The 70,477-nt window shown below is 52.5% G+C and overlaps 1 protein-coding gene across 3 annotated transcripts; it reads right to left on the bottom strand.

Moving 5' to 3' along the window:
• Nucleotides 1-13,867: 13,867 nt before the first annotated feature.
• Nucleotides 13,868-69,003, bottom strand: MDGA1 (MAM domain containing glycosylphosphatidylinositol anchor 1). Of its 3 annotated transcripts, none has more exons than XM_060111260.1 (17): nt 67,809-69,002; nt 38,068-38,207; nt 33,972-34,146; nt 32,659-32,855; nt 31,759-31,891; nt 31,248-31,517; nt 29,007-29,336; nt 25,844-26,140; nt 24,721-25,005; nt 22,933-23,084; nt 21,926-22,103; nt 21,665-21,688; nt 20,515-20,667; nt 20,022-20,156; nt 15,269-15,399; nt 14,942-15,050; nt 13,868-14,223 (listed from the first exon to the last, which is right to left on the bottom strand). In XM_060111260.1, the coding sequence occupies exons 1-17, from the start codon at nt 67,873-67,875 to the stop codon at nt 14,132-14,134; spliced, it is 2,868 nt and encodes a 955-aa protein (XP_059967243.1). In that variant the 5' UTR covers nt 67,876-69,002; the 3' UTR covers nt 13,868-14,131. The 3 variants fall into 3 exon arrangements, 2 of the variants coding, with proteins under 2 accessions (XP_059967243.1, XP_059967244.1); XR_009533635.1 differs by having other exon boundaries at nt 14,135-14,223; nt 20,005-20,156; nt 67,809-69,003; XM_060111261.1 differs by lacking the exon at nt 21,665-21,688.
• Between the last annotated feature and the right edge of the window lie 1,474 nt (nt 69,004-70,477).

Here is a 70,477-nt window from a genome sequence, read left to right as displayed (position 1 = left end):
TTTTTAAAATTTATTTATTTATTTATTTATTTATTTAGGTTGTGCTGGGTCTCGCTGCGGCACGTAGGATCTTCATTGTGGCACATGGGCTTCTTAGTATGTGGCATGCGTACTTCTTAGTTGCGGCACACATGTGGGATCTAGTTCCCTGACCAGGGATTGAACCCAAGCCCCCTGCATTGGGAGCACAGAGTCTTACCCACTGGACCACCAGGGAAGTCCCCAAGAAGGGTTTTTCTAAGCACAGATTTGTTCTGAGAGACATGCTCTCACTTGCCATCGTCACTGTTCTCCCTTCCTTCATTCTACATCACTGGTTCAGTAGGGGTAGTCCACGTGAGAGGACAGGTGGGCCAACACACAGCCCCCCCCCAAATGTAATGTCATTGGTGCTCTTTGCTTTTTGGTTTGGATGCATGTCTGGGCAGAGGAGGTGCTCACAAAAGTGTGTTGGATGTGAATGTCTAGACTTGCCTTATTCTCCCACTAGATCATGAGCTCCTGAAATCTGGGGCCTTGGCACGTGGCACAGTGCTTTCTACAAAGTATGTGTTTATACATGTTTGATGAATGAACAAGTGAATGAATGAATGAATGAGTGAAAAAATCAATGACTGCTAATTGCCCCCCATATCTTTTCTCACTTTCTTTTACAGTAAAACAAAAATTATAATTTATTGCTAGACACATAGCAACGTAGAATACAGCGTGCGTTTCCCAGTCTCCTTTGTAGCTAGGAGGGGCCAGAACTTTGTAGGTAGTTCTGGCCAATGACATGTGAACAAAACTGTGTGGGATATGTTAACTTCCAGATCACACCTTTGAAAGAGAGAACAAGGCCCTCTTGCCTTTCTCCCTTCCCTCAAGCTGAGATGTGCTGCAGTGGGGACACCTTGAAGCATGTGGACGAGAGAACACCCCAGGGCTGGTGAAGCAATGAGCTAGATGGATCCTGGGTCCCTGACATCTCAGAGCTGCCACCCCAGCCCTTGACTACTTACACTCAGACTATTATATGAGAGAGAAATAAATTCCTATTTAACTTAGCCCCTGTTACATGGGGTCTCTGTTAGAACATCTGAACCACTATCCTAATCAATTCAGTAAGAAGGTGAATACATGCATGAGTGAATTCGTGAGTAAGTAAATGACCAACTGAATGAATGTCTAAGTTGTGCTATTATGGTGACAGCAAAATAATAATAATAATATTTATAAAGCTTTAACAATTATGACATTTGTTTACTTAACAAGTAGTATGAAGGGGTCATGGGGTGGTTTCAGGAATGACTCAACAGCTCAAACAATCATTAAGGACCCCAGGTTCATTCTACTTTTCCACTCCACCATCTTCAGAGCGTTGGTTTTTATCGTTGTGCTTGGTGCCTCATGGTCACAAGGTGGCTACCACTGTGCCAGGCATCATGAGCTCACACAATCATGCCCATGGGCAGGAAGCAGGATGAGGGCCAGGGTGGTGAGGTAGGATTATTCTCCAGAGTTTCCTTCTTTCAACAGGGAGGAAAACCTTTCCCAAAAGCTCCCAGCAGACTTCCTCTTGTATCTGTTGGTCATAACTGGGTCACGTAAGCCAGCTCTAGCTGCAAGGGAGGCTGAGAAATGAGTACCTCCGTTTTTCAAGCTCTATGGTGGGAGGTGGGCAAAAAAGAAGGGAGTTACTGTAACATCGGTAACCAGCAATGTCTGCAACAGTGACTAAGTGGGTGAATGAGTGAATAAATGAACAAATACTACATAGTAAAAAAAAATGCTACTATGTCCTCTCAGGGTCAGAATCCAAGAAGGGAGAAGCAGACAATGGAGGGAAAGGGATAGAGATGTTCCTGTTTTTGTTTTTTTAATTGGGGTATAACCGATTTACAACGTTGTGCCAGTTTCAGGTATACAGCGAAGTGAATTTGCCATACAAATACATATATCCACTTTTTTTCTCCTTGGGTTTAGAGGAAAGAAGGAGGTCAGAGTTTCTGCAGTCAGAGTGGGTGGAGAGGGTGGTAGGCTCAGAAATGACTAGATGGATCCAGAGTGGACAGGGAACCTGGAAGCTGGGCGGGGTGATCCACATGACAACAGGGGAGAGAGAGAAATCCACCCTGGCCTGAAGATGATGTAATTCCTGGAAAAGGGAACAGGGCTCAGTCAAACCTGAGAACCTGGACAGAGCCTGGGGGACAGACAAGGGTGCTGCATCCCAGATGTGGGCAGAGGCCCTCAGATTAAATGTGTGTTGCAGGAATCTATCCTCTGCTAACCCAGAGAGACAAACATGCAATGATTCTGGCTATTAGTGATGGTTCTTCATGCCCAATTCTTTACCCTAATAGCAAATAACACTGGAAGTCAGAGCTTTAGGACCCTAAGAAAAATCAATCAATCCAAACTCCTTCCATTTTACAGGTGGGAAGATTGAGGCTCAGAGACAGGAACTAAAGAAAGTCCATGGCAAAGCCTGGGCGAGAACCCAGGCGCCTGGACCCCAGTGTCTGCCCCTCCCATTGGGCATTACATCGCTTCTCAAGGCAGAGCCACGGCCTCAATGGAGTGACTCAAGGGAGACAGCCTGGGGTTCCCCAGCCCATTCTGAAATGTTGGAGTGGGGAACAGAGCCCTCACCCCCATTCTGCCACAGCCTTCCCCCCACCATCACACAAGATGCAGAGGGTTGGTAGGGGACAATGGCTGGCCAAGAGGGAGTGACCTGCCTGCAAAGTACTGAGCTCCTGGCCACTGGCACAGTTCGAGCAGGGCTGGAGGGATATTGTAGGGAAGACTCTGGCCAGCCATGGTGGGGGTGACCAGAGGTTCTCTTCAGCGCTGAATCTCCAGACAGTCAGTTCTCACCAGCCAAGAGGGGCTGGGCCCTGCTCAGATCTGGAGGCAGCAGACACCTCTGCCAGCCCTGGAGGCTGTCCCCATGGTGACAGGTAGGTGAGAGAGAGGCAAGAGGAGAGATGTCTGGAGGCTTCTAAAGGTGTGACTCTGTGCCAGCAGGGGTGTGGTTAAGGCCACAGTGGAGGGGGCTCCCACAGAGGAGGCTGCTTACTTCCCTCAGAGACTGGGGGTCTTGACAGAGGGTCGGAGACAAGGACTCCCACCTCACCACCCCACCATCACTACTCCACAGGCCAGAAGTCACCAGATGCTGCACTTGCCTCCTGCCAGAGTCCCCACAGCGGTAGCAGCCTGTGTATGTGGGGGAGATTGACCTTCTCTGCTTCTCAAGTTTTAGACAAAGAAAAAGGGCCTCAGATTCCCATTTCAGGGGGAGAGGAAATGGGGAATTTTCACCACCCCCCTCCCCCATCTTGTCCCCATCTCTGGACCCAGGGTGAAGAGGTGAAGGGACATCTCTGAGACCCAGTTAGGTCTTGCCTCCCACCCACTTCCACCCTCACTCCAGGAGAGGATGTCCAGGGTTGGCCAATGACCTCCTGGAAGACTTCTGGATTTACTATGCTGTCCCCACCACCAGGGTAGAAAGGCCAGGCTGAAGAAGGCTTTTCTGATGCCTCTGGGGATCCATGGAGGGGAGGAGTTCCTCCCCCATCCTCGTAGCTGCCACCCCCCAACCCCCCAAGTCCACCTGTAGCCACCTCCCACTCAGAAGCCATCCTCCCTGAGGACTGTCCCTCTTTCCTCCTCTGTCTTTGGCTTAACCCTGACGTCACCCCACACTGCTAAGACCCCCTGCTTTAGGTCTCGGCCAGACCCCAGTGGGTCCCACTCATCTCCCACCACACCGCTGGCACAGCCGGCATCTGCCCGCCAGCGCCCCACAAGGACCCCGGCCTGCCCCTTGGCAGGGGTGGGGCCCAGTTCAGGGATTGCGGGTGTGCCTGGGTAACAGGGGTCCCCAGTGCTGGGAAGGGGGACATAGACAGAAAGATGCTCAGTCTCACAAACAGAAACAGGGCTATGTCGCTGGGGTTCCCACTGACTCCTTTGGGGGAGCCCCCTTTCTCAGGAACACCCCTCCCCCTCACTTCATTCAATCCCAGAGCTGGAAGACCCTTTAAGTTTAAACTTCCCCGTCTTGTCCCCCAATTTACAGGGAAACGGAGGCCCAGATGGGGCTGGCTTATTGGAGGTCACAAGCCAGAATTTGGGTCCAGGCATCCCTGTCCCCTCCTCCCAGTGCTCTTTCCACTTCCTGGGCTCGGTCTCTGTCTCTCTCCACCTCTCCTCAGCCCCTCTCTCTCCCTCTCTCCCATGGAAGCAGGACACCTTCTCTGACCCCAGTCTTGAGGCAGAGATCAGCACAGGCCTGGATGCTTCTAGTCAAGGGTCTGAGAGTTTCCAAGGGGCTTTCTGCCACCTGGGTCGGGAAGGAGCCTGGGAAGGGCCCAAAGGCAGTTCTTGCCCATCCCCGCCAGGCCCTGTCCAGGCCACACAGGCCAGCCCTCCCACTGCCCCCGCCCAGTGGGTGTGTTTGTCCACACACTCCCCTTGGCTGGAGTGAAGCCTCATTAAACGGCCCTGCATTCATGAGAGGGAAGAGGATGCCAGCACTGCACGGGGGCTGCCAACACCACAGCGTCCAAAAGAGGGCATGCACACGCACTCACCCATGTGCCAACACCCACGCACGCGTTCACACACTCACACATGCGCAGGGCTTGGGCGTACCTCAAATGTTAGTGTTTGTTGCTGCGAGTAGTGTTATTCTTTCTCCTTGGGATTTCTCTTAGTCAAAACCTGGCTTAAGGGGCTTCCCTGGTGGCGCAGTGGTTGAGAATCCGCCTGCCGATGCAGGGGACACGGGTTCATGCCCCGGTCCGGGAGAATCCCACATGCCGCGGAGCGGCTGGGCTCGTGAGCCATGGCCACTGAGCCTGTGCGTCCGGAGCCTGTGCTCCGCAATGGGAGAGGCCACAACAGTGAGAGGCCCACGTACAGCAAAAAAAAAAAAAAAAAAAAAAAAAAAAAAAAAAAAAAAACCTGGCTTAACATCCCACCTCCTCACTCCTGATCAACGCAGGCCAATTCTTTTCCCTTTCTTTCCGACTATCTGTCTTTATCTGAATAAATCAGCAGGAAAAAGATTTCAAGGCCTAAGTTCAAAGCCCTTTCCCAATCTTTGTGATGTGTAGTTATAAAAATAATGCTAAGAACAGAAAGTGACCTTTTTGTATAATCTATAGTCCTTGATGACTTCTGGCTTTTCTTTTCTCAAGAAAATAGATTTTTTCCTGGTTATTAAAAATAATACATGTTCTTGTAAAAGTATTCAGACGATACAGAAAAGTCTAAAGATATGAGTCAGAAGCATCTGAAATTTCACCACTGAGAGAACGACAGATAACCTGGTGAATATTCTTCTGGACTTAGAAAAAAAATGCACACACACACACAAGTACACACAGATATTTTTATATAAAAAAATGCCAGAGTAATAAGCATGCTCTTTTCTGGTCTGCCTTTCTCTCTCAACAATACATTATAGACATCTCTAAATGGCAGCAGCGACTCCCACTGTGTGGACGTTTGGCACTCGCAGCCTCTCTGACTCATGTTTTACTCTACTTCTCACCACCTCACAGTTGAGAGTGAATTGGTGGGTGTCCTGGGACGTGGGGACACTGAGAGTGGGGCTCTATTTAAGACAGCATGTGTAGGTGGCATGGGGCCTTGCAAAGTGCTGAGTCCATTCAGCCGAGCTTTGGCTGGCCTCATGAGGCCTCAGAGAAATGGGAAACTCAAAATATTTTTAAAGACCAGAACTACTAGAGAGACAGGGTGATGGATGGAGTGGTAGGATTTGCATTTGGGGGGGCCTGCCAAGTTGACCTCAGAGCACAGAGACCTGCTGGGCGCTGATAGGGCTCCATGCCCAGGAAAGGTGAATTTGGGAGCAGGCAGTTCAAGAAGCAGTATGGAGGGATACCTCCATGCGGGGTTGGGGTGAATTCAAAGAAGAGTTTCGACTTTTTTCTTGGATTTATTTATACCCAACCTCTTTCTAAAAAGGTATTATAGTAGCTTTCCACAAAGGACATATGCAAAAAGGTCAGGCAGCTAGAAATAGAAAATCAGGCCCAGGAACAATTTCCATCTGAAGTGAAGGGCCACACAGGAAAGGGCCCTGCTTCTCCCAGCTCCTGGGGATGAGCCGGTGAGAAAAGCAGAATGATCCCAAAGGGGAGGAGGAGGAGAGGATCTGGCTGACATAAACAAACACTGCACTAAAAGTCAAAAATCTTGGGCTTCCCTGGTGGCGCAGTGGTTGAGAGTCCGCCTGCTGATGCAGGGGACACGGGTTCGTGCCCTGGTCCAGGAAGATCCCACATGCCGCGGAGTGGCTGGGCCTGTGCGCCATGGCCGCTGAGCCTGCACGTCCGGAGCCTGTGCTCCGCCACGGGAGAGGCCTGAACAGTGAGAGGCCCACGTACCGCAAAAAAAAAAAAGTCAAAAATCTAGATTCGTCTCCACGTTCTTCCCCTTCCTAATTGTATGAGCTTGGGTAACCACAGCATCTTTCTGAGCCTCAGTTTCCTCATCTGTAGACACGAAAATAAAATATCTGAGTCACCACAAGTGCATAACACAAGACTCTGTTCCTGGAAGTTACCTGACCCACCTGTACAATTTGCATTGAGACCCGCCCTTGGATGGGATCAGCTTCGTGGTGCACACGCTGCATAACTGTGCCCCTGGGAATAGATAATCACTAGAGGAGGAATGAGAGGGAAGAACCAAAGAAGTACGTTTATGGTGCTTGCCAGCCCCTTGCCCTTCTGAAGTGGGTCCACGCACAGTCTCTCTGAAGCAGTGGCCCACAGGCAGCCATGTTTTATATTCATGACCCCCTCCTCCAACCCAGTGGATTGGATCAGGGGTGGCACTTAACCCAAGGGCAACTTATCAACAGGTTTCCCAAGGATGTACGTATGACCGGGCACAAAATGGTGAGCCAGTCGAGTGGGCTCTTTCTCTCGAGAACTTGAGTCTGTGAATGCTGGGAGCTGTCACTGGAAGGTTGTGAGGGAGACTTAGAGCTGGAGATGTCTGGAAAGCAGAAGTCATGAAAGCGCAGACACTATGAGTCAGGAGAGAACTGCGTGGGTAAAAAGAAGCAGATGCTGGAAAGTGGCTGAGTCACGCCAGGGTGGTTATCGATTGCTGTTGTAACAAACCATCTCTAACCTCAGGGACTTAAAACAACACTTATTTTATTTTACCCCATGACTTCATGGGTCAGGAATTTGGGCAAGCTGGGCTGGGCAATACTTCTGTTCCCTGTGGCATCAACAGAGGTGTTCAGCTTGTGGATGGGCTGGTCTGGAGGGTGCAAGGCAGCTTCATGCCCATGTCCGGTGTTTTGCAGGAGACAGCTGGAGGTCTGGACTCAGCTGGGATGGTCTACTAGAGCCCTTCACGCAGCCTCTCCAGCATGTCAGTCTTGGGGGAGTTGGATGTCCTACATGCTGGTTCAGGGCTCCCAGAGAGAACATTCCAAGAGGCCTGAGCTGAAGCTGCAAGGCATCTTCAACTCAGAATGTCACATTCTATGGGCCAAACATGTCACCAAGACCAATACAGATTCAAGGGGAAGGGAATTAAGAGTCCTGTTCCCTATAGGTAGGATAACAAAAGATTTGTGGCCATCTTTACCCTGCCAGGTGAGGAGCCATAATCATAAACTCATAAACTCCTAAAACTACCTTGAATGCAGAATACCCATCTGGTTTAAGAAATGTATCCCTGTTATGGCTCTTGTGTTTGGCTTTCTGAGAAAGTCTGTCCCCCTCACTACATAGAGCCTCACAGTAATGCTCCTGTACTTGAGTGAGGTCGAGTGAGTCTCTCTTCCTGGTACCCAACGAGCCAACCCAAAGCAGTGGTGGGCTCCAAGCTCCAGAAGAGAAATCCCAGGTGTGGCAGCAACAAGTTACCCAAGGTGTGAGCTGACAAAGGTGGGGCATGGAGCCTGCAGTCTTGTCACCTTTCTGACCCTCAGTTTGCCCATCTGAAACAAGGAAATGAAACTCTCTGCTCCACCTACCTGTTACTACCGAGTAACACGATAAACTCTCTTCCTGTTCTTTGCCTCATCTCCCGGTAGTTCATATCATGACACATCTGCCCTTGATTTGGGGTCACGTCACAAACCTTCACAGGGGAGTGAACGTTCCCCATCACTGCCTGTCCCCATGATCTTGGCAAGCCTGTTTCTCCCAAGGAAAGCATAGGAGTAGATGATTGAAATAAGTGACTTTAAGGACATCCCAGCTCTGAAATTTTAGCATTCTGAGAGGTCTGGAAAAAGGGAAAGGTTGGCACAAAATGATTTTGGGGCAAGTGGGCAGCTAACTGGTGGTGAATAAGGGAGGCCAAGTAGAGTGCAGAGTGGGGCTTATGGGGCCAGGACAGAAACAGAGATTGGGGGTTGGGGGTGGGCAGTACGACTGTATAGGAGGGATGGTGGGGCTGGGTGCTGAGAAGGGAAAGGGCAGAGTTGTTACAGGTAGTGGATCAATTTTATTCCTCCTTCTTTGTCTTCCTTCCTCTTCCTTGAGCCTTCTAAGTTTTTTCACCCCTCTTGGCCTGTGCATACTCTGTTTCCTCTGCTTGGAAGATTCCCTCTGCCCCCAAAGGCTAACTCCAATCATTCTTTTTTTTTTTTGCGGTATGCGGGCCTCTCACTGTTGTGGCCTCTCCCGTTGCGGAGCACAGGCTCTGGATGCGCAGGCTCAGCGGCCATGGCTCACGGGCCCAGCCGCTCCACGGCATATGGGATCCTCCCGGACCGGGGCACGAACCGGTATCCCCTGCATCGGCAGGCGGACTCTCAACCACTGTGCCACCAGGGAGGCCCTCCAATCATTCTTTAGGTATCTTCTAAATGTCTCTTCTTCAGAGGAGTCTTCCCTGGAGCCCCAACCCACATAAGACCCTCCTCTTACCTTTTTCCAGAGCAACAGTTTCCCTCACAGCATTAATTGTGCTCATAAGGATACATTTCCCAGTGCAATTATGAGCTTAGTGTCCACTAAACAGGAGCTTCCACAAAGGCAGCATTTAGCTAGTATTTGTTGAAGCGACAAATGAATGAGTTAGGTGGGTTGGACACCAGGCTGCAGGTCCCCACTGTCCACGCCACAGAGCAGGAGCCAGGATTTTAGGGCCGAAGGGAAGAAGGGCTCCCTCCAGGGGCCTGAGGGGAATCCCCAGGCTCTCACCCATACCCCCTCCAGGCCCAGCCCACCTGCCGCCAACAGACACCGCCTGACCCGGAGCGCTAGAACACTGCAGCTTTATTGATTGAAACAACCGCGTCCGCAACTAGAGGTTACATCTGGGGGGTGTGGGGGGGAAAGGGGAACAAAGAGGGGGCAGAGGCTGGGGCGGAGACAGAGAGCAAGGCAAAGGGGTGAGGATGGGGTCATGTGACTAAAACAACCCCAATCCCTTTCACCCGTTAATGAGGGTCTCCTGTTGTGCTTTTACCTTGGTGGTAGGGTGGGCCTGGGCACGGAGGGGTTGGCTTTCTCCCAAGTCTTGAGGCCGCGGGGCTGGAGCAGTCCCCTCCTTCCCCTGCCCTTTCTCCTGGGATGGAGATAAAGGCCTTGGTGAGCTGGCTACCCTGGGGCAGGAAGGATGCTTGGAGGCCATGGGTGCAGAGGGGCCAGCAGAGTTGTGCTGAGATGGTGATTATGCGAGCAGCGGTGGGGGGATGCCAGGAGGGAGGGCATTCCTAGGGGGGCCCCTGGGAAATGAATGCAGGTGACATGAGGGGAGGGGGTGGTGGTGGGCAAGGGCCATCTCTCTGGACCTCAGCTTTCTCACCTGTACAGTGGGGACACTGGATTAAATGGTCTTTAAGGTCCCTTCCAGCTCTAAGGGTCAAGGGATCCCCAGGAAAGAGTGGTCCTTCTGCCCTAACACACTCCCTCACACACACACACACACTTACTCACACATACACTCTCTCTCTCACACACACACACCCTCTCATCCACGCACACACACAGCAGCACTGACTTAACAGAGAGGGGGTGCTATCCTGCCTTTGGAATTGAGGAGGGCTCCCCTGAACCTAGAAACTCAACCAGTGGCCCTACAGGGACCCTCCATTGCAGGTACACCCACCCCATTCCTGAGGACAGACCCTGAAAATACCCCCGTCCCCCTTGAGCTGTGCAGAGAGAGGAAAACACAAGGATTAGCCCTCCTCCCCCAGGTTCCCCTGGTCCTTAGGGGGAAGTCAACAGGATAAGGACACCAGGACACATTGACCTTCACTCCCAGCCCAGGCTCATGTGAAGACAGAGGGGAGGGGAAAGAGAGTCCCTTTCATCTGGGAGCCTGGGGGAGGGCAGCAGCCATAGCCAGTGTGGGCAAAGGGCGTCAGCCTCCATGTGGCACCCAGGCTTGACCTGGGGCAGGAGGGGCTGTGGCCTGGGAGGCGGGGCCAGAATTGGGGGCAGGGAGACAGTACCTCTCCCAGTGCAGGGCCCAGTTAACATCTGTAATATCTGTACCAGCACCCGGAGACAGGGATGTTTGACCAAGCTCCTCCTTGCTGCCTGGCATGAGCAGTGGCCAGAGGTGTGGCAACCCCAGGACTGTAGTACCTGGCTTCCAAGGCTGGCTCCACCTTAACTGTCTGTGTGACCTGGGGCAAGTCCCTCCCCCTCTCTGGGCTTAACTCTCATTCTCACCATGAGGAGTTTGGATCTCTGCGGCCCATCCCAGCACTGACAGCCTGAGCCAGGGGCTTTCACTGAGCATAGGGAGAGGGCAAAGTGAATGAGGAAGAAGAGTCAGGACTATCCCAGAGAGGGAAGAGGCGGAAGGAGCGTCCCAGGAGCAGGGGGCTTGGTCTGCAGGCTTAGCTCGGCACCCCGGGTGGCCGTCTATGGTTCCAGGGGCAGGACAGCCAAGCTGAGGCTCCCTGTCTCCTACCTATACAGCACCTGGCCCCAGGAGTCCCTTTGCCCCCCCCGACACCAAGCTGGAGGGGACAGGGGTAGAGGACCCTAACACCCTGAGGGCTGACCCTGGACTCCCTGTTTTAAGGCCACAAAATGCCTCAGCCACCCTGACCCAGAGGGTGAGACTGCCACTGGGGAGATACACTGGATCCAGCCAGGCTGGTCTCCCCCGGGCTGGGGGTCCTCATGGGCCACCAACCAACACATGGACGCTGATACCCACTGGCACACAAAGACACGCATGGCACAGAGGTGCTGACTCACAGGCACACAGAGACAAGCACTGACTCACAAGTCACCCAGGGACACACAAAGACACTCATTCCTTGCAGGACCCCCCCACACACACACGCACACACAGGCTAGCACACCCCTCACATCACACACTGTTAATGTCAGCACACACTGACACCCACATCCGCTGCAGACCTGCTGGCACATGCAGACACACGCAAGGACCAAGGATCTCAGCGGCTCCCTCTGGCACTTTGTTAGCCCAGGTCAAGCCACCCTGCAGTCAGGGCTGCCCCGGTCCCACCCCGACCTTCCCCGGGCAGTGCTCCCTGGTGCTCCCCCACCCTGCACTCTCTGTCCACGTGACCATGTCTCCTCTCTCCAAACAGACCAGAACTCAGGGGTCACGTGTATGTGCTTCAGCTCAGCTGACATATGCTGAGTCCCTTTTCTGTATCCAGCTCTACAGATGTGGAGGTGAACAAGGGAGAGAGGGTCTCCATCATGGAGCAGCCAGAGCAGGGGACAGATGTATTCAAAGGTCATCTGAGGGCAGTAGGCATGGGGCACCATGGAGCCCCAAGGAGGAAGCGCTCTGATCTCCAGCACCCATGCCAGCCAGGGCACAGGGGAAGCACCTGGCAGGTGATAGGCCAGGTTCTCCTGAGGAGCTTTTAAACATTTCTGATGCCAGGTTGTACTCCAGTCCAATTAAACTGGAATCTCTGGAGAGGGCCCCAAGCATTGGTGCTTTCTAAAAGAATCTCTGGTGGTTCTATTCTGCTGGGAACCACTGATTTCTATAATCCATTCTGCTAGGCAAAGCCCGTTGAGAGATTTCCGTAACAGACCCACTTGTGCTGGGCATGAGGGTGGGATGGCGTCAGGGGAGGGTTGGAAGGCTCAGAGGAGGAGCTCACAGTCTAGTTGGGAAAACAGACCCTGCACAGATGGGACCATTAAGGAACAATACCCGCAGAAAAATGGCAGCACGTTCTGGGAACCTGGAGCCACTCATTTCGGACATAGGCCTTGGCTGGGCCGGGAAGGCAGCCACGCTGGTCAGGTATCAGGAGTCCCCGCTCCAGCCCTGGCCTGGCCACCCACCAGCTGTTGGTGATGATGATAACACCAGCCTGGCAGAGCTGAGATGGGCAGCGTTTACTTTGGTTTCCTGCCTGCCTCCTGGCATTGCGGTGCTGCCTCTTCTCTGCAGCTGTCACCACCAAATGCTCCAGGAGGAGCCCTGTGACACCGCCACCAAAGGTGCCTTCATTTCCATAGGGCCATCTGTAAGCTCTTTGCCACCCATAGGGGATACAAGGTAGAAATTCAGGTGGTGGCAGGCAGCTCGAGACTACAGAATAGGGCTGAAGCGGCATATTTGGCCAGCACGCCACAATCATTCATGTCACTCATGAGGATGGACATACTGACATACGCAGGCACCCACAAGAGGCGGGGGTTAGACCCAGCCTCACATATGGATCACAGCGCACGCAGATACATATTTGCACACACTCCTGCCAGAGACATGCCCACAGTGGTACACAGACAACAGATGGGCCCACACATGTTCACACGTGCACACCCACACAGCCACATGCACACACACGTGATGACTCACCCTGGAAGGGGTTGGGCCTCCTCTCTCCCATGGACCGCTAGGAGGGGGGCTCAGGGATGACGGTGAGGAGGAGGTCTAGGTCCCATCATGTCCGTCTCAGTCTCCCAACCCAGGACCAAGGGCACGGAGCCCTTTCCCAGTTTGGGGGGCACAAGGCTCAGCTCCCAGGGAACATGGTGACCAGCAACTGCCCCACACACCACCCCCAGCTCTACAAACCCCTCCTCCTTCACTGACCCTGGGCGGGGAAGGGAACAGCCCATTAGACAGTGCTTTGGGGTGGAGGAGGACAGGGCAGCCCCCTACACACACCCCATCCAGAGCACCCCTTCATGGCAAGTATGTAAGAAATGGAGGTTCCACTCTACTCTTAAAATCAATGTCCAATATGGGGGCGTGAAATCATAAAAGCAGGACTTCTCCTCTGCCCCTCTCAGAGCCAAGCCTCACCCCAGAAAATGGCTTGGCCACCACCCCTCCCCCCTGGCTCAGCTGGGGGCTGAGGTTAGGCCAGCCGAGCAGGGCAGGGACTGTGCTCTCAGGAATACAGCTCCTTGTGGGGTGGGGTGCAGTGGGATGGGGAGGGTGGGGAAGGGGTCAGTCTCCAGACTGTCCGGGCCCAAGACCCTGTGCTAGGTCCCTTCGAACGGGGCACAGTGAGGGGCGGGATATGAATGGGTCAGGGGATACGGGTGGCCTGGGCTCTCCGGCTTCTGGCCTTCGCTCTGGGAACAGAGCTGTGTGCAGCCGGCGCCTCATGTCCTTTGTCGTTCGCAGAGTCGGTCCTGCTTGGCCCCCTCTGACCCCGGCCTCCTCCATCCCAGGGGGCCCCAGAGTCCAGCCAAGGGCAGGGCTCCTGTGTCTGCTCCCCTTCTGGCTCCTTCTGGTAAAGCCACGGGGCTGAGCTCAGCCTTGAGTCAGGGACAGGGGAAGGTCAGAAACACACCGCAGGTGCAGCCAGGACAAGGCCTATGTGGCGCTGAGGTCCCTGGAGTGGTGGATGCCATTCAGGCGAGTCCCCTGTCTCTGCAGCAAAGAAGGTGCTGGCAGGTCAGATAGAAACTTGTGCTTTAATATATCTGTGTGTGTGTGAGCGTGGGTGAGTGAGTGTGTGCCTGTGTCAAACAAACATCTCCGGGGCCTCAGTGCTGGGCCGCTGTCCTTGTTCTCTGCTCATCCTCACAGCCAATGCAGGCCCCCTCACTGGTGGGAGGCTCTGCCCCTGGGCACCCCGGCTGGCACGGGGTCAGTCTTTGGTACGATGCGGACACTTTGGTGTGCCGGGGGCGGGGTGGGGGGGGCCACGAAGCACTCATCATCTCTGCAACGCCAAGAGGAAGATGGCCATGGGTCCCCAGAGCTGTGGGCGGGACTGCCAGGGGGCTCCACTGCCCGGCATCACCACCACTGTGACGGGAAAGAGAAGGGAGACAGGCCAGGGCTCCGGTTAGCTCAGCAGGGCCGGGGAGGAGCAGCCAGCAGGCCATGGGAGGGCTGTTCCCCTGCCCCCTCTCTGTGCTCACAGACACACTCGTAAGACATGAGGTGGTGTGCTCTGCCTGCTGGGTCCAAATCCTGGCTCTGTGGCTCACTAAATAAGACACAGAGCAATTCACTCAACCTCAGTGGCCTCAGTTTCCTCGTTTGTAAAATGAGTCTAATAGGAAGAGCCACCCAGAGGACTGCTGTGAGAAATAAATGAGATCACGCATATACAGGCGTTTGTACTTTGCCTGGTACATCGTAATCACTTGGTAAACTCCAGCTGTTATTGTTGCAAACACCTGGCCCCCAGTGGCAGAGGGGGAGGGGTACACATTCACACCTGGACACACACACACACACGGATGTACCCAGACACAGATGCTGCTACTGTAAACTTAGTAAGCTCACAGGAGGGTCTGGTGGTCTCATTGTCCTCCATACGGCCCACAGCCTGAGCCAGGGTGGGGCCCAAGGTGGGTACCAAACACACCAGCAGCTGTTCCCACAATCACCAGCACATGAATCCCATCACCCAGCCACTCTGAACCCCAATTCAGACAGCAACGCCTCCCCTGACACAGGCACCCACCCACACAGTCCCCCAGAGATTCAGCATCCCCGCCCTCTTTCCATCCTGCACCTTTATTGGGATCCATCTGCTTCCTGGGACACTCTCCCTTCTTCAGTGTGACGTCATCTATGGCGATATCCCCCAGGTAGCCCGAGCCTCGAACCCCCTCAAAAATAATCTGGGGTGGGGTCAGAGAGCAGGGAGCAGGGATGAGGGAGGTTCTGCACCACAGACTTCCAGCCCTTGGCCTCCGTCTCCCTGGAAGGCCCCCCATCCCGGCAAGCTTTTCTCCTCAGCTCCCGGGAGCAAGCCCTGGGCCCTCCTGAGGGCTCCCTGGCCGGAGCGATGGCCCAAGGCCTGGAGAGCTGTGAGGAGCCCTGGGCCCAGCAGACTCACCTGGAAGGGCCCGCTGGGGTTGATGGGCACATGCGCCTGCTGCCACACGTTGCCCTTATTGCCACTGAGGGACCAGGCGTGCGTGTCCAGTGCCCCTTTGTTCCGGGACCGCACCAGGAGGTTGAGGGAGCCTGTGGTGGGTGTGAGGAGAGGGGGCAGTGAGGGGGCACCCTCACCTTTCCCCATTCACCAGGCTCAACTCCCTACCACTGCCCGCAGCACAGTCCCCACTGGACAGGACATTCTCCCCATTGCAGACTGGCCCAGTGTCCTGTTATCCCAGAGGGGACCTCAGCATGGGAAAGAAAGGGGACAGCAGCCGGGCAGCAGGGCTTCCATTTATCAGGACGATTGGCAAATTTTCTTTCATTTCTTCCTTTCCTTCCTAATCAGCTAATTCCCCCCACACACTCACTCACTCACACACACAAACACACCCACACACAGCACCCTTCCCCCCTCTAGACAGGGGAGTTGTCCCAGGACACTGGGGCCCACATCTGAACACAGAGCAGGATTCCCGAAGCACGTAATGCACACACTTGGTGGTACACGATACATGCAATGATTTCTGGAGGTACAGGAACGGACTTTAAAAATTTAACACTTGGAGGGTGGCAGGTGGGTGAAATGGGTGAAGGGACTAAAAAGGTACGAACTTCAAGTTATAAAATAAATAAGTTCTGGGGATGTAATGTACAGCATGGTGACTATAGTTAATAATACTCTATTGCATATTTGAAAGTTGCTAAGAGAGTAGACCTTAAAAGTTCTCATCATAAGAAAAAAAAATTCTGGTGATGGTTGTTAACTAGACTTATTGTGGTGATTGTTTTGCAATATGTACAAATGTCAAATCATTATGTTGTACATATGAAACTAATATAATGTCCATTATACCTCAATGAAAAATTTCATACTTATATATATGTTTTAAGAGGTGAATAAAGCTAGCCTTTCAAACCCACAACTTCTCTAATATTGATGCTTAGGACAAAGCTAAGAAAAAAGGAGTGAGTTGATTTAAAGAAAGATATGTGTATATGTGCTACATAGCTGTGGTAAAATGTAAAATTTTGGAGTTAATAGCCTAGGGGTGCTGAGCCCCTTTGCCCACAGACCCAGGGGCCTGGGATTGTGGAGATGCTGAGGGGCAATGGAAGAGAAGAAAGGGATCAGGCCTTGATGAAGAGCACCCAGGCAATGTCATGCCCCCTCGCCGGCTCTTCTAGCCTATCTCAAGCCCCCTATGACATAAAGACTTGGCTCAGAGAGAAGGGGAATCAATCTCAGATGGCACCTGGTAGCTGGCATTTCCATGGCACTGCACCAGACAAAGCCACACCATCTGTGACACCAGATAGACGGACCCCCAGTGGGGGAGGGCCACCAAATGTTACCTGCCTGAGATGAAAGGAGTTGGCTTGGACCTAGGAGAGCCAGTGAGACACAAGGACTGGGGACAGCTGGTGCCCAGAGCTGCCAGGTGGGGTGGGAGGGGAGGGGAGAGGAGGGACCAGGACAGCAGGAAACACCCACCCCTCCCCAGCAGCAGACCCAGGCCTGGGGGAGGAGCAAACAAAGGTTCAAGGCATGTGGAGAACCCTCACCAGTAGATGGGGCCCTGAGAGGGCTGAAGCCAGCACACAGTGGGCCAGGAGATGCCACACTGGCTTAGGCAGGGCCCAAGCCCCAGTGACTTTTGGGCTTCTCACCAGCCCCAAAGGGACCTCCCTCTCTTCCCCTAACTGAAGATCTTTCCCGGTTCCAATCCCCCAATCTCCAGGGTCCAACCTCGATCTCCAAACCGTTTCTTCCTCCTCCACCACCCTGCCCCAAGGACCCTAATGGGGGAACCCCACCTTTTCACTACTCAAACCAAAATTGAATTTCTGCCCCCTTCCCTGATCATCCCACCAGCTCCAAGATCTCCCCTCTTCCTGACAGCGTTTCACAGGGTCAGCCAGGGCTTTAAGGATGCCCGCTCACTACATTCTTCCCTATCTTCCTGTCACCTCCAAAGCCACACTGAGCTACATGTTGCAGCCTGGACACAGTCCAGCTTTCCAGACTCTGGGCTTTTGCCTGGGTTGTTCCCACTGCTTGAGATGCCCTCCCCTACTATCTTCCCCTGACCAAATCCTTTTTGTGCTTCAAGCGCTCTCTGAAATGTCACCTCCTCCAAGAAGTCTTCCCAGGCTTGAGCTGGGTGCCCTCTGTGCTTCCTGTGAACTCTGAAACCTTAAACTGCAGTTCCCCATGCCCAGACCACTCCCTGCTCTACAGTGTGGCAGTTACTGAGATTCATATCCTCTCTCCCTATTTGGCTCCTGAGGGAAAGTCCCCATCAAATTCCTATCTGTTCTCAATATCTGAATGCTCAATGAAGAACTTTCCATCACTGTCATCAGGACTGACTGAAAAGAGGCTTCTCAGGGTAAGAAGTTATCTCAGCGTTCATCAAGCCCAGCCCTCCCTACCTCCCCATTATTCATTCATTCATTCATTCATCTAATTGAGCAGGCACTATTCTAGACACCAGAGACACATCCATGGATAAGATAAAGAACTCTGCTCCCTGAAGCTTATGCTCTTTTGGCAGTAAGCACTATGAAGAAAAGAATGCAGGAAAGGGATACAGAGGTATTTTACATGGGGCTGTCAGGGACCTCTCCAAGGAGGCCTGAATGAGGAGAGGGGAAGAACATTCTAGGCGGGGGGGAATATCACAAGCAAAGGATTCTAAGGCCTCAAGTACTTAAAGAAAAGCAAGGAGACCGGTGTGCTTGAACTGAGTAGAGTCAGAGGAGAGCAGCAGAAAATGAGGCCAGAGAAGCAGGCAGGGGCAGATCCGGTACGGGAGGCCTAGAGAAGATGGTGATGGAAGAGGGCCGAGCGGGGGACAGCTCCACAGCACCCCTGCTGGACAGTCCTCCTGTCCAGGCGCAGGATAGCCCATTCCTTTGCTGGGAAGATCTGATACTTATAGGATCTTCCTCAGGTGGAATTCAAACCTGCCTCCCAGAAGCTTTCAGTGACTGGTGTTTGTCCCACCTGCTGGGGGACACCAAGCAAGCTCTGGAGCACAGACGGCTCCCTCCGGGCTTTTTCTGCTCCCAGGCACCTGGGCATCCCAGCTCTTAAGGCTTGATCTCCCAGGGCCCTACTGTGTCCAACATGCTCTTCTTGCCAGCTGGGTCTCCCGTGCCCCTCCTGAGCTGAGGATAAAATGACCAACTGTCCTGGTTTGCCTGGGATGTGGGACTTCTAGTGTTAAAAGTGGGAAAGGCTGGGACAAACCAGGACTGGTTTGAAGTGGTTACTCTAGCTGTGCAGGGAGGTCCTGGTCACCCTCACCCCCACCTACCCCACAGGAAGCTTCTCACGAAGTCCAGACCCAGTCATGGGTGAATTGGATTGTGTGGATGGCCCGGGGGACCCCAGTGGATGCAGAAGGTTCCATCCCACCTCATTCTAGTTCATCAGTTCGGCCCGACCCATCACTCTAGCTGTGGACACTTCACAATGAGCCTTTAGGTCCACACTTGCTTAAAGTCACTTCCTCTACCATGCAGCTGAGGAAAATAATGAAGTTTTCTATGGTCTGTTAAGGCCTGATCATCAAGATGCACAGTTTAGAGGGAAAAGCAAGGCACAGAACAGTGTGTGTAAAATGGAGGGAAACAGAATATATGTGTACTGGCTTCTACATGCTTAAAGCATTTCTGGAAGTTTGCCCCAAAATCTAATACACTGATTGCCTCCGGGAAGGGACTCTAGGTGGCAGGAGGACTGGGATGGGAGAGGGACTCTCCTTATGCAACCCTTTTGTACCTTCTGACCTGTGCAAAATACATTACCTTTCCCATAAATATGTAAACAAACAAATAAATAAAATTAAAATTGTCATTTCCTCAGCAGAGTCTTCCATAACCAGCCCCCAGAGTCAGTCAACTATTCCTTTTATCAGCTGTCTTGGCCTCTGTCCTTCTGCTGCAGACACACATCACAGTGGTCACCAAATCCTATCTGGTGCAATTAATTATTTAACGTCTGTCTCTCCCACTTGACTGTAGGTGCCAAGAGGATGAGGGATTTGTCCATCCTGTTCACTGCAGCACTAGATGCCTGGCACAGAGCAGGAGCTCTGGAAATGATGGCTGAACTGATGAGTTCATTGACTAATGTGGCACTCCTACCAGTGCCATCTCTTCCCAAAGGGCACTCCTTAGGTTCATGGTCATGCTTAGGAAGTAGTATTTCCCCTCACTGCTCACAGAGCAGCTCCCTTCCAACCCTGCGTTTAGGGCTCGGAGAATCAGACAGACTTGGGTTGTTGTGTGATCTTGGGCAAATGCTTAACCTCTCTGGTCTATATGGTAACACCTCCCACACGTGGTGGTTGTGAGGGTTAATAAGACCACAGATGCATCCCTAACCCAGGATGTCACCTGGCACCTGGCAGGCACTCAATACATGCAACCTCTTAGCTGATTTCTCCATCCCCTCCAAGACTCATCCTGGTGGATCCATTTTCTTTGCAGACTCAGAAAGCCTTGATCATCTCAAAACCACAGACAAGCTGGCTCTGGACTTCCCCCTTGCCCAGATTCTGCTCATATTCCCTACAAGGATCTGTGATTCAGCCAACTTGGGATGCCCAGGCCTTACCCGGGCCAGTCCCCAGCTTCCTGTGGACACCCCTCCCTGCCCCAGCACACACTCGTGCAGCTTACCTGGTCCCTCGACTCACCGATATGCTTCCCGTACATGTGGTAGAAGAAGGAGACGCAGTAGAACTTGGCGCTGGCGTTGTACAGGGGACTCACCAACCTCGCACGGTCCCCCAACTCCCGGGGCCTTGATGTCTCAATGAACATGTAGTAGCCTGCAGGGAAGGGGGAGATGTGCCAACAGCCTCCCCCTCACCCCTCCCAGGCCTCTTTCCATCTGATTCCTTTTTGGCCTTAGTATCAGCTGCCTGAATCCCAGGTGCCTCACCCCACCCCACCTAGTCCTCCCTGCCTCACGGCACAACACAGGAGTCTGAGCCAGCAATTGTGAGTTCTTAGCTCTGCTGCAGTTTCTCTTCTTCCCAATCCTCTAGCAGCTCAGAGCTGTTTCTCTCCTCTCAGACCAGGGCTCCCTGAGGCTGGGGCTGTGTCTCCCCCTCAGACCGGGGCTCCCCAGGGCTAGACTCCTCCCTGAAGCTGTTCTCCAATCCTAGCAGCAGGCCATGTCCTCACCCTCAGGGGTGCCACTTATGTCCGTGGGGGGACCAGTGTTGGGGGAGCGCTTGGGGTTCTGGGTGAGGGCATTCTGCCGGGTCCAGTCAAAGTTGTCTGTCAGGTCCTGGGTGTAGCCGCAGATCTTCTCATCCTCAAAGTGGCAGGTGTTGTCTGTATTCAGGGCAGAGTTGGGAGGGAATGAGACAAAGAGAGTCAGCCTCCTCAAGTCCCCTGGTCCAGCTTTGCCTTCCTGGTCACCCCTGAGACAGCTCCCAAGCATCCAAGCAGCAGGCCCAGGATCCCAGGGCTTCAGAAACCAGGCAATGGAACCCCTGACAAATTTATTCCCGGAACAGGACCTCTTAATCTTTTTTGTGCCACAAACCCTTCTGGTGTCTAGTGAAGTTAAGAATCTCATCTCAGAATAATTATTTAGGTGCATAAAATGAAAAACACAGGGTTACAAAGGAAATCAATTATATTGAAATACAGTTGTCAAAATATTTAAAAAATAAATTTGTGATATAACAGTAAGTGGGCTTCTCTATTATCTAATTAAATCACAGGATCCAGTGTTAGGTCTAACTACTGTAGTTTGAAATACTAATAAATGGAAATGATATTTAGAGATGGCTGCAAAAACCTTTAGGTGATGTGAAAACATTGGATTTCCACTGATGACAGAGTCACAGGTAGTGATTATACCACATTCCTACATTCATCATTGAAGATGTTAAATTTCTAGAAGTTAGGGAAAATAAAGAAGTAATTGTATGCCCTTCCAGGGTCCAGTTTCATGGACCCTCCTCATCCTTTGTAGGGGTGGTCCATGGATCTCAGATTAAGGACCTCTGCCCCAGGGAACAGAGAATGTGGATTAGCCTGGTCTTTCCATTTTTCTTTTGGGGACAGTGAATGGTGCTGAGTGAGGACAAAAGGCCCTGAGTTAGAGAGATGTCCTCCTGACTCCACCCTCACTTCAAGCCTTTAAGCCCCAGAATAAATCCTAGATGCAAATATCTCCAAGCCCAGCCTTGCTCCCTTCTGCTTTTTCTGCCAACTTCTGGCCTCCACACTATTTTCTCTCTGGGTTATCTCTTGGGGTCCCTCCCACCAGGGGAGCCTTTGTGTCCCTAAAGGGAAGGGGAGGTGGGTAGGGGTGTCTCACCTGACAGATTGGGAGAGTTGATGGCTGAGAAAGCAAGCAGGAAAACCAAGTCAGAACCAAGGTGTGGGGCTGTGCAGAGGGTGCCTGGGCTTAGGAACACGGTCCCCAGAGTAGGCCTGGGGGCCAGAGGCTCCTGGCCTGCAGTGACAGAGTAGGACACTGCACATTGGAGAACCCCAAGGAACCACGTGGGGAATATGGAGGGTCCCCTGGGCATGAGATGGGCCCACCTATCCCACCACCACAGCCACCACCACCTACGCTCTGTGTAGTGGATGATGCGGGAGGCCGTATCTCCAGCCCCGAAAGTGGTGTAGGGCGTGAGGCGGACCTCGTAGCTGTGGGGCACTCGGAGGTCAGTCAGGATGTACTCCAGCAGCTGCCCCTTCTCCACACGCCGCACTGGGATGGCCTTCACCATGGCGTTTTGCTGATTCAACTGTAGATACAGGGAGTTCCCAGATGCCCGACACCCTCCACCTAAGCACCAGCCCAGGCCCTGGTGTGACTTTGGGGGGCAGTGCAGGGGAGCAGAAAGAGCAAAGGACTAGGAAGCCAGGCCCTCAGTTTCCTCATCTGTAAGATAGAGCAATCACCCCTTCCATGCCCACCTCCCAGGGCGGTCCTAATAATAAGTGATAGTAACACATATTGAAAAATTAATGTGCTAGGCACTGTTCTAAATGCTTTGCAATTATTAACTCATTTAATCCTCAAAATAATGATCCTATCAGTTGGAATAGTATAATTACCCCCATTTTACAGATGAAGAAACTGAGGCCAAACAGATGTAGCTTGCCCAAGTTAATACAGAACTGAATTTTAGCTTAGGCAGTCTGCCTCAGAGTCACACTCTTACCCTCCACCCAACTACCCCTTAGTCTGGGCAGAACCACATGCAATTAGATTGGACTCAAGACTCGTATAGTGACTCTGGCCTTGTGTCCTAGAGACCCTGTAGATGAGACTTAAGCTCATGCTTTAAGCTTATGATATGAGTAGATTCTCTGTTTTGTGAGCAAGACTCGTTTTGCCCCCCTTCCCCCACATGAACCCAGCAGACCCCTAATTCTCAGGGCTGTGCCCAGAGCATGGGTTCAAAGGGGACAGGTCCCTAGAGCCTCCCAGCTCCTGTGTCCAGAACACTTTTTCCCTGGCTCTGAAGAGTTATCTATAAGAGGGTCAATGTGTCTCCAACCCCTTCCCCCTGGCTTGATGAGCATTCCCAGAGCCAGCCTGCACCTGAGCCCCTGCCCCCCTTGGCCCACCTGGCGGACACTGAGTCTGTAGTTGAGCAAAGGGTCGACAGCATCAGGCTCCCTCTGGGTCCACTGCAGCACGTAGGAGTAATTCTTGGACAGCTTGTGGCTGCGGGTGGGGTTGGGGGTGTCGAAGTAAAACTCCGGGCTGTAGGCTTTGGCTGAGAGGGCCGGGAGGGGGGCATGGGGCCATGAGGGGCAGGGGATGAGGAGAGACACAGAGAGAGGAGGTGCGGGAGAGGGCGACAGAAGAGGATGCGTGGTACAGAGAGAGGGTGGGGGGGAGACAAAAGGAAGGAATATTGTGAGGAGAGGAGATGGTAGGAGAAGAGGAGATTGGGGAGAATGAGGGGTAGGCAGGAAGGTGGGAGATGGAGGAAAGGGAGATTGGGAATCCAAGAGGTGGTGTTGGTGAGAAGGGAGTGGAAAGGCCAAGGAAAGGATGGAAACGAGAAATGTGGGAAGACACAGAGAAGGGATATTAGAGAAGACACAGGGGAAGAGAATTGGATAGAAGACACCAAGAAGGGTCAAGGATTTTGAGGTAGAAGGAAGGGAAGAGAGATAGAGAGCGGCCAAAAAGTGGGGAGACAGGGAAAGTATGGGAGAACAGGGGAGGGGGAAGGAGGTGGGAAATGTCACAGGGGCCTCTGGCTGGCAGGGCTGGGTGGGGTGGGGAGGGGCTGGGTAGGTGGCCAGTGACCTGTGGCCCTAGCCCCCCACTGTTGAGTGAGGAGATCCAAATAAGAGCTAAAGGGGCACCCAGTCAGTCGGAGGCTGTTGGGAGAGCAGGGGCACAGTAAAATGGGGGACAGGCACACCTGGGGCTCTCCTCTGGGGTGCTGCTTCTGACAGGGTACCAGCTCTCCCCAAGGGAGGAAGGGAAGGGAGTGGGTCCGGCCTTTCCCCTCCACTCTCACCACGACCTTCCTTCCTTTCTGACCCACCCACGCCCATCTGCAGCCCCAAAATGCCCACCTGAATGACATGAAGAGATGGGGCTGAAAGGGATTTCTGGGCACCAAGGGGCCTGAACCTCTAGGGTGACAGCTCAGGAAATGTGTGCTGGCTGGCCCAGCGCCACCCACGACGTTCCAGAGAAGCTGTTGAGGCGCTTCTTCCCTCCTCTAACCTACAGCTCAGGCCCCTCACATTGGGCCCGCAGTCAGGAAGAGATTTCCTATCTGCAGCCTCTAGGACCAAGGACGAAGGAGGAGGGGCTTGAGAAGTGATGGCTGAGATGCGGCGGTGCCCAGGGCTTGAGCGGTCGGTCTAAACCTGACATGGACAGGGCTGGAGGGAAAGCGACGCCTGCTACTCAAACAGGTGGAAGCAGAGAGCTGGAAGGGGTGGAGCCTATGCCTCACGTAGGCGGGGCGTAAGCCAGGTGTGAATGAGCCTTTAAAGGCAAGGGCCCACACCTGGTGCTCCTGGAGCTAGAGGGGCGAAGTCTAGGCCTGGTGAAGGGAGCGGGCCTGTCAGATGCCAGGAGCCGGGCAAGCTAAAACAGGCGAGGCTTAGGCCAAGTCGAGGCGGGCCTCGAAAGGGGAATGCCTAAACCTAGAGTGGCCAAGTAGCGGGTTCAGGGCTGTGAGAGGAGGTCCTGGTTATATCCGGGAGGCCTGGCGGTATCTGTACCTGGCATGGGCGGGTCCTGGAAAGGCAGGGCCCTAAACCAGGCGCAGTTAGGCCGGAAAGGGCGGGGCCCCAGGCCGAGCCTGGGCAGGGCTGGGGTTGGGGCGGAGCCTGGCCCCAGGTGGGCGGGGTCGGCTGGGGCGGGGCAGTCGGGACACTCACCGGAGACCTGGAAGAGGCAGGCAGCCCAGCCCACGTCGTTGGAGACGCTGCACTCGTAGCTGCCGCTGCTGTCACGGGTGACGGCGTCGAGGCGCAGCTCAGAGTGGTCGGGGGCCTCGGCGGCGACGGGGACGGCAGGCGGCAGAGGCAGCAGTTGCCCTTTGAAGCGCCACACAGCCGAGGAGATGCGCTGGGGGCTGCCTCGAAGCAGCGAGCAGCGCAGCAGCACTGGCCGGCCCAGTGCCTGGCGCACGTCCTGGGAGCTGGGCTCCACCTCCGGCGGGACTGGGGGCAGGGGCGGCGGTCAGCGGGGCCTCTTCCCACCGAGTGGGATCTGAGGAGCGGCCCCATGGGGAGGCGACGTACTCGCCCCTACTCCCGCCACCCCTCCCCCCACCCCCCAGCATCCTGGAAGGGTCTCAGGGCGGATACACACTCACAACATACAAAATAGCCACACTCATACCTCTCCGACCTGCAGATACCTACTCCTTCCCGGCCAAAACCTCCAGCCGAGCTTCCCAGACTGGGCCTCTATTCATACCTCAAATGGTCCCCTCACCCTCCGTGTAATGAAAAACAGCATAACGTCGGGATTTACAGCATGATCTCCAGAGCTAGATAGCTTAGGTTCAAACCCCAGCTTTGCCTCTAACTAGCTGTGAGATCTTAGGCAAGTTACTTAACATCTGTGTGACTCGGTTTCCCTATTTGTAAAAATGGGTGAATAACAGAATCTATACATAGGGCTGTGGAGGGCTAGATGAGTTAGGGCATTAAAACTCTCAGTGCTTGACACGTGGTAAGTTAACTCTCGTCATTATACTATCAGAGGCAGTGTGTTCCCTTGAAGGTTCCTTCCTCCTTCAAACTCCCAGTTTCACTTGGCAAAATCAGTTATTTCTTTGCTCACTGGGTCCCTGGGAATGAAGGTGGAGTAGAAGTGTGGCAAGGGTCATGGACCTCCATGTCTTAGAGCACGGGGGTCAAGGAGGGTTTAGGGGTATCAGCAGAGGGGTTTGGTTGGACCAGGGTGGGTGAAGGGGTGAAGAGGGGGCAGGCATGACTGTAAACCGGGAGGGACAGCTCTGGACGGTAGTCTGGGTCGGGCGGTGGGACTCACACTGCACGTTCAGCTGCACCTGGGCCTCGCGGGGGCGCACGTTGAAGCCATTATAGCGAGCCGTCTGGCAGCGGTAGGTCCCACTCATGTCGCGGCTCACGCGCTCCAGCCGCAGCTTCCCGTCCGAGGTCTCCTCGAGGGGCAGCCCCGAGGGCAGCAACGCAGCGTCCTTGTCCACACGGGACCAAAGCACAGGCGGCCGCGGCTTGCCCCGCACCTCACACTGCAGCTCGGCGGGCGAGCCCTCGCGCACGGTCACCACGGCCCTGCCCTTGGGCACGCTAATGGTGGGAGGCACTGCGGGGCAGGGAAGAGGTAGGAGCGGGGTTAGAGCTTCCCCTCACCACCCCGGCCTCTGCTCTGGGGCTCCTGCTTCCCTCCCTCTAAGTGCGAGCCTCCTTTCCCATCCCCGATGTTCCACAGATCCTGCAGTATTTTCAAAGCAGAACTCCCCTCCCCAAATACTCTCCACCTCCTGGGTCTCTACCTCAAGGTCTCCCAACTCAGAAAGAGTGTTGAAGTCGTCCAGGCCAATTCTTTCTATCCCCTTCTCCCCAACATTACTAAGTTTGGGGGATTCCACCTTTTATTTATTTGGGGGTGTTCCACTTTTTAAACAGTTCTGCTAAATATCTTCTCCCTTAATCCCCTCCTTCCTGCCTACTGGCCCTGCTCTAGTGAAAGCCTCCATCTTCTCTTTCTGGAGTGTTATCACAGGTTGGTGGTCTGTCCCCCAACATCCTTACCCTTTCTTCAAAAGTGAAAGAATATCTGGGCTTTAGCAGGACACACAGCCAGAATAAAGACTGTATTTCCCAGCCTGCCTTATGGCTAGCTGTGGTCACGTGACTAAATCCTGGCCAAGATGGTGTGAGTCTTTAAAGGGAGAGGCAGTGCCTCTCTTCCTCCCTGCAGGCTGGAATGCAGACTGATGGCTGCAGCTGGCACTGCCATCATGGACGAGGGGGCACATGCTAAAGATAACAGAAAAGCAAGACAAGATGGAGCCTGGGGCTCTGAGGATTTGGTCGAGCAGAGCCACTATTCCAGCCTGGACTGCTCACTTGTACATAAAGAAGAAATACACATCTAGCTCATTTAAAGGCACCATTATTTAGGTTTTTTTCTGTTATTCACAGCCAAACCTAATCTAACCCAACACATTGCCCAAATTAAGGGTCTTTTAAAGACTTCCATGGGGCCCATCCCATATCACATCAAACAAATTAAATGTCTACATTAAATATAAATCGTAAATAACTCTACAAGGCAAGCTGAAGTCCAGTTATCTAGTTAGCATAATTTATACTCTGTAAACATTTATACATTTATTGGCTTTAATTCTGCAGTTTTCCCTTTGTATTTTGGAGCCAGTTAATTTATTTTTCCAATTTTAAACCATCTCCACAGGTCCTTAAAAAGCTTCTATGTCCTAGGCATCAAGCTGACGAGTGAAATGAAGGAAATGGCCCTGTACCCCATTGATTTCCCTGTTTCTAAAACACCCCAGCTCCCAACCCTTCTTTGCCCCCACAAGATAAAGGGCTGTCCCCCCATTTTGAGGCCATACTGCCCTCAGGTTAAAGCTCAAACTCCTTGGCTCTTCTAACAAGGCCCTTGTGCTCTGGCCTCTGTCAACCCCCAGCCTCATCTTCCTTTCCCATCCTGTGTTCCAGCTGTGGGATCCACTTGTAAGGGACATACTTCCTGAACACAGCAAGTCTCATATGCCTTGGGGGCTCCCTGTCCCTCCTCTCATGGGCTTGAGCATGGGCAAATGCACACATGGAAAATGGCTCCTCTAAGAAGCCTTACCTGATAACCCCGGGCAGCCTGGTACTCCTCTTGTGCCCCTAGATGCTCTGCAGACCCCACCTTTAGCTCCCGAGTCTTATCTAAGGTTTGCCTTTCCTTTTCCCCCACCTTGCCTGACCCTTCTGCAACAGGTCTATCTCTCTGTCTAGGCAGTGAGCTCTGATGATGGGGCTGTGGCATTCGTGTCTGAGTCCCTAGCTCCTCACCCCAGACATGGCTCTGTGATTTGCAAAATGGATTTGTGGAATCTGTGGAGGCCTAGTCCACTCCCAAAACCCAGCTCAAGTCTGTCTCCTTCTGGAAGCCTTTCCTGACACCTCCAGCTACACCTGGCCTCTCCCTGTTCAGATGTCAGGATGGGAAGAGCTTCCAAGGCCATCTGGTTCAATGTCTCATAGAGGAGAGACTGAGGCCCAGAGAGTTGAAGAGGCTTAGCCAAAGTCAGCCAGCAACTCAGTGCAAGGTACTGGGGGCTGGAGATGAGATTCCAGAGACCTTCTCCAAAGTCACTCCGTCCAAACTCTTGTAATTTTCAAAGTGTAAACCCTTCAGGGGTGGCTGAGAGCAGGTTCTGAAGTCTGGTTGCCTGGGTTTGAATCCCAGCTCCACCACTTATTGATGTGTAACCTTAGGTAAGACTCTTAAACTCTCTGAGCCTAAGTTTTCTCATCTCTAAAAACTGAAGATGAACCATCTACCCCATAAAGTAAATCATGAAGGCGAATGAGATAAATATAAAATCATCAGAACACATAGTAAACACTCAGTAAATGTTGGCCATTATTTCATTATCGTTATTTATTATTATTGGAATAAAGACCCAAATCCTCTGCAAAATCTGGCCCCTGCCAACCTCTCCACTCTCATCTCACTCTATTCTCCCAGCCACACTCTCCTTCTTTCAGTGCGCCAAATGCTCCATGTACTTTCCTGCCTCGGTGCCTTTGCACATGCTGATTCCTTGGCCTGCTTTTCTCTTCCACCCTCCCTTTGCTCTCCTTTGCCTACTAAAATCCTGCCCCTCCCTCAGATCTCAGATCAAACCTGCTATCTTAGGAAACTCTTTCCTGACTCTCATGAATCACAGTTTGCAGTGATACATTTATTTGTGGGATGATCTGAAAAACATTTGCTACTAAGTTCAATGTGGCCTGTTTTGCCCACCACTTTACTCCAGTGCCTAGCATAATGCCTGGCATATAACAGGTGTTTAATAAATGCATATGACGTGAACAAATGGTATCCTCCTCACTGTAGCCTCCCTTTCCCAAGCTGCTGCCCCCACCTCCCCTCTGTGGGTCTCTCCAGCCCCCTCATACCTCCCTGTTGCCCTCCTCCAGCTGCCCACCTGTCTCAGAGGAGATGTTGACCTCGACACTCAGGTCGGGCACAGGTGCTCCCGGGAAGGAAGCCACACACATATAGGTGCCATAGTCGCTGAAGTGTAGGTCAATGAGCTCTAGGCTGCTGGTGACAGCGGGCAACTCAGGGTCATTGCGAGTCACCAGCAGCCTCTTGGACATGCGCGCTGGCTTGCCATTCTTGAACCACTGGTAGGTCACCTTCTCCTGGGGCACTGCATCCACATGGCATGACAGCTTCAGGTCCTGGCCCAGCTGTATGTTCTCGCTCTCTTTGATCACATCTGGGGTGATCTGGAATGTGGCATTCTTCATGGCTATGGGTGGATGGGGAGGGAAAAGTGGCTGGAGCTGGCCCAAAGCCAGGGTTCCCTGTCTCACCACCCCCATCCAGATGCAGCTTCTACCCTCCAACTGGCCTTCTTGGAGTTTGGGGGCTACGATCCCACTCCCAGGAGAAACCATCACTTTTTCTGCTTGGAAATTGTTCTCCTCTCTCAGATGTGTTTCCAAAAGTTAAAAAAAAAAAGAAAAAAAAAAAGCTCGCTGTAGTAAAGTGGGTTTAGGAATCAATACAGCCACTGTTGACCAAACATACAATATGAGAGGCCCTGTTCTAAGCACTGTATGTGGGTTTCCTCGTTTAGCCCATCCCACAGTCTTTGAGGGAGGCATTTTATTTTCCCTATTTTATAAAGGAGGGAAATGAGGCTCAGACAGTTTAATTCATTTGCTCAAAGAAGTATTGGTAAATAGCCAATCTTGAATTCACACTCAGAGCCTGTGCTCTTAACTACTATGCTGCTTTATTTTTATTGTTGTTTTAAACCCAGAATATACAAAATACAAATTTTGGAAAGAGGCACCAGAATGTAATACTGGTTCTATCTAGCAAATGGGACTGAGGGAAATTGAGGGGAAATTTTTAACTTGCCCTTTTGCGCTGTTTAGCTCTTTGCAACAAGTTTGTGTCATAAAAAAAAACAAGACCAATACAATCATTTTACATGCAATTACATAAAAATATAGAGTTTAGAAAGAAAATGGTCTGGCCTCCTTTAAAAATCTAAAAATTGTTTTATGTATGCCAAGAGTTAGACAGAATTCTTAATATTAGGTGCTCATTGGAAAGGACTCTGGTACAACAGCCATAAATCAGGACTGGGCTGAGTGAAGCGGGCTGTATGTCACCCCGAGAAGTGACCACAAGTATTTGATGAAAATGGCAATCTTATCAACCCAGGTTTTAAAGGGCATATGGATCAGGTGGGGAAGAACAATCTTCTGATGGGAAAAGTACCATCAAAGGAAACAGTAGTCATTAGATAACCACAGTTTGACTATTATCTTTCTCACTACTTAATCATAATTAAGTAAAAAGTCATAGAGAGCTAGCTTCTCTTGGTGAGGAGAGTCAGGGAGAGACTGGTCAGTGACAGATGAACAAAGAAGAGTGTTCATCAGAAGATGCTCAATTGAATTTGACAGAAACTGTATCTTACTTTCAAGTATTAAAGAGCTGGAAACAAGCCTGGATCTTTAAAAAAAATTTTTTTTAATAAATTTTAAAACAACCACCTAAAGCTGCACAAGCAGAAGAATTTAAAGTTTCCTCCTTAAAGCAGAGTAGTAAAATCAAGATCTTACCGAGCAGCTAATGATAATTCGTGAGGCTGAAGTTTAGTTAGGGAAGTATTTGTACTTCTTTTATATTGTGCTCCAAGTTTTAATCATTTTTACATTTAGTAATTATCTTTATACTCACTGAAATGCTTTTCTAATAAAGATTTACATATGAGGTATGTGGAAATGTGTGTTATTTTCACTTTAATTCTATTAATCATGTAGAAACCATTGTACAGGGAGAAAGTCAGGAACTTTCTCTTAGAGTCTGAAATGTCCACATTTAGCTTTTTGCAGCCTCAGTTTCCCAATCTAAAAAAATCTAGGTAATCAACACCAGCCCTTCCTACTTCTTGGGTTGTTGAGGTTATATTTGAAAATGTATTGATTGTAAACTGTAAATAAAACTTTATGCAAATTTTAGTCCTGCCATCTGCTGGCAGACACCTGAATTGCAGGGAAATCAAAGTGCCTGGAACCTGCCTTCTCAGCCTACCTCCCCTACCAAGGAAAAGCACACAGGCCCCTTTCCCATTTCAGTTCCCAAGGTACAGGGACCCTGTCTGCTTCCCCAAGTTTCCTTCAACCCCTCCGGAGCCACGTACATCGCACCAGGAGGTTGACAGTCTTCTTGGCAGGGTTGCCCACATTGTTGGTGGCTGTGCAGTTGTAGTAGCCAGAGTCTCGGGCCTGCACTGAAGGGATGCTGATGGTGCCACCCTGGGCCAGGGCACCCAGGGGCAGCGGGCCTGGCCCATGGGACCACTGCAGCTGGGGCAGGGGATCACCGCCTGTCAGCAGACACTGTACCGTCACATTCTCCCCAGGGTTCACCACCAGAGTTTCGTTCACAGACAGCTTCAGGGCTGGTGGTGCTAGGAGGACAAGAATGGAGTCTTAGGGGACCGTGAGGCAGGGCCGGATGTGGGGGAGGAGAATCAGGGAGGGAATGGGGGCCGGGGAAGGCCTGCAGGGGAAGAAGGGAAGGAGCAGGCAGGAGGGAGGAGGGGAAACACTCGTGGTGATGTGCTTGGAGTCTTGCATGGGGTGGGCACCACCTCCTGGTTGAGGACTCAGCCCAGGTGGGCAAGGGGATGGGCAGGGAAGTGCCTGTACCCGTGGTGTTGGTGAGCCGGAAGGTGACGGCCTTGTCCGGGATGCCACACACGTTGCGTACAGACACCTGGCAGGTGTAGCTGGCATAGTCCTGGGGCCGCAGGTTCTTCAGCTTCAGGACCTTGGTCTCCCCCTGGGCAGTGACCACTGGGGTGAGGGGCCTGCTTGGGTCTCACACACATTCACCAAGCACAAGAGGCTAAAGCAAATTCCTATTCAGGACTGAGCCTGGGGTGGATGGCACACTCCCCATACCCTGGGCTTCCATGGGTCTGAGGGTGTCCTGGTACACACTGGTCAGGACCGGGCCTCAGTTTCCCCATTCTAGGAAATGGAAGGGTAAGGAGGGAATCCTGCTCTCTCTTACAACCCATACAAATATAGGGCTGGCCCTACAGGCCACGGCTACATGTGGAGTTCTGACAGCCACCTAGGAAAGCTGCCTCTGAAAACTCTCTCTTGCAGGATGGCTTCATCACCATCTCCTAGGACTGCAGGAGAGCCATGGGAAGTGACTCATCTTTCTACCCCAACTCCTGCTGTTCCTGCCCGTGCGTTCCAAAGACCCTGCCAGCCAGCAACAGGCAGGGATGACTTGTCTGCCCCAGGAGGTGCCTTTCCTAACTGGCAAAGTTCTTAGAGGACATGTTGCCTTGAGGACTCTCCTGTCCTCACCACTGCTCCCTGACCTTTCTGTCTCGATTCTGTCTGCCCCAGGTGGTCTGAAGCCCAATCAGAATGCTTGCTTCTGATGTCAGAACAAACTTGTTGGAGTCAGGGCAGTCCCTGGAGCTCCAGATGGTGAGGCTTCAGCCCCCCGGCCCCCTCCCTTGTGGGGTACAGCAGGAAGAATGTGGGGTGAGCCATGAGGAGACCAAGCCAGCTGCCGCCCATCCTGACCTGGGTGTAGAGGGGCTCATAGATGTCGACCCCATTGTCCTGGCTGTGAGACAAGGTGTCCGAGCCCCGCTTCCAGATGAAGCGGGCAGGTGGGTTGGAGTTGACCGTACAGCGCAGGAACACCGTCTTCTCCTGGTAGAAGTTGCCTCGAACATCGCTCACTGTCTGGTGTACTGTCAGCACTGGCTCGTCCAGGTCTGCAAGGGCACAGCCCCAGTGGAGTCAGATGCGTGACCCCCTAGGTGGAAGGCTTGGGCCCCTGGCAGCTCTCAGGGAAAGTTAAGCTACCCTCATGGGATGCTTCCAGAGAGCCAGATGCTCTCCCAGCCCTGCAAGCTTGAGCAACCTGTCAGAGGCAGGGGACTGGATGTGTTGGCTTCTCAGCAGTCCCTCCCCAGGGACCTGCATTGGCAGGGGAGGGGGAGGGCGGGGGGATGTGTGTGTCTATCTTCACCCTCCTATCATGGGATGGAGGAAGCAGCTGCACACTGGAAATCAGGCCATGCTTGCCAGACCCTTCCAGCTGCAATAACTTGAGAAACGACCCTCAGCCCCAGGGTTTGTCAGGCCCCTGGGTGGCTGAAGGGGGACAGAAGAGAGGGCCTGGGGTTCCACCACTCTATTGGGTTCCACCACTCTATCAGTTCCCACTTGGGGCAGGGAGTGTATTTAATGGATAGGTTCATTGTAGATATTAAGATGGTGGCAGACAGACCTTAGGGCCTGGCCCCACAGCTTCTGGGTACCTAGGTCAGCCTGGATGGCACAGAGGCGGATGGCAAGAAGGGAGATAGCCTCTGGGTGGTCAAGGGAATATCCATGGAGGGCAGGCAGGGACTGAGGGCTTCCCATTCAACCTGCAGCAAGGACTGAGGGGTGCCTGGTCCTGCAGGTGTTGGGGTAGGGAAGTTTCAGAGCTGCCCTGGGACAAAAGCAGAGACATGAGGTACTGTGGGAAGGACACTGGACCATAATGAGAAGAGACCTATGCAGTGAGCAAGTCACAAGCCTTTGGTCTCAGCTTCTTCATCTGTAGAATGGGTATAATCCAACCTGTCCTGCCCTCCCTGACCACTTTGCAGGGATGCTGCAAGGTTCATATGGGATTAAAGATAGAAATGGGTGAATGGTATAAGGTAGTGCACATCAAAGGAGCAGCAGGGATGCCCTTCTCTATCCCGGAAAAGAGAAAGTCTCTACAGTTTTCTCCACGGAGGTGCCACTTCTCCACCCTTCTCCCCACTCCTCCTTCCCAGCCTGAGCCCCCAGAAGCAGGCCCCTGGCTCGGGTACTAAGAGGCAGACCCGACTCACACTGCACGTCCACCCGGATGGACTTGATGGCAGGCACGCCCACGCCGTTCTCAGCCTTGCAGTAGTAGCGGCCTCCCTGCGTGCGCGCGATGCGCTCGATGCGCAGTGTCTCATTGAACACCGACGTCTCCTGGAACTTGTCCGACGCGCTGCCCGCAGTCTTGGTCCAACGCACCTGGGCCAGCCAGGCAGGGCAGAGTCAGACCGCAAAGAGGGGGAGGGGGAGGGGGGAGGGGGGCTCCCCGCCCACCCCCATACTTTTCCATGAGTGCACATAAGGCATACACAGGCCTGTGAAACTAATCCAAACAGCCTCATGGGAATGCACACTGGAGGTAGGACCTCTCAGTGAAGAGCCTGGGGAATCTGGGGTCAGGTGGAGGAGGCTTTTAAAAAGGCAGTATGTGCACTTGTTAACATCATGGATTTGCGGGCAAGTTACCCAACCTCTCCTGCCTTCCTTTCCGCATGTGTAAAATGGAAATATTACTCCCTTCCTAGGCTTACTGAGAAGACTAAATGAGTATATAATTCATTCCTGGAAGAGTAAGAATTTGATTAAATTTTTGTTATTCCACTTATTAGCTTAGTGGCCTTGGGTAGGTTACTCATCTCCTAGCTTCAGATTTCTCATCTGTGAAAGAGGTCTACGTGATAGCCAGCCTCCACCATGGCCCCCCGTGGTCCCCACCTCCTGGTATTCACACCTTTCTGTACTTTCCTCCCATTTTGTACCAGGGATGGTCTGTGTGACCAACAGAATTTGGCAGGAGAGATGGTGTGTCACTGCTGTTCTCATCTCCTCACCACCCTCAACTCTACCCTCATGGACCCAGGGGTTACAAAACTTGGGGAAGGCTACATGCAGTTTCAGGACATTCAGATGTAGATCAGAGGGTGCTTTGGAAAAAGAATAAGACCATGAAAATGTTTTTGCTTTTTGTACTTGACATTTTGCAGTCTTACCATGATTTATCTAGATGAGGTTTGTTTACAAATGCTTAGGACTTGGTTTATCCATCTGAGAGTTCATACCATTCTTCAATTCTACAAAATTCTCAGGCTTTATCTCTTTAAATATTGCCTCTTCTAAGTTTTCTCTAGTCCTCCTAGAATGCCTAAATTTGTTACAGCTTCTCATTCTATCCTCCATGTCTCCCAACTTCCTTTTCACATTTTCCATCCTTTTGTCCTCTCCAGACTGCATTGTAGCTGATTTCCTTGGATCTATTATCCAATTCACCAGTTTCTTCTTTAGCTACTTCTATGGTATTAAGGCCAAATTGTTCTAAAGACTATATTATTTTTTATTTCTAGGATTTCTATTTGCTTTTCTCCATATCTTAACTGATCAGGTTTTATAATCTCCTGTCTTATAGATTCTATTCCTTCCGTTATCTCTTTAAACATTTTAAACACATTTATTTTAAAGATCCTTTCATATTGCTCTATTATCTCTGTTTTCTCAGACGTGAATTGTTCAATTATTTGGGTCTATGGACTGGCTCTCCTGGCACTGTATTTTTAGATATGCTTTAAAATTTCACCCCATGGGCTTGTATTCAGTAGGAATTATCTTCCTCAGAACTCCCACTTGGGCACTGACAGGCCTGTCTGTGGTGTAGCTTTATGGTTGCCTATGCCCAAGATATGTGCATTCACAGGTTTCAACCAGTTTGGGTTTTCTTCGGCCGTGCCCCACGGCATGTGGGATCTTAGTTCCCTGACCAGGGATCGAACCCATACCTGCTGCACTGGAAGCACAGAGTCTTAACCACTGGACCATCAGGGAAGTCCCAGTTTTTATATTAGTTTCTCAGCTTAAGGTCTCCTCACCACTTGGATAGTGTAAGACACTGACTGGATTAGGGTTATTCCCTCATAGGTGACTCTGTTTGCACCCACACCCTGAAGCAGAAAGTTTGCTCCCTGCTGTGACTCTGGGCTATGGGGCAGAGATCTTCTGGTCCCCATTCATAGGTGGTATCACTCTTATCAAGCTTCCAGCTTTAGGTAAGAAGTGCAGTTCTAGATCCAGTCATAGATGGGCCTGTGGCCTCAGCTCATACCCCCCATGTGTGTATTAATACTACTACCCCTGATGTGAGTATGCAGTTAAGTCCCTCCAAGTACCAGTTTCTTCAGCTTTTGCTCACTACCATCACTATAGATTTCTTCTTCATTTTAACCATAGAGAGTCCCTCTCTCTTGCTATTAGTTTGGAGTAGGGAATTCCATGCCCACTCATTCCTCCATCTGACAACAAAGTGGGCTATGAGATGATACTTGCTCCACCCCTAGACTGGATGCTACATGACAACAGGAACTGCAGCTGTATCCTCAGGACCCATCACAGTACTTGGCACATAGCAGGTGCTCAATAAATATTTATTGTAATGAAATGAGCAAAAAGGCACTAGAAGGCATTTCAGGACAGGTAAAGAGCAGTGGCTAAAGCAAGAATGGACAGGGTGTATTTGGACAGGTTCACTGAAGACAGGGTGTGAGGAGGATGGCCGTGGGAGATCAGACAGGACAGGCAGGTGGGGGCTGGATTGTGGGGGTTCTTTTGTTCCACCCCTATGAGGCTGAACTGGGTCTGGTAGGTAATGTGGAGCCATCGAAGGTTTCTGAGCAGGGGAGTGATATAACGTAGCAGGTCTAAGGATGATGATTCTGGGAGCAGGGTGCAGGAATGGATTTGAGGGGGAGATGTAGGAGAATGGGAGGCCAGTTAGAGTCTACTGCAGTGGTCCAAGGGACAAGACTAAAGGTCTGACCTCAAGGGGTAATGAGGAATAGAAGGAGACCCATGCAAGAGACGTAAAAAGAAAGGCCTCAGAGCCTGGCTAGGTGTGGGGAATGATATGCGGCTGAGTCAAATATGAGCCCAAGGGTTTGAGCCTAGGTAGCAGGACGAATAATGAAACTACAAATGGAAATAGAAAATGGGTGCATGGACTCACAGCCACAGCCACAAACGACTCCTACATGTGATGCACAAGGGGACACACACAGATGGCCAGTGCAGCCTGAGGGAGAGGTGGCCCAGCTGCCTCCCTGGCTTTAGGGAGCATCATCCCTAAAGTCACACCTGTGCAAACACCAACCTGAAGACTGGCAGCACTGTTTTCACTTCCAAAAAACAACCGTTAAGAAGGAGGAAGCGGTGGTGATCGCTTCAGTTTGAAAAAGTCTTTAGGAGTTTTCTCGTCCATCTGCTTGTCTCAAGACCAAACCTACTAAAGCTGTCCCTGTTCCCAAATTTGTCCCCCCCAAAAAGGATTTTGCAATCACTGTGCTTCCTAGGATCCAATCAAAACCTTTTCTGCTGCTTTTAAAGGTCACGCAGCTCGCCAGCAAATTTTACCCATCCCTCCAGCCCACCCTCCTGCCTCCTCCTGTCAGCTCTCAGTGATAACCAGCCAATACTTCCTGCCTGAACCAAACACTTAGTCTGGGACAAAATTCACCCAGATTTTCCAGATACTCATCTTCTGTTACTTTCTAATAGCTTTGAGTCTCTTAATGTCAAAAGTGTGGGGCTTGCCTACTGGAAGCCTCCTAAAGTAGGAGGAAGTGTACCAAGCTACAGAGAACGCTGGTTGTGGATTCGAATTCTGCACCCACCCTCACAAGAGCTGAGGACCTTGGGAGTTTACCCAACCTCTCTGAACCTCGATTTCCTCAGCTTAAAATGGAGGCCCTGATGCCTTCCTCACAGCATGGTTGCGAGGTTCCAAAGAGAAAACACTGGAGAAAGTAACGAGCATAGTGCTTGGCACATGGTCTGCCTTCAAACAGTGGTTGAAGGTATATATCTGAGAGAGCGTCTGCTCAACAGATACAGGGAATGGAGTGGAACTGAAAAATTGACATTCAGTTTTTGCCCTCAGTCGTCAATATTTCCAGGTGAATAAGCCCACAGCCTGTAGCCCTTCCCCACAGTTTATTTTCCAGCTATTTCCCCAGCCCCAGGCTCCTGTCTTCTGCTGACTTGCTGCTGTCTGTCTCTAGTCACAGCTCCCATTGCCTCTTCTGATCCCAGAGCGGGGTGGGTCAGGAGGGGCCTGCTCAAGCCAGGCCAAGGGCTTACCTGGGGCCGAGGGTGCCCGGTGACAAGGCACTGCAGCACCAAGGTGTCCCCCTCCCGGATGGTGTAGACGCGCTCACTGATGTTGTCCTCTTTCACCACACACGCCTGGCCCGCATGCACGATCTGAGCCTGGGCTGGAGCTGGCGGGAGACGGGGAGGTTTAGACAGGAGGCCCCGAGGCCAGAGGGGTTCTAAGGCTCCCTCCTGCATGTGTCAGGGGGAGGGGTCAGCCCAGACTTCTCCATGACATCCCTCAGAGGCCTGATCCCATCGAGCTCAGGAAAGAATCCTCCTAGGGCCCCGGGGCCAGACCAGAAGGGCCAGGGCCAGGGACTCAGGACAGGGGCAATTCCTCCCCATCCCATGGCCCTTGCAAGAGATCTGTGCTCTTCAATGAACTGAGGACTGTGAGGGGGCTTTGTAATCTGTACAGAGTGGTTGTCACCCAGTGAGCGTCGTGTCTTAGCAGCCCCCTGTCGTGCAGGCTGCTGGTGCTCTGCCCAGCTCCCTGTATCTGGCAGGTGCCTCCATTCCCAGCTGCTGTGTTAGCTGCTAGGCACACAGAGCTCACCTGCCCCAGGGAATTGCCCTCCACCAGTGGGAGCTGCCTGGACCAGACACGCCTAGGAGGTCATCCCTTCCCCAATACATACACACCCCAATGACTGGTGGACATGATGCAAAAGCCCAGCCATCTTGCCTCAAGCTGGTGTGACCGCGGTTCTGTTCATGCTCCAGAGGCCCCCTACCCCCACCCCAGGGAACAGGCTGAGACTAAGTCAACTAAACCACATTTTCACCTGGCTGTTTCCCTTGTCCCCTTTCAGTTGGTCCTTAGAGCACTTTCTCAGCAAATCACTTGCCTGAACTCACTGCCACCAACCATCCGAGGCTCAACCTTCAGCGAACCTAACTAAGATAGCCTCCAGCCCCACAGACTGCACGTTCCCCTCACCCAAACGCCTGTTACTTTTCCCTCATTGCTCTCTGAACCTATGCCAGCCTCCTCTCCAAGGGAGAGAAGTTCTCACTGGGGTCTGGAAGCTCTCACAAGACTTTGGATCCTCCCTAACCTCTCTCACAGTGGCCAGGGCTGGGATCTGGCCAGGGCTGGGGGACCAGAGCTGGGATATGGCTGGGGGGACCCAAAGGGAAAATGATTGAACCAGAAAAGTTCATAGCCCTCCTTCAGTGTCTTAGCCCCACTGTCCTGAAGGAAAACCAGCCCCCAGCCCACCAGTACTTGGGTTCTGGGAAGGAGGGCAAGGCCCCCAATTTCAAACCTGTCTGCTCACATATGAGGGTGGAGGGAGTGGAGGCAGGAGAGCTAATCCAGGGCACGAGGGACACAAGGGGGTGAAAACTGAGTCCTTGCCCTAAAGAGGAGCAGGGAGGTGAGATAAAACCTGTTCATAAAATGTGTAATTTCCTCCGGGAAGCATTCCATGATTGACCTACATCCTCCCCTCCTTCTGTATCCATCACTTTTCCAGTGCAACAACAAAGCATCAATCTGCGTGTCTACCAAATTCAGCATTCTTATCTTTCTACCTACCAGACCATGAACTTCACACCTTGGTATCCCCAGCACAAAGCCTTGACTATAGCAGGTACTCAGTGAACACTGAATGAATGAATTTATAGGAATATGCCATGGTGAAGCTGCTAAGCATTGTAAGAAAGGTAAAGAGGAGGTGAGAGGAGAAAGACATCACTGTCTGCTGGAGAAAGAATCACAGAAGGCTCTATGGAAGAGGCAACTTTTGAACCAGCCCTCAGAAAACAGGGGGGCTTCCTGCAGGTTGACAGGGCAGTCTTATATTCCATATTACCCAGGGTAAAACACTAGTGATCTTTGGACCTTCATTTTCTCATCTCTAAGATGGAGAGAATGCTACCAACCCTGAGAACTCACAAGGGTGGATGTGATCATCACACAGGATAAATGAGAAGTGCTTAGCAAACTCTGATGTGTTCTACTGTTGCCACAAATAGCACCTTAACAGTCTTTCCAACCAACACTGATGGGACAGTCATGAACTCATTACAGAGGTGGGTCCACAGAGGCAGCCCGGCCACACATCAAGAAGTTTGTGGGGCAGCCAGCTGGGGGTGATGTAGGCTGTGTTTAACCATGAGAGTCTGCAAACAGCAGCAAGTTCTGCAAACAGTGGCAGCTGCTACCAACCCAGAGTCTGAGTGTCCAGTCTGGCTGCCATGGTCAGGAGACAAGCTGTGTGACCTTGGGCAAGTCAAACCTCATGGGCCTCAGTTTCCCCACCTATAGGAGGGGAGTGTATTAGATGACTTCTGAGGTTTTTTTTCAACTCATACTTTCTATGAATTTTATAAACAGCACGTGGTCCCTGTATAAGATGCACCCTGGAATCTAGGGAATGGGTCTGAAACTATCACCCCCTGCAATGAAAATGCTTTGGAAAAGATAGCCATCTGTGGCCAAGGTCCTCAGGAAACAAGCCACCAATGTGTGATGTGTGTGCCAGTCGTTGATAAGCCCAGAAGGCTGCATGGATGTCTGCAAGAGGCCTGGGGTGCCTCTCAACAAGGAAGATGTTGATTTAACAGGCTCCAAAGGAAGATAAGCTGTAATCTTGGACACTGTGGCTTGCCCGTAGCCAGGCAGTGTTGTAATGATAGACACTTTGGTGACTGATAAGGAATACTGAAAAAGAGCTGGAGAGTTGGACTTTCTCAGGGCCTGGCCAGCCCAAGCCAGAAAAGATGGGGCCTGGCCAGCAGACACAAAGCCTCTGGCCACCTGACAGGTACTCTTCCTCACTGGACATTGGGCTATGAGCTGGCATCATGGGTGATGACATCATTAAGATTATCTAACGTCCTTTAATGACATTAACTCCTAAGACTATCCAACTCTAAAATAGTAGAACCACTTTGGAAGAGATTTTGGCAGCACCTACTCAGGCTAAACAAGTGTACACCCCATGATGCAGGAATTCCACTCCTGGGTATGTACCCAATAGAAATTAGTGCTATGACAACCAAACAATAGGTCCAAGAATATTCATAGCAGCTTTATTCATTATAGCTAAAAACAAGAAACAACCCACATATCCATCAAGAACAGCAAGGATGAATAAATTCTGGCATATTCCTACAATGGAATATTACACAGAAGTGAAAAAAAGAACTACAGGGGCTTCCCTGGTGGCGCAGTGGTTGAGAGTCTGCCTGCCGATGCAGGGGGCACGGGTTCGTGCCCTGGTCCGGGAAGATCCCACATACCGCGCAGAGGCTGGGCCCATGAGCCATGGCCGCTGAGCCTGCGCGTCTGGAGCCTGTGCTCTGCAACGGGAGAGGCCACAACAGTGAGAGGCCCGCGTACCGCAAAAAAAAAAAAAAAAAAGAAAAAGAACTACAGATAGACACAACAACCCTTTTGAATCTCACAGCACAATTTGAGTGAAAGAGCTCAGACATAAAAGAGGAAATAGTGTATGATTTCATAGATTTGAAATTCAAGACTGGAAAAACCAACCTTATAGTAACAGAGATCTAAACAGTGGTTGCCCTTGGGTGGAGGTGGGTGATTATATACTGGGAAGGGCACAAGAGAAGTTTCTGGGGAGGAAATGGGATCCCATCTAGTGAGATGGAAATGTTCATAGTCTTAATCTGAGTGGCTGTTACACGGGTGGATGTACATGTAAAAATGCATCAAGGTATTTGCTTAAGATTTTACTATATCACTTTACACTTCAATTAGACCAAAAAAAAGAGCATCCAACTCCCCTTTGATGACATTGTCCGTTGATGTTATCCAGCTTCCTCAGTTGACACTAACCATTACAATTACCCGCTCCCTTTACTCTGAGTCCTATTTGATGAGCCACTTCCCATGGCTGACTTCTTCCCAGTTCAGATTTTCCTTCTGGAGCAAGTGCTGCCTAATTGCAAAGCACTCAGGCCCCCTTGGCATAGACATTCCAATTTGCCCATCACCCCCCACTGAGTTTCGTTAACATGAGTCAGCCTCCCCAACTCTGCTCACCCCTGGAATGGCTGGAACTGCTTTCTGACCCTAAACCAACAGAGATCCCACCAAGTTACAGACCCCCAAAGGGGTTCTGTCCCACTGAGCCTCAGCCTCTCGCTCTACACACCCCAGGAAGTCACTACCAGCGGCAACGTTTTCTGATTCTAAAGGCAACCAGGCCAGGGCCTGAGTCAAGAGGCACCATGACATAATCCCTTCATTCAGTCTATCAAACAACAAAAGCAGGCCGCTGCACTGGATGCTAGAGAGACTGTCATGAAAAGCAAACAAAGACCAGCTCTGAAAGAGCATTATTGGGGAGATGGATGGCAAACAAGGAAACAGAAATGAACGGATGGTTTCAGAGTGTGTTAAGTGCTAAGATGACCCTAAAGCAGGGCGTCGTGAAAAAAGGAACAGTGGGCGGAGGAGGGATCTGCTGGAGAGAGGTGGAAAGAGCAGACAATCTGGGACTAATTTCTGGCTCTGCTACCCACTAGCTGGGTGACATTGGGCAAGTTACTTAACCTCCCTGAGCCTCAGCCTCTTCATTTGTAAAATGGGAACAATAATACCTTCTCCCAGGGCTGGTGTGAGGGTTGAATACAATAATCTGCCCAAACAGTATGTGTTCTGTCAATAAATGACAGCTCCTGAGATGATTAAATAGGAGCCAGAGATGGGGACAGAAGACCACCCTCTGTGGCCCCCTCTATATCTCAGGGGTGGAGCCACTCAAAGCAGACGCTAAACCATTAGGGAGGTTTCATGAACATGTTCAGAGTTCATGTTGAGGGCTGTGCAGGGAGTCGGAAAACCAGAGGGGAGGGATGGAGCCCTTTCCGAGCATCCCTCTTACAACTTAACTTTCAGAAAGTTACCTTGTGACTTTTAGCAAGTTATTTAAGCCTTAGTTTTCTCATTTGTAAAATGGGGTTGTGGAGAGGAATAAATAAGTAAACTCAGGTAAAGTGTTTAAAACTGTCTGGTACACAGTAAGCCATCAAGCATGTCAGCCAGCATTATTATTCCATAAGTGATCCTGCACTCCTCTTAAAACCCCACCTCCCCAGGGCACTGCAAGGCCTTCGCATGAAAGGATGATGTCTTATCTGCCACAGATAATGAGGCCTGATACATTCCTGGAGTCCATTGTATATTTGCAAGCTCCTTGCCTCAGTTCTGAGAGCCAGAAAGGGCACGTCCTATTTAGCCTCCTTTGGCAGAGAAGGAGACTGAGGCCTGGAGAAGGGAACACCCTGTCCACTCACAGACACAGGACAGTAGCAGAGCTGGGGCTCGAACCCAGGCCTTCTGCCCACTAGCTTGGAACTCAGTTCACTGCCCTCCACGGACTCCTCTACCCCCACCTTGTGTCACTAGGGGAGCCCTTTGCAATGCATATTCCCAGGCCCATGCAGAACCACTAGCCCTGACTCTTCAGGGGCGGGCCTCAGAGGTTGTATTTGTAACACGCTCCCTTTAAATTTCAGAGGCACTGCTGGATTTGTTTATCTCTGCTTGACGCCACGTTGGTGGATAGAAAATAGGAAGGATTGTGGAACAATTTCCCTGCTTCTGGCCTATGAGACTTTTGCTATTTAACTCTCCCAAGATTTAGCAACAAACCCCATGGAAAAGGAAAACACTGTCTGCCAAACCTGTGCTCCATAAAATGCTCACAGATAGCCCATCGCCAAATAAGGATCCTGCATCTTCTCCCTCTCAGAGTCTCAGCACACAAGACTATACTATTAAAGGCCCTGAAAAGTCCTGCAGTAAACACATCCATGTAACTTGGTTTAATCCAGTGCTTTCCACTTGACCATAAAGCTCTTTCTTAACAGAATATAATGGCTGTGGAGTCAAGTAACATTCCCCACCCCAGCCCCTTGGTTGAGAGTAACCAAGCGGCATGAGACATGCCACCAATGAGGCAGCATCCTAAGGAGGGCAACTGAGCAGAAATGGCAAGTCCCTGGCAGATGCTTCTGGTCTATGAGCTCACTCCTTTCTACCTCCAAAAGTGTACACCCCACACCGTAGGTAGGGGTGGGGACTGCCAGCACCCAGTGAGGAAGCCACAAACTCTCAAGGACGCATGTTAAGGCAAATTCCAGCTTGCTCCATGGCCTTCTGGAGAGAACTCTCACTGGAACCTAGAAGGGGAATTTCATCAAGAATCCCCATCCCCCATCAGAGAATTTTCTCCCCAGCTGCGAGCCAAGTGGGTGGGGGACACTGGCAAAGTACATGAGGATGCAACAGTAGGATGTAGAACCAAACAAGGCTGACAGACAGCAAAGGGAATGAAAACCCTTGATTAAAAGCCCCATCACGGGCCTCCCTGGTGGCGCAGTGGTTAAGAGTCCGCCTGCCGATGCAGGGGATACGGGTTCGTGCCCCGGTCTGGGAGGATCCCATATGCCGCGGAGCGGCTGGGCCCGTGAGCCATGGCCGCTGGGCCTGCGCATCCGGAGCCTGTGCTCCGCGACGGGAGAGGCCACAACAGTGAGAGGCCCGCATACCGCAAAAAAGAAAAAAAAAAAAAAAAAAGCCCCATCACATCAGCTTTCCTTCAGCTTTCTTCCCCACCCTAAATTTTAAAAGGTTAATCATGACCAAGTGGGATCTGGTGTCCTGCTTCCCCCTCCTGACTCTTTCAGGGGAAGTGTGTCTGCAGGCTGCGGAATCTTCCAAACAGAGCAGAGTGGTGGGAAGGCAAGGAGAGAAAAGAAGAAGGGGGTGCTGCCGACTCCCCCACCTGAAGCTGGTTCTATCTCCCAGTTACTGGATGGCAGGGCAAGTACCATCACCCTAACCACCTCCTGGAAGCATCACTGAGTGTTCTGGGCCAGGCGATATGGAAACAGAATCTGTGGTCTGGTCCTAGCTTCTATAAGACAGTCATTCACCAAATCCTTATAAGTGTGAGGTGCTGAGCTTGGTGCTGGGGGTACAGAGAGCTATGGTACCCAGGCCCTGCACTAGGGAAGTGCATAGTCTAGAAGAGCTGGGATAAGAATGATGCCTATAGGGCTTCCCTGGTGGCACAGTGGTTGAGAGTCCACCTGCCGATGCAGGGGACACGGGTTCGTGCCCCGGTCCGGGAAGATCCCACATGCCGCGGAGCGGCTGGGCCCATGAGCCATGGCTGCTGAGCCTGTGCGTCCCGCGTACCACAAAAAAAAAAAAAAAAAAAAAAATGATGCCTATAAAGGCCTGCTGAGAGGCAGAAAGGAAACAAGGAGGGATTACTGTGAGCTGGAATTATGTCTCAGGTCTCCCTCCCATCACCATAATATAACGATCACATAATAATATATACATAATAATAATATTACTCTGTGCCAGCGTTTTATTGAGTGTTTTATATCTATTATCTTATTTATTGCCCACAACAAGCCTATTATTGTTCCCATTAGTCAGATGAGGAAGCTGAGGCTCAGCAAGTTTAAGTAACTTGCCCAAGGACACCCTGCTGATTTGGAGTCCCTCTGACTCTCTGACTTTTGTGCTAAGCCCCATGCATTTCCAGTTTGCAAGTGCCTGGCACAGTGCTCAGGACACAGGGCCCCAGGTGCAGGACATAGTCTCTGAGCCACTGGTTGGGCCTGTCCCACGTGGCATCCTTAGAAACTATTCCTCCCTCATTCTCCCAGCTCCTGATACACACATGTTTATCGATCCTTTTGTGTATGTAATGTAAATGGACACTTAATAATTTAGCAGAGTTACCAGTGCTGAAATATTAACAGGCTTTTCTCTTTTAATTAGCTGCTCAGAGAATGGCGGCCGGAGTCTGAAAGGAGGCTCTCAGGGCAGGCGCTTGGCTGGCTCCTCCTGGGCCTCCTTCTGCCAGAGATGATGCTACACGCCTCTCCTGCGGACCACAGGCCATCAGATGTGTACCTCTCAGGAAAATTAACCCTGCTCTCTGTGCTCTCCACAGTGGGGCTTTGCCCTGCCCTCCCCACAGCCCTGTCTGCAGAGCTGGCTGAAGCCTGCCCTCTGTTTCTGCCGCTGGCCAGGGGGCAGGCCAGGTGGCTTCTCAGGAGTTCTGGAGTCTAGGGGAGGCGCCAATTCCATGCTGGAAAACAAGTTTGAACCAGTCCCCCCACCAGTACCACCTCCCCTGGCCTCACCTTAATGTGAGTCATCTTGAGGGGAAGCACCAGCACACCCTGCCCCGTCCACCTCTGGTCACTCTCTCGGGGCATTAGACCTTGGTCCAGGATGATTCTCTCTCCATCTTCCCTCTTGCTCCCTGGCCTCCCAGTCCTTCAAAGGCACGTACAATCGCCTGTTAACTTACCATTGATTCATGGATCCCTTCTGTAACATTTCCTGAGCACCTGTTGGCCTGCTCTCAGCTCTAGAATGCAGAGGCAGTCAGGCACATCCCCCTCCCTGAAGCACCTCTGCCTTCCCCTTGCTGCCGACTCTATTAAAAGTCTGCTCTCAGCAATAAGTCTTTTTTGCTTACCAAAACCAGATCCACATTCAGCTGACCTCCCCTTTGGCTTCAAAAATCTCTCCCCAACCTGAGTATGTATGTATCTCTCACCTCCAGGTTCAAGAGCACTGTCACTGAGTGTGGAAAGCAGCCACAGATGAAAGATCAGGGCACAGGCTGCCAGCCTATCACCATGATTGAGCATGAAAACAAGCTCTGCTCTCATAGTCAGAGGCAGGGCCTGGTAGGGCTCGCAGAATCTGTTGCTGTGTGTAAGGCCTGGTTCCATTTTCAGGAGCTGATACTGTTTGCAGAGCCTGATGCTTCTGGCAGAGCCTGGCACTGCTGAAAGTGGTGGCCAGTCCATCTGTGCCCCTGTCCCTGGGAAGGTTTGGCACCGCTGCACCTACATCCTGGCCCCATCAGAAGGCACACAGGTTTTGAGAGTGCCAGGTTCTACTCATAGAATCTTCACTGTCTGCATACCAGTGGAAGTCTAATCTGCACACAACCAATGAACTCAGGAATGTTAGGACAGGTCATCAGAAAGCCCTCTAAGTGGGGGCTCTGAGGTCCCCTGGGGGAAACTATAAAGGGACTTTCTCCCTGGTGGGCAGGGAGATCAAAACTGTCAACAAATGAGGTGCCCTAGGACAGTGCTAACATTATAGGCAGGACACTCAGGGAAGAGAGATCAGAAAGGCACATGCCTCAAGGTGGGCACTGCTTGAGCCGAAGCTGTAAATGCAAGTCTGAGGGGCTGCTCAGATGGTGTAGTATGAGGGGCAGGAGGTAGGGCTCTATCTCTCCTCTAATAACTATGTGACCTTGGGCAAGTTATTTAACTTCTCGAAGCCTCAGTCTCTTCATCTGTAAAATGGGTATAATACTACATCTCAGCTCTAGTGAAAATATCTTCTGGGTTGTGAGAATTAAACGAGATAATGCACATTCGGTACAGAGCATAATCACTAGTATCTAGTAAGTGCTCAATAAATTTCAGTTCCCTTTCCATTTGATCATATAGCCTGGGACCCTTTGGGAACCTGTTCCAAGGGCCTGTAAGAGAAAAATGTAAAACTGAATGAAGAGGTCTACTTTGGGGGGATGCCAAGAGCCATAATCCCAAGAGACCAGAACGTCAATGTGGACAGAAAGAGGTAATCACTGGAAGGAAAGCTCTCCCAGCAGAACATCCAGGATGATGGAGAGAGAGAGAGGCTACCACCCATCAGAGCAGAGTGGTTTCTGGAACCCAGGACCTGAGCCTGCCTGGCCCAGGGCTGTGGGGCCCATGGACATAGGGTTTCTCATGTAAAAATTTTCTGCTGGGGTCCCGCTACGCAACCCCACCAAGATCTGCAGTCCTGGAGACCTCATCACTGCAGTTCACTTGGCCCTGGACCCTGGCAGTGGGCCAAATTCTAGAGGTGACCAAGCTTCCAACTGACAAAGCATACCTATCTAACTAAGCCCATGGGAGGGGCAGGGCTGGAGTAGACACAGCGTCCTCATTCAGACTGTTGCAATAATTGCTTTGTGACCTGGGGCAAATCATTTAACTCTCTAGTCTACAGCTTCAGTTTCCTGCCTATAAAATGGCTATAAGAATGTTTCTTATTGAGAGTGTTAAATATAATAAGAATGGAATCCACCAATCACAGCACATGCTGCCTAGTAGATGATCTAGAAGTATAGTTAGAAGGGAGCAGAATAAAACCAAACTCACGGGACTTCCCTGGTGGCGCAATGGTTGAGAGTCCGCCTGCCGATGCAGGGGACACAGGTTCGTGCCCTGGTCTGGGAGGAGCCCACATGCCGCGGAGCGGCTGGGCCCGTGAGCCATGGCCACTGAGCCTGTGCGCCCAGAGCCTGTGCTCCGCAACGGGAGAGGCCACAACAGTGAGAGGCCCGCGTACCAGAAAAAAAACAAACAAACAAACAAAAAAACCAAACTCATACCTAAGGGTGTGTCCACCCTGAGAAGGTCCCCCTAGTCTGAGAGTTGAAGCCTCCAGTGTAGAGCCTGACAGGCCCCTGAGTAACCCTGTTTATTGGAGCCTGAGGCTCAGTCACCTGGGTACCAGTGTACCTGTGACCAACACTAGGGATGGGGCACATCCTGGGTGGGACCAGAGACACACTGCCAGGTGCAGGCCCCCAACCCAGAATGCAGAGCCTTGGCCAGCCCTGGACCAGGGAATGGAGGGAACAGTGGCCTCGCTAAAGCAAAGAACCCTCAAAGGCCCCTATGACCCAAAAGCCCAGTGTTTTCCTCCCACCCCCCGAGCTGAGACCCAAGCCTGAAGCACAGGGCACAGCTTTCAGCCTGACACAGGCCTGGCTGTGGGAACCAAGGGATACAGGGGGCTGAGGCACTGGACTGGGGCTAAAATGAGCATCTGGGGACCTGGGTCCTCAGAAAGAACAGGATGGTGGCAAGTGGGTGGGAGTCCTTTCCAACCAAACCTGCAAGAACTGGCTGGAAGTTCCACTCCAGCACTTAACTTGACTAAACCCCCATTTCACCATACAAAACAGAGGCCAATAGTATTAGGCTCATCGTGTCTCACTTGATATGTCATCTCAAGTGAGATGACATATCAGAAAGTGCCATGTAAACTGTAAAGTTTTGCACAGATCAGGTCTTATTATTATTAGGTGCTCAAAAGACCCAAATATGGCTTCTGGAAGTAAAAACTGGAAGTTAAGAAGCAGGCCATAATGCACCTATTAAACCAGTGAAAATAAATTAAAATAATAAAAATCCATTGTGGCTGGGCTGCGCACAAGCCCGGCTCAAACTTTTTGTAGCACGGGCCGGCAGTGCGAAATGAGAACCATAAAACTGTTCCTATCCTATGACCTATTAGGCAATCTCACTTTGGGGAATAGGCCCCAAGGAAATAATTTAAAAGGAAAAAGTAATTCACATAAGGATATTCATGGCAGAGCTATTTAGAAGAAGAAATTGGCATCTGCCCAAATGCCCAGCACTGGAGAAATGGTGACCAAACTCCAGCGTTATCAATGCAGGGGGTGCCCTGCGGCCATTAAGCTGACAGGTCTGAGGGTTCAGTCAATACCAGGAGATGTGTGTAGGAGATAAAGTCAGCCAAGAGAGCAGAATGGACCACTGTTTACTGCTATGTAAAAATATATTGACAGGTATGGGCAGGGAATTTAGAATGAATGGTTAATGTTTGATGGTCACTGGGTTCCTTTTTTTTCCTGTGAAGTTGTTTAAGTGGATAATAATAATAACAACCCTGAAAGCAAAATCACTCTTGCAGCTTAAGAGCAGGCGGGGCCTTAGACGCCAGGACAGAAGGACAGTGTTTCTGCAGAGCTTACCACCGCCACTCTGGCTGGGCAGCACTCTGGTCCCACCCCCACCCCCACCCCAGGCTACTGTGGGTTCCTGGGCATCATCCCGCCCAGCTGGGGGGTAGAATTATGGGTGTCACAACCTGACTGCTTGAAACCTCTTAAAGCAGCCCCTGTGTAGTTCTTCCAGGCTGAACCTTCACCCCAGCTCAGGAGACAGGAGGAGGATTGCCTCTGAAGGTTTAAAAACCAGCGATCAGAGATGCAAGGGCTTGATTAACTTTATGCCTCTGTCCACATCCATTGACCTCAGGAGGACAGCACTTAGTGACCCCCCCACACCCCCAAGGCCTGAGAGCCATTCCTCACCCTCCGTCACTGAAAACACACTGGCAGCCAGAAACCTGGGAGTCATCCCTGCCTTCTCTCCATCCACATCCCATGCCCAATCCACCAGCTCAACCTCAGAACTGATTCTGCATCCGACCCCTGAAACACCAACCTGGTCTTAGAAACCACTACCACCATGCCCTGCCTGGATTTTTACAGCAGCCTCCAGAGAGCTCTACCCTGCTTCCTCCCTTGCCTGGCACAGTCTGTTCTCCACAAGCAGCCAGAGGGATCCCTTTACAACATTAGGTCAGATCCTGTCCCTTCTCTGCTCAAAACCCTACCGTGGGTCTCCTCTCACTTCGAGTCGAAGCCATAGCTTTTTTTTTTTTTTTTTTTAGTTTCTGCTTTATAACAAAGTGAATCAGTCATACATATACATCTGTTCCCACATCCCTTCCCTCATGCATCTCCCTCCCTCCCACCCTCCCCATCCCACCCCTCCAGGCGGTCACAAAGCACCGAGCTGATCCAAAGGTAAGGTAGATAGATAGTGGGAAGCAGCCGCAGAGCACAGGGAGATCAGCCATAGCTTTTTCAATAGCCCGCCACACCCTGCATGTGCCCTCCTCCCAGCTGCGGCCACACTGCTGTCTTTGCTGTTCTTCAAGCAGACCAAGCCCACTTCCACCTCAGGGCCTTTGCACTTGCAGCTCCCCCTGATGGATTGCTCTTCCCCGGATATCCAGAGCTCACCCCATCGCTTCCTTCAGCTCTCTTCTGAGACAGGCCTTCCCCGACCACCCTTTTTAAGACAGCATTCCTGCCGCCACCGCCATCACTCTCAATCCCCTTACCTGCTTTGTGTGTTCTTCATACCACTCATCAACACCAGCATATTAAATAGTCACTTGCGGGTTTCCTTGGTGGTGCAGTGGTTAAGCATCTGCCTGCCAATACAGGGAACACGGGTTTGTAGCCCTGGCCCGGGAAGATGCCACATGCCGTGGAGCAACTAAGCCCGTGCGCCACAACTACTGACCCTGTGCGCCACAACTACTGAAGCCCACGTGCCTAGAGCCCCCGCTCCACAACAAGAGAAGCCACCGCAATGAGAAGCCGCGCACCACAACAAAGAGTAGCCCCCGCTCACCACAACTAGAGAAAGCCCGCGCACAGCAACAAAGACCCAACGCTGCCAAAAAATAAATAAATAAAATTTAAAAATAAATAAATAAATAAATAAATAGTCACTTGTGCATTCTCTTTCTGTGTCCCTTTCAAAAGGAGAACACCCCTGGAAGGGAAAGCACATTAAATTTCTGAAAGGGATGACCCATCTTTTTTTTTCTTTTTTTTTCAAGAGTCAATTCCAGAAGCATAAAGTTTGGGAACATATTTTCTTTTAGCATCAGGTATATTTATAAATCGGGAAATGTAATACCTGCCTCCCTGCTTAAGTATTCTCATTATTTTTTTCTTCCATCACTGAAGGGTTTCTCTCCTTTTTTGGCTGAAATTTAAGAAAGCACATAAGTGGCATGCACTGTAGGATCTCAGCATGTCGAGTCTCTGAACAACTTGTAAATGACTTGAAACCCAGTCGGCTGGGGGAGAAAAGTGAAGGACCTGTGGATGGGGGAGGCCAATTGGACCTAAGTTCAATCACAGCCAGGGACAGAAAAGTCACTGCCATTAGGAGGCTCCTGGGGGCTAAGGACAGGAGGTGGGGGGCACTGCCTCTTAGGAGGAAAGTGAGGTCTGGAATGGGCAGCCATGTGGGTGGCAGTAAAGGGCTGGGTGCAAAACACACCTGTCTCCCAACTCATAAAGTAGCTCAAAGGGAACATTCTTGCTATAAACTTCCCCAAGAGGAAGATGGGAGGAGGGGTGGAATTCTGCCACACTTTCTCCAGGACCAGGGTCTCGGTCTTTCCCCCAATACTGTGTCACATGCCTGTACATAGAGCCTCACATGCCACTTCCCTGGTGGCAGCCTCTGTGACTCATCAGAGCAGGCCTGAGCAGGCCTGGGCGCTGGAATCACTCACTTAGCAGTGCCTCCTCTGAAAAGCCCCAGGCACTGGGCTCAGAATGGTTTTCCACAAGTTCCCATTTCCTCTTCACCACAGCCCCCTGAGGGGAGCACTATTATTATCATTTGCTTGTGCACAGGGAAACTGAGGCAGAGTATACCCTGCCCAAGATCACACAGCCAGTGAGTGACTGGGGCAGGACTTGAACCCAGACCTGTTACAGAAGCCTCTGCTACAAGCCTTCAGGCCACACTGCTTCCGACACTCCCACCTGAGCGAGAGAGATGACTTTGATATACTTAGTTGCTTGCTTCTAAAATTAGACCTCAGTGGTGTCATGGAGCCTGGCAAGTCATGTGCGACAGCTGACCTCAGAGCTGCTAGTCACTGACACCTTGGTGTGAAGAACTTCTCTGGTTACTCTCCTCCCTGGGGCACTGAGGCATGAGGAAAGGAAACAGTGGAGAACAGGGGTTGGGGGCAAAGCTGCAGGACCACTTGGCTGACCCTTCCCAGAATCCTCCTCCCTGGTTGCCATGGAGCCACCTCTTCAGAGGCTTGGGCCCTGGCGGGGAGTGGAAGACCAGGTGGCGCCAAAGAAAGTGATCCAGAAGAAACGAAGCTGGCCTGTCTGTGGAGGCCCTTGGAAAAGGGAGGCTGCAGAGGCATCAGTCCTGAGACCCTCGGTCGCTAGGGCCAGCTGCAGGTGGAAAGGGAGAAGTGATTCCCAGGAGAAACTGACAACACTGAGCAGAGACGGCTGAGGGGGGACAGAAGTATGCAGAAGGTTGAGGAAAGTGAGGTGCAGGAGGACGCCTGGACCCTGCCCAAACTGGGTGCTTGGCAGCACTAGCCCAGTGCCCAGCAAGTAGTTGGTACTTAATAAATGTCAGCCAGAGCTATCGTTAACCTAGGTGCTCCAAAGAGACTCCCTGGTTAGGACACCCGTGAGCTCCAGTCTGCTCAGGCCAGGAAGGAAGCGTGAGCGCTGTGTCAGGCAGATGTGCTCAGGGCTCCCGTGGTGAGGGGCCCCCTGCCCTACAAGGGGACTCTCCAAGGTGTCAGCTCCCCTCTGAGCCTGGGCAGTTCTGCTCCTGCGAGGATGGCTGGGGAGGGCTTCAGGAGAAGAAGAGGCCCCCCTGCCACTCAGCCCAGCTGGGGCCACTGTGCCCATGCGTTCAGCCCAGCCCCCACCCTGGCACGGGCACAGCGGGTGAGCGCACGTCTGGCACAGGCCCCGGTGCGGGGAGAGAGGCTCCAAGCAGGCAGCTTTGTATTTTGTGAAAACCACATCCACAACTGAGCTCTCCAGCCAAGCAGGGCCTGCTGGGAAGGGTCTCTCTTCCCATCCCCCTGCTGGGGCCCACCCTCCTGCTGGGGCCCACCCTCCCCTCCTCAGCCCTCACCCCCAGGAGCCATAGGGAGTACCAGCTGCCACCCCGGCTGGCATGGGGGGCTGAGGGGGACGGCCTGGGCCCAGCTCTGGCCGTGCCAGGGTTCCCTGTTCCCCCACCCTGACCCTCTTCCTGCCTGGAATAAATTGGAATACAAATCAGAGGGAAATGCTTTCCTCTGTTTGAACAAATTGCTATGGATTCCTCCCTGTCTCAGGTCAGGGCTTGAAATGGGGGATATTTTCACTCGCCGACTGCTAATACACTCAGGAGAAGTTTCTGGATCGATGGAGCCCGGGAAAATTAGCCAGGAGCTTCAGGCCAGCCTCAGCCTGTCCCTGCCCCCCACTTCAGGTCTCCCAGAAGCGGTGGTGGGCAGTTATAACCCAGGCTGGACCTAGCGCTGGGCTGACAGTCCAGAGTGCTGGATGCCCATTCCCACCCCCTGTCTGGGGACCAAGGCAAGGATGACCAGGGGCTGCCCAGAGGAGCAGTGGGATAAAGGTGGACCCAAAGAAGCCCCCAAAGAGGTCTGCAGTCCCTCCACACATACATACATGACTCCCTGCACATAAACCCATGTTCTTGTGGGCATGATCACACATATGCACACTTTCAGCACATGCATGCCCACGTATATTTACGTGTGCACGAAAAACACTGATGAAGTGTACATGCCCAGCGTAGAGAGGACTTGGGGAATGTATTTCAGCTCCGGCTGCGGTACCCAGTGAGAACACCTTATCTCCTGCCAATGGTTCTCCATACACAAACAGACAGACAGAAAGACACACACACACACACACACACATATACTGATCTCCACCAGCAGCCAGGGCTCCCCACCAATCACTCCTTTCACCCCTCAGCCCCGCATCCCTGGCTCTATAATTCTGCAAGGGAGCCTGAAGGAGCTACTGGCTTCACCGGCCCCAGCTCCGCCAGAATGAAGGGCAGGAGACTGTGGGGAGATGCAGCCCACCCTCGCCCTGGACGGCCTCACAGCCCCTGCTCCCTCAGCTCCCGAGAAAGTGAGGAAGTAAGCCAGGCAGGATGTCGGTGCTTCAGGCAGATTAGGGCATCCCTCAGGGCTGAGCCCTCCCAGCACCCCCGAGGCCACTGTGCCAATGGGCGACGCCAGGGGCCATGGCTGTATGGGGAACTGGAGGAAGCCAGGAGGGGAGGGGAGAACTCACTGTAGCCTCTGAATGCCCCAGAAGGAGGTGGGTTTCTTGATCTGGAGAAAGCCTCTTACGTCTCCTGCCTGCTGCCCCTGGCACATTAAGCCACATGTGCGCATGCACGCACACACACACACACACACACTCCTCTCGGTATCCTAGAGCCCAGATATGACTTGGGAGATAGAAGTGGGAGAGAAGCGTGTATTCAATGGCAGGTAGAGCTTGGAGCGACCCTTCACCTCTGACCACTGGTTTCTGCCTCTAAAAACTGACCAGTTAGGGCCAGGTAACCTCTAAGCCCATTACCTCTGACCTTCCATGATTCCAAGCTGGGCTGCCTGTTTGCTCTGTGGTCTGGGGACTTCTCTTGCCTTCTCTAGGCCTCAGGTTTCTTTTCTAACAAATTATTATATTTGATCTAAGTTCCCTCCTGGCTCTGACAATGCCAGTGCAGTTTTGAACTTCATGGGAGCTTATAAATGCCATGCAGATGTGTCCTTGCTTCTCCTGAGCCCACAGGATAATATAGGAGAATGAGAAAGATCCAGCTGGAAAGTCCTTTGACGTGACTTTTAACTTCAGCCTCGGCACCTAATTGCTGTGTGACCTTGACCTTACCGTCTCTGGTCTCAGTCTCTTCCTGCACAGACCGCTTGAGATTCAAGTGCCTCTGGGTCAGTTAAGACCACTGTATTGCAGCTGAGCTCACTTCTTGCCACACCCTCAAGCTCTATCTCCTGGCCTTCTCTGTGTCTGGAATACATGGCCTTATTCCAGAAAGGAGAGTAAAGCCAGGTCTTGTGATGGCACAGACCTTCAGCTTGCCTTGTGGGCTTATGTATTTTGCTAGAGATAAACTGACCTCCCCAGAGGCCCCCTGCATTTTACTGGAACACCAGAATCCAGCTCCCCTCCCCAAGTCTACCCTCCAGATGTCCCTCTCAGTGATGGGATAAGTGCCTTCATTTAGAGTTTCACATAGGAAAAGTCTCAGGGCTAAGGAGATATTCAAGTTCAGGTCAGAGGCCTCAGCTTCCGAATCTTTCTGATAAGAGATTATGTTACAACAAGCTGAAATAAGGTCAGACAATGAGAAGAACTTCCCAATAAAGGATTAGACGTTGAGCAAACAGCAGTGGGGTTGCCTGGGCTCATGTGGGTATGGGCTTGCCGAGAGGCAGAAAGATGAGGTAGATCATGGTTTCTAGCACAGTCCCTCAGTTTCTGGTTCCCCCAAACCAGGAGGGTCCACAGAGCTCTCCTGCGGCTGGGACTGAAAGGAGCCACCTGCTAGTGGAGGGAGGTACCAACCAGTGAAAATGAACAACCTCACGGAAATGTGAATGAACAGTGTGCTGGGGTGAGGGGGAGCAAACGAGCACTAGCAGATGGGAAGCTGGACCCTCACATGAATGTCTGGGTTACCCCAAGCAAGCCTTTTCCCTGCTCTGGTTCTCTGTCTTCTCTAAAGTTCCTTCTGGCCATACTCAGAGCCACCAGAGCACCCCACCCAACCTGAGCTAGGCTGGCAGGGTAGAGTGAGGTGGGGAGAAGAACAGCTGTTCACATCCATCTAAATCCTTTCATTTCAAGAAATGCCAACTGATCCTGAGGTGGGGATTTGTGGTAAAGACTGCTCATGACCTACCCAACTTCCATTCTCCCCTTCTATCTAAATAAACCCTGATATTCTCTTAGGTGAGAATATGTCCACCTAAAAGGCTACATTTGTCAGCCTCCCTTCATCTAAGAATGGCCAGTAAGGGACTTCCCAGTGGTTGAGAATCCGCCTTCCAATGCAGGGGACACGGGGTGGATCCCCAGTCAGGGAACTAAGATCCCACATTCCTCAGGGCAACTGGAGCCCACGCGTCGCAACTACAGAGCCCTCACGCCACAACTAGAGAGAAGCCTGCATGCCACAACGAAAGATCCCATGTGACACAACTAAGACCCGACTAAGCCAAAAAAAAAAAAAAAAAAAAAAGGAACGGCCAGTAAGATGTAAGCAGACATCATTGGGAAGGGGCTTCTGGAAAAGCTGACTCAACTGGTAAATGACTCAGCCTTTTAAGTGTTCCTCCCTTCTTCCTGCCTGGAATGTGTCATGATGGCTGAGCCCCAGCAGCCCCTTGGTGACTTTAAGGCAAAATGCTCTAAGGCAGGGGTTCCCGAACTTTGCTGCACATCTGAATCATCTCGGGATCTTTCTTTTTTTTTTAAAAAAAAAAAATGCTGATCCCTGGTTCTCACTCCCAGATATTCTGACTTAGTTGATATGAGGTATGACCAAAGCATCATAAATTTTAAACACCCCCAGGTAATTCTAATATGCAGCAAGGTTTAAGAAGCACCAGCAAGATGAAAGGAGCCTGGATCTCTAGTGACCAAGGAGCCACCAGAGCAGCCATGGATAGCCTACTTCTAGACTTAAGAAAGTCACTTTAATTTGTTTGAGACTCTGTAGTCAGGTCTTTGGTTCTGGCAACAGAATGTGATTCCTAACTGATATAGGACTGAGGGTCCTCATGCTGCTCCCATCAGCAACCCATTCTCCACAGCACAGTCTGAGGAAAAAACAAAAAAAAAGGTCAGATCCTGCCCTCAGGAATTTCACACTGTGGGTAGTAGGCAAGTACCAGACTTGGTATTGGGCAGGCTTGAGTTCAAATCCTGACTCCACTACCTACTAACTTCAGGGGCTTGGGCAAGTCCCTCAAGCTTAGCCTCAGCTTCGTCATCTGGAAAATGAGGACGCTGGAAAAGGCTGCATTCTCCCGCACCACTGCGAGCTCCTTGGGGGCAGGTATCCTTCAGCCCTCCCTGCAGTCACAGCGCCCACCTCCCTTCCAGACACTTAGCAGCTGCTCATTAAACATTTACTCGGTTTACATTTGAATTGAATTGCTACGATGGGGCCCAGCTCTGAAATTTTCATTTTCTCTAAACCAAAAAGAGAAGAGAATAAACAAAAGGGCCACATTTCAAAAAGGTAACAGAATTTACCTATTGAAAATCAATGAAAACAACATTCCTGGAGCAGTTTCTTTCCGTCTCTTTAGCTTCAGGTCTGGAAATTCCCTGGCTAGAAGAGAGAGGCTACTCTCCCAAGCTCCTGACCTTTCCAGTTAGACTACTAAACTAGAAAGTCCCCTGGCTCATAATTTAAAAAATGATAAGTGAGTTTTTTTTAAGACCCGAGGGTCTAGATGAGCATGGCTGAAACAAAGCTTGGGCGGTGACCTGGAAAACCCAGAAATGCCCTCAGAAAGCCCAAGGGAAGAAGGCATCTGTTTGGGCCTGACTCATTCAGATGCACTGTCTACACCAGCTGTGCCTGAGAATCAACTGGAGAGCTTCCGTCCACAGCTGCCTTGATGCCACCTGCAGGGTTTCTGATTCAGGAGGTCCAGGGGTGGAGTCAGGCATCTGTTCTTGAAAAAGTTCTCCAGGTGGTTCTGACATGCCCCCCGGGCTGAGAAACACTTCTCTACACAGCTCCCAACCCTCCAGATAATCAAAGTCAATCCCAGCTGAGTTTCTGGGACTGGAAAGGAACCAAGAAGAGCCTGGAGTGGAATCTCCAAAGCTGGCCAAGCAGCGGCCTCATGCCCGCCCACATCACACACTCACTCACTCACTCACTCTCACACTCTCTCACTCTCACTCTCACTCTCTCTCTCTCTCTCTCTCTCTCTCTGTCTCTCTCTCTCTCTCTCTGTCTCTCTCTGTCTCTGTCTCTCTCTCTCTCTCTCTCTCTCTCTCTCTCTCACACTCAGATCACCCACCCCTGCAGCCCTAGCTTCCCACAGGCAGAAGGCCCGGCCTGGGTAGGGGAACTGCGGTTCCACCCCTCCCTGGCCTGCGACATTTCTCAAAAGAGCAGCCTGCACTTCCTGCTTCCATACACCACCCACACCCAGGGCTCCCTACCATCTGCCTGCCATCTCCTCTGCTCTCGTGAAACAAAGTCCCCATAGATTGCCTTAGAGTTTACGAAGTGCTATCACTCTCGGCTCCTCTGTAATCCCAAGAGGTGGGAGCGCCTGAACCAGCCTTCCAGATAAGGAAACTGAGCTCAGAGAGGTGAGGCTCCTGGGCCAGGGTCTCTCAGAGGCAGCAAGCTGCCCACTGACCCTCCAACCCAAGTCTTCCCGTTTGAGTCCAATCCTCTTCCCTGCCTGCCCTTGCTGTTCAAAGAGCAATCTGCAGGCTAGCAGCATCAGCATCACCCAGGAGTTTGTTGGAAATGCACAATCTCTGCTCAGCTCCAGACCCACTGAGTCAGAATTTGCATTTTCACAAAATCCCCAGGGGGACTCCTTGGGAAGTCCCCTTGAGAAGGAGCCCCGCTCTGTGCTGCAGCCGCATCCCCACCAACCTCCCAGTCCCCAGACAGCCCTTACTCTGTCTCCTCCCCCACCTCAGATGGCCCTTCCTCCCACGGACTCCATCCCTTCCCCGCTTTTCTGGTCCCTGTCCCCTCCTGGGTCTCCTCCTACCTCCCTGATGCCACCTGCTCTGTCTCCTCTTTCTCCTCCCACCCCCAGGGCACTGGTCTCAGCCCAGTCTCCTCTCTCACTCTACTCTCTCTTCCTTGGCAATTTTAGCCCACCTCGTGGTCTCACCTCACATCGTTGTATAGACATAAATCCAGATGTGCAAGTCCACCACTCAGAACAGATCTCTCCCCTGAGCACCGCCACTCATATCCATCAACATCTCTCCCAGACACCCCAGCACCAGAATCCCATGAAGTTCAAAACTGCACTGGCATTGTCATTCAAATAAAACTATTCACCGAGGCCTTGCTAAGTGCCAAGAACAGTGCTCAGGGCTTTCCAGGTATGGCTTATTGCACGCTTATCACAAACCCATCTGACAAGCAGAAAAGCCACGGCTTTGAAAGCAGATGTAATTTCTCGGGCTCTCACAGCTGGTTCAAACACGGGTTCCTTACCCAGAAGTCCAGGCATTTAACTGCTTCACTCCTCTGCCCCAAACCTGTCTGACTTCCCATGGCCTTCGCTCCATCTCATTGCCATTGTGTGCCAAGCCTCCCAACACCAAACTTCAGAGCCGTTTTCAGCTCCCATCCCTTGCCCAAGCTCTGAAATACTGCCAGGACCCAATGATTGTACATTCTCACTTCTCGCCTTTTGTAACAGTCTCTGACTGGATCCTTCCCCCATCCCCAACCTCCTACAGTCTATGCCCTACATGGCAGCCAGAGGGATTCTATTAAAAAGGTGTCAGTTCATGTCTGTCCTCTGTTCAAAATCCTCCCATGGCCCCCACCTCTCTCAGGATAAAATCCAAAGTCCTGGGCTTCCCTGGTGGCGCAGTGGTTGAGAATCTGCCTGCCAATGCAGGGGACACGGGTTCGAGCCCTGCCGGGAAGATCTCACATGCCGCGGAGCAACTAAGCCTGTGCGCCACAACTACTGAGCCTGCGCTCTAGAGCCCACGAGCCACAACTACTGAGCCCATGTGCCACAACTACTGAAGCCTGTGCACCTAGAGCCCGTGCTCCGCAACAAGAGAAGCCACCGCAATGAGAAGCCTGCACACCACAACAAAGAGTAGCCCACACTCGCCGCAGCTAGAGGAAGCCCGTGCACAGCAACGAAGACCCAATGCAGCCCAAAATAAATTAATTAAATAAATTAATTAATTTAAAAAAATCCAAAGTCCTTACTTAGCCTTCAAGGCTGCAAACAATCTGCCCCCATTAACTCTCTAACCCCACCTCCTACTCCCCTCCCCATGGCTCACTCTGCTCCAGCCATACTGGACTCCTAGTTGTTACTAAATAGTCCAGGCATGTTTCTACCCCAGGGCCTTTGCAATGGCTATTCTCCCGCCTGGATCACACTTCCTGCAGACATCCACGGGGCTTCCTCCCTCCTCCCTCGGGCATCTTCAGGTCTCTGCTCTGGTGGCACCTACTCAAGGAGCACCTCTACCCCCAACTAATGGGTATGAAGTTGAACCACATCCTACCACACCTTGTTCCCTTAGCTGCTTTACCCTTTTTTTATAAAATTCATCACCATAGAATGCATTACTTATTCACTGACTTGTTTACTGCCTGTTTCCCCTCAACTTGAACTTAAACTCTAGGAGAACAAGAGCATGTTTATTTCATCAAATATCTCAAGTGCCACTTACAGAGGCTTCACTTACATGTTTGTTGGTTGGTTGCAGTTCTTGTACCCACTCCCTCCTGTTCATTCTCACAGCCACCACCATGGATCAAGCTCTCATTACGACTTCCCCAGACAACTTCTGGATCTCCTGACCAGTCTCCCTCCGCCTGACCGTAGCCTCTTCAAACACACAGCTGCATGGCTACCCAGCCTGATATGAGGTACCTGGGCTCATATCAACCCATTCCCCTGCTCAACACCCTCACAAACCCAAGATTCCAGCCTACTCCCCCCCAAGCACAGGCTTTATAATCAGCAAATCTGGGTTCAAGCCCAGCTCTGCCCCCTTGGACAAGTAACTTCATCCTTCTGAGCCCTCAGTTTACTCATTGGTAAAATGGGCCGATGAGTGACTCTCTCTTAAGAGATTATGGTAAGGATTAAAGAAGACTATACATATTCCTTATCTCAGCCTGGGCAGCAAATGTTAGCAGTTTTTATTATTATTCCTTTACTGTTCCAACTCTAACTGCCCTGACTCCCTTTCAACCTACGCTCCAGCCCAAATCAACGACTCACAACTCCCCCCACACACCCAGGTTCTTTATCCTCCATGCCTTTGTCATAATGAGTCCTCCACCTGGGATGCCCTTCTCACTCCTTACTTCTATTTGTCAAGGCTGGTTCAAATGCCCCCTCCTCTACCAGGGCTTGGAAGTAATTTCCTCCCTCTTCGAATTCCCACAGCCCTTTATCTGCCCTTGCCACATGGCATTTATCAAGATCGTTCAGGAACCACCATCTTGTATGTGATTCCTCTCCCCTTCTCCTTGAGGGCATCTTATTTATCTCAGTAGCCCTGTCAATGCTCAGAACAGGGCCTTGCTCAAGGGAAGTGCTCAGTAAATATTTAATGAATGGTGAGAGGGACACCATACTGTTTTCCAACCCCCAAATCAGAAGATCCACTGGGATCGAGTCTACAAGCCACTTCTTACCAGCTGTGTAACCTTAAGCAAGTTCTTAAACTCTTAGAACCTTGGTATTCCCATCTGTTAAATAGGGACAATAGGACCCCCTGTTCTGACCTCTCAGAATGTTACGGAATCAAAGGAGGTAGACACATGAAAATGCTTGGCAATGCACGTGGTACTTACACACCTATAAGATATGGTCGTCAAAACCAATGAGTCTCCCCTAAAAAGCTCGTTCCTATTTGCCCAAAAAGATGCCTGAAAGAATCATCATCGAATGCAAGGCAGGATGTCAAGTGAGTTTTACTTTCTTCCTTATACTTTTATGTTTACTCTGATTGTTTTTGCAGAGAACACATGTTACTCATAGACTTGGGAAAAGGGAGATTGCATTGCTTAAGAAAAAAGATTCATTCCTTTGGGTTAAGCATTGCTTTTGCCTTCCATATCAGCATTTAAATGAAATAGGGGCCCCTGAATACCTAGAATCAGCCGTCAGCCGATGTGTGCCTGCAAAGCAGGGTCTCTGACTATGGGGAGGAAGATGCACAAGAGGGGCCATACCCAGGTTCACAAAGATGCAGCTCTGCCAAGGCACAAGCCCCTGCTCTGCACACAACCCAGCCAAGCCCCACCAGAGAGCTCTCCTCCAGCCTAGGGTTCAGGAAGTGTGGCTTTGGCCACAGGCGAATGCCCTGGGACACTGGGGTGGGGACACAGGAGGTGGAGGGCGGCCCGGAGCTTCAGAAGGCCCTAAGGAGCTCCGGTGGGCCCCAGGCTAAGCTCATCCTACTGGGAGGCTTGAGGCCAAGAGAGCCCAGGAAAGGCAAGAAGCAATGTGACAGCCAAGCCCTCCCCCTGCTGGCCATTTCTGGAGTGGCAGCGCCAGCGGCACAGGGCAGGGTCCCCAGGCACACACCCTCACACCTGGAGCCTAGTCAGGCTCAGGTGTCCAGAGGCATGTCAGAGCTGGGGAGCGCTCTTCCAGGACTGAGTGGCCCAAGGTCCCATCTCCCAGGTCCCCTGTTTTTGCCAGGTGGGGCATCTCCTGGCCCATCCTCCCTGAGCCCAGCCACAAGGAGATGAAAGGTAGGAGTGGTGGAGAGGAAGGCAGACGAAGGGGAGGCGGGAGGGTGTGGGGGAGAGGAGGGTCCTCACGCTGCTGCCTCTCTCTCACTCCTCCCAGGCCCACCTGCGCCTCCTGGGCAGCGGGAGAAGCCATGGCTGCTACCACTGCCCGGATTTCCACTCCCGCCCCCAGGTATTGATTTCCTGCATCATTCATTTGTTGGCCTTGGCAGCTGTGATTAGCTCCCTCCATTCTCCCTATGGAGCCCTCACCCGTCCCTCCATGTTCCAGCAAAGCAGAGCTAATACCAGGCTCTAATCGAGGCTTTGCCACCCTGGCCCCAGCAGCTCACAGCCAGGCCTGGCCAATTACAAGTAGGCTCTTGGCATGTCCCCAGCCTGCCTCTCGAAGGTGCCTTCCTGGCTAACAAACTCACCCTCTCTAACCACCCCCAGCCCCATTCCCCAGAGCCCCCTTCCAGGCAGGAAGCACAAATTTGCAGCCTGCAGTGTAGGATGGGACATGATGCGGCTCTTGACCTGAAGGAGGACTCTCCGTCCCGACGTCAGGCCTGGGAGCCCTCAGACTAGCACAGGGGTCAACTTAAACTCGGTGGGGCAGGGGTGCAGACAATGCCGAGAAAGCAAACAAAACAGCCTGGATTTGTGGACACAAGGCCCTCTTTCTCCCTCATGTAGTTTCTATAACTGAGAAGGAAGAAGGGACACAGGCAGGGATCTTCTTGAGGACATTTAGAAACCCCCGAGCCTTCTGCTTGCCCTGGGTGGCAAGAGTTTTCTGATGCGATGCCTTCCTTCTCCAGGGGACAGCCAGTTTCAAGGCATGGGGTAGAAATGCCAGTGAAAAATCCCAGGGGCGCCCACACTCAGATCAACACCCAGAAGACGGCACTGGGAGACACACTTCCTGAAATTCCCTCTCCGCACCCCTCAGAGGAGGGAAAAAAACCTGACTTGGTGATAATTCTGTAAGCTATGTTGCTCTTGTCAAATTATTCAACATCTGTCTTCATGTTCCCACAAAAATTAGCATAGGATAGTAGTTTCTGATGACACCTTTGGTGAAATATTTTGACTTCCACCAGTAAGTTGCAAACAACCTGTCTTAAGGATAATGTCAATTCACACTCCTGCATATTAAATAATTCAGGGGGTTGTTGTGTTTTTGTAAAGGAGAGAAGTCCCACTGACCTGCCCCTGGCTGGAAGTCCAGCAGCTATGGAAGGAAGAGAGGAAGCCAGGATGGAGGCGGGGGTGTTTTCTGATGCTATCCACACATAGGATATTCCTCCTCCATCACCTAGCTACTGTCTTTGCCCCAGAACTAGGCATCTGGGGACAGCCCACCCCACTGGCTTGCCAGAAGCAGATTACAGGATCCACTGGGAGCACAACAAACTGGGCCAGGAGATGGGAGGCAGGAGGGAAGAGGGGACCGGCTCCAAATGGACCATCTGGTCCAGTACACAGCTCCTGTAGCATCTGTGCCCCCAAGAAGAGCAAAACCACCTGACCAGACTGAGAGCACCTCCCCAGCCCTATTGTAGACAGCGGACCTCAGAGATGACAAGAGCACACTCAGAGGGAAGCCAGGCATATGGCTCCAGGCACCTGCCTCCCACCAGCCTCATCAGAGACCCTCAGCACCTGGCCAGATCCTGACGGGTTTATCCTCCACACCCTGCTCTTCCTCCCTCTCCTCAATTCAGCTTCCATGTTAATCTGCCCCTCCCTCAGCCACACAGGCTGGGGTTCCCTCCCTCTGGCACACTTTTTCTTTTGTGCCTTGAGTAAAACCTGCCTCCCTTCTCACTGCCAGGGAAGCTGAGGTCCCCTACGGCTGCCAGCCTAGGACTCCATGACTCTCCCTAAGCAGAGACTCTCAGAGAGACCCCACTATGCTGCTGGAAACCATCCTAGACAGAGTTCTTGGAGAGAAGGAATTTCAAGAAGCATTTCCTCAACTTCCCCCCAACAATGGCCCTTCGTTCATGCAACAAATATTTGCCAGCTCCTGCTGTGTGCCAGGCACCATGCTAGGTGCTGACATACAATGATGGGTATGAGTGACCATCCCTCACCCCTACACTCTACTCTTTCTCAAACTGCTTCATCTGCTTTGGTTGGGGGGGGGGCAGAGCAGAAGAACTAGCTCACCATATTATTTCTTTTCTTTTTAAAGAACTAATATTTTTTTAATTAATTTATTTATTTTTGGCTGCGTTGGGTCTTCATTGCTGCACGCGGGCTTTCTCTAGTTGCGGTGAGTGGGGCCTACTTTTCACTGCGGTGCACGGGCTCCTCATTGCAGTGGCTTCTCTTGTTGTGGACATGGGCTCTAGGTACGCGGGCTTCAGTAGTTGTGGCTCACGGGCTCAGTAGTTGTGGCTCGTGGGCTCTAGAGCACAGGCTCAGTAGTTGTGGCACATGGGCTTAGTTGCTCCGCAGCATGTGGGATCTTCCTGGACCAGGGCTCAAACCCGTGTACCCTGCATTGTCGGGCGGATTCTTAACCACGGTGCCACCAGGGAAGTCGCTCCCCACACTATTTCTTTAACCCAGACCCAGTGATACCATAGTTCTCCCTTCTGCTATATCTGGCCAAAGCTTCTAGCATCACAAGGAACTCGGCAGCCTCTTGTGGTCCTCCTCCTCACTAGATCCTCCACTCTCCATCCACCTCGATTAAGACTTTTCACCCTGCAGCTCTCCTGAGGCCTTCCTTGGAGTCATGCTCTCAAAGGGCAAGTGGAAAGAATGTCACCCAAGAGCTCTGGGTTGGCCCCAGTGCACAGCAACACACCTTGATTTGCTCTGAGTGAGAGCAGCTGGGACCCAGGCACACGAGGGAGTGGAGAAAACACAGAGAAAGGGGGACTTACAAGCCAACGGCTAAATCCTGGCCCCAAAGTACTCTGAATCAGGGTCCACAGAAACTACTGCCCCACCCCCTGCCTTCATTGCTGGGGTTTCCAGGCTAGGTTCAGGGGAGCTTCTTCAAGATGGGTCCCATGCAGCCCCGGATAAGGTTGAAGAAACTGGAGGGGATAGAGAAGAGGAATGGCCAGGAGATGGGCCTGCCAGATCTGCCCAAGGGCACTCAGAGGGAGGAGCAGGGTGGAGGATAGCAGCAGAGGCGGAGGGCTCCCCATCGCTCTCCAGAGCCCCTGAGGTGTGGTGAGAAGGCAAAGACCTCAGCAGGTCCCTCCTTAGGCCACCTCTTAAGGAGACAGTGAAGCTGTAGGGAAACCTTGAGGAGAAAAAAGAAAGAGGACCCACCAGTACACCCTGATGTCTTCCCCTACCCTGGGGAGGCCAAGGCCCTTGGAAGACGCTCAGTGGCCTCCTCTCCACAATGCAGCCTCTCTCAGTCCCTCCTGCATTCTTCCTCCTTCTTTCCCTTTCTGGCCTATGTAAAGGGCCAGGCAGTAAGAGACACACAAACTAATTAAGAAGCAGAGTTTGGCCAGATGCCTGGGCCAGCCTCCCCAGGGAATTAAGCCCAAGCCAGCTAGCTGTGTAGAGCCAGGAGTATGTCACCTCCCAGATACCCCCAGGACACCCCTCCCTCTTGCCAGGCCCGGGGAGGCAGGCCAGGCATCCCCAGAAGGAAGCATTTAGCATCTGCACTTGAGGCTGGCAGCTGAGGGACAATGCCTCTGCCTCCACCCCCTCAACAGAATAGGTCAAACCCTCTCCCGATCTAAAGGTGAATAATTAGGTCCTCAACCCTAGAGAAAGAAGGAAAGAGAATCTTCCCCACTCCAGCTACACATCATTTAAAAAGTGACCTATACAGACCACCTTGCAGTCAGAAGAAGGTAAAGTAAGGGCCACCGGGCCCCAAAGACTTTTTGTGCTGTGGGTCAGGGCATTGCTGGCTGCCAGAACTCAGAGGGAAAGTCCCTGAGAAGCATGAGCCCTCGTGATCCTGAACGGATGATGCCCACTCCCGAGATCTTTCTCCCGGAAAACCCACGAGAGAGAAGGGAGAAGGGGTAACCAGAGTTCCCTTGGCGCCTGAGGGCGTGGGTGCGGACGCGGGAGCAAAGCTGCGTGGCAGGAGGCAGAGTTTCGACACGTAGCCTGATGGGTGCGTGCAGTGTTTGCTTTCTGGGGACTGTGGCTGAATGTGTGCGCGCAGACAGAAGGAAGGTGGGGCTGGGGTTTTGTAGCTGGGAACCGGGGACAGGAAGAACTAACTGGCTCAGGAGAGGTCCGAGAAGGGATTCTGGGGTCTTGGGAGCCGGATCTAGGGGATGCCTGCATCCGCTTGGGCTGTCAAGAAGCGAAGCAGCGAAGCCCAGCGAGAGCCGGGAAGGCGAGCCAGCCGCCGGGCCGCGGTACTGGCAGCCAGTTCGCTCGCCAGCCGGGCGCAACTCCGCATCGTGCATCGCTCGGCTTCCACTCCGGAGGCCGAGCCAGGGTGGGATGAGGTTTCGGTGCAAGTCGTTTACCCAGCCCCTGGTGTGCGGTCTGTCAGGGTCTCTCGAGCCAACTGGGTGCTCTCAAGTGTTCCGATTCACTCCCGCCCCTGGCAGGGTTTGTGAAAGTGGGTACTACCTCCCCCCGGCATCCCTGGCTTCACGCCAGACCCTACAACCTGTCTCCGTGCTCCGAAGCAGCTAGCTCGATCTCCTCGCGCTCTGGAAAAGGGCGGGGACCCGGGCATCCACTCCAGAGTCCGAGCCGGGGTACCCACCAAACCCGGGCAGCGCGCACTTTGCGCCTTTTGCAAAGTTTCCGCGCGGTGCTAAGCCGGCATGGAGCGGGACGCGGGCTCTTACCGTAGACTCCTTGTCCCTGGCAGTGTAAGGGGATCAGCGCCAGAAGTAGAAGGCAGGTCACCTCCATCTTCACGGCCCGTGCTTCATCCCCGCGAGGCGGCGCAGCCCGAGAGGCGGTGGGGGGCGCCTCCGCCGGGGCCCTGCGATGCCCCTTGCGTCTTCCCCTTCCCCGAGAGGCGACGGAGGGGGCGGCGGCGGCGACGGAAATCAGGAGGCTGAGGAGGCGGCGGTGGCGGCGGCAGCGACCTGGGTTTCTCCTCCGGCGGGGCCGCTGCCCGCGTGGGAACGCAGGGGGCGCTGGCCCGGCCCCGGGTGCCTCGGCGCGCCCGGCTCAGCAGCCAGCGCCCCGGCCCGAGAAGCCCGGCAGCCGAGCCTCTCCGGGTTCCCAGGACTGTCCGCTCGGGGTTCTGGGCGCCAGGGACCCCTTTGCGGAGGCGGAGGCGCTTCGATCCAACAGGCCACCGACGACTGACAAACTTGTCGTTTCCCCGCCCAGGGGACGCCCCTCCGCGGAGCTGGGGCGGGGAGGCCGGGGCTCCGCTGGGGTTAATCCGCTGTCTCCAGTTCTGCGGCCGGTGCTGGGGGCTCAATGGCCCGACCGAAGGGGGCCGGTCCGGGCTGGGCGTCCTCTCGGAGGCGAAAAGCCCCGGCTCTAGCCCTCCTGAGCAAGGGAGAAGCGCGGGCTAGGCTCCGCGGAGGAGCGAGAGTCACGGGTCCACGGGTCCGCGAAGTTAGCCGAGCCACCGAGGAACCCCGGGGAGGAATCGCGCCCCAGCGCCCCGCGGGAATCAGGAGAGCAATTCCATCCAAGAGAGACCCCAGAACGCGGGGAAAGAAGGAAAGTTTGAGTCGTTTGAAAAATATTCGCGCTCTCGCCAAGGCCTGGGCTGCGGCGCGGGAGCCGCTCGCCGCCTCTGCTCGCCTCGCTCCGCTCCCGCCGTCTGGCCGTGGCGGTGGTGCTCCCGGGCTCGGCGCTCTCGGGAGAGCCGGGCTGCGCCGCGACCCAAGTTGGTTGTCCCCGTCCCCGCCCCCGCCCGGCGGCCTCCGCCGGCGGGGACCCAGAGCAGGCGGGGCCGGGCCGGGCTGCCGGGCGCGGCTGCAGCTGGGCTCCGGGCCGCGAGAGCGCTCCGCTCGCTCGGCAACTTGGGCTTCGCTGTGCTGCTTTTTCCCCGCTCCGAGCTTTTCATTCCGCGCTCCCCCCGCCTCCCCCTCTCCTCCCTCCTCCTCGCGTCTCCTCGTTCGGTCTCTCGCTCTCCCACCCTTTGTCGCTCGCTCTCCTGTTTGATTCCCCTCCAGTTAAAAAAAAGGAGCCAATTAAAGGCAGCGCAGCTCGCCGGGCCCAGCCTCTGTCCAATTTCCTCGCCTCCCCCAGGACCAATTAGAGAAAACAAAACAGGGCTGGGGGAAGCAGACTGCCTTTCTCTCTCTCTCTCTCTCTCTCTCTCTCTCTCTCTCTCTCTCTCTCTCTCTCTCTCTCTCTCTCTCCCCCCCCTCCCCCCTCTCTCCCCCTCTCTCCCCCTCTCCCCCCTCTCCCCCCTCTCCCCACCCCTCCCCCTCCCCCCTCTGCACCCCCCGCCTCTCTCCGCCCCCCCATCCCCCCAGCAGGAAAATGTCAGAAAGCAGAAATGGATCCATCTATCCCGAGGACAGAGGCGAAGAGACGTGGGTTTCGGCGCGGGCTCTGCAGCGCGCTCGCACACTCGCTCTTCGCCCGCCCTTGCACACCCAGACCGGCTGCCCGAGCCGGGTGCACCGATCCCAGTACTCTCGCTGGGCAAGCACGGCCGTTCGCCCCGGGGACTCTAGCCTAGCCTGAGGGGCACTGCCCACTTTGTAAATGTTTTGCACTTTTGTGGGGGGCGGGACTGAAGCGGGGGTCGAAGAGAAAGGCCGGGGGCCGGGGCGCCCGCGGCTCTTGGGGTCCTGCAGGCTCGCGAGCCGGTCGCCTGCTGTGGGTCTGCAGGGTTGCCTGCGCGGCCCTGGAGTCCCTCCGCCCCTGGCCGAGCCCCGCCCCTTTCCAGGCAGCCTCGGCCTCTCCCGGCGTGGGGGCCACCGCCGGAGCAGCTGGCTGAGCCCGGGGCGAAAAGGGTGCGATCAGAGCTCTTGCCCTTGCCTCGGCCCGCAGGTTGCCAACAGGTTTGTCCGCAGGACCCCGCAGCCGGAGCTTCCCCAGGCCACCTTCCATTATCCCCAGCTTGCCCCTCTCTCCGTCCTGCCTCCCCTCAGGACCTCAGGCGCCCCAGGGGCGCCCTCTCTTTCAGCAGCCAAGCCAGGGGCCAGCTCCACCTGCGGGTTCCCGCACTCCCGGACTCCGCTACCTCAAACCGGCCCTCCGAGAGCAGGGATGGGGAGAGTGCTCCTCCCAAACGCCGGCAGGGAGAGGTAAAGGCTAGGAAGCAAGGCGGGCGGCCTCCCCCGCACCTCCGATCGCTTTCCTCTACCCAGGTCTTGCTAATCTCACCTGCTCCACCTGTCGCCGTTATTTATCTCGGCGTGTGCGCAAGGATTGTATTAGGGCTGCCCGTGGGAGCGAGGAAAACCGCAGCAACTAACAAGCGGGGAGATTACAAACCCTCCTCCCCCACCCCCCGGAACTGCGTAATATCTTGGTTGTGATGGTGGTCCACGACTCCAAGCATTTGTCAAAATTCAAAGACTGTATACCAAAA

The sequence above is a fragment of the Mesoplodon densirostris genome, chromosome 10 (assembly GCF_025265405.1).
Source record: "Mesoplodon densirostris isolate mMesDen1 chromosome 10, mMesDen1 primary haplotype, whole genome shotgun sequence".
Classification (NCBI taxonomy): domain Eukaryota; kingdom Metazoa; phylum Chordata; class Mammalia; order Artiodactyla; family Ziphiidae; genus Mesoplodon; species Mesoplodon densirostris.
This window is presented reverse-complemented; position numbering and strand designations above follow the sequence as displayed.

Coding starts and splice junctions, on each gene's coding strand:
- MDGA1 (XM_060111260.1), bottom strand. CDS start 67,875: ATGGAGGTGACCTGCCTTCTACTTCTGGCGCTGATCCCCTTACACTGC. Junction 38,208..67,808: donor CCAGGGACAAGGAGTCTACG/GTAAGAGCCCGC, acceptor GTCTCCCGCCAG/CTCCAGCCCAGGCTCAGATC. Junction 25,006..25,843: donor GGTGCAGCTGAACGTGCAGT/GTGAGTCCCACC, acceptor CCCTGCCCCCAG/TCCCGCCGGAGGTGGAGCCC.